The sequence below is a fragment of the Spea bombifrons genome, chromosome 7 (genome assembly GCF_027358695.1).
Source record: "Spea bombifrons isolate aSpeBom1 chromosome 7, aSpeBom1.2.pri, whole genome shotgun sequence".
In the NCBI taxonomy this organism is placed as follows: Eukaryota; Metazoa; Chordata; class Amphibia; order Anura; family Pelobatidae; genus Spea; species Spea bombifrons.
The window spans coordinates 28,120,291-28,192,379 of NC_071093.1; the positions used below are offsets into that span (position 1 = coordinate 28,120,291).

Consider the following 72,089-nt stretch of genomic DNA (forward strand, 5'->3'; position numbering starts at 1 on the left):
GTACCTAAATATGGAGTGAAAACAAAATATTCAGAGCTTTGGCTCAGAAAGCTTCATGAGAAAGTGCCTTGCTTTGAATTAAAAGTTTCTATATTGAAAAATGTGCAGCAAATGACTGACACATTAACTACAACAGACTCAATGAAAAGCAACAAATACATACAGTCTTACAATATAGGCAGGCGTCAATCACAATAAGCACATTACCAGTTCATGTAAAAGCTCTAGCTCACTGTGCGGTCTATCCAATCACAAAAACAAACATCACAAGCCACTACTTTAAATTACATTCTAACATTTCCTAGGTGATACCTAAAAGTCAGTTTCTACATCAAGAACAATATGGTGAAGTAAAGTAGGGCAGATGGATGCAGCATAAAACGCATTAGCCCCTTCCTACCATGGATTCTTGATGCCTGTGGAGTCCGCAATGGCAGGGCAAGGGGCTAAAAAGAGAGGCTTTGCTTTGTTGCTTTTTTCCTCAATTTTTATCCTGAGCGTCCAACTTGAAAAATAACACTGAAACACAAAGACTTCATCTAAAATATACATCAACGTTATGAAAAAAAGTATCACACACTCTTTATCAGCTCCTACAGCTTAAACAAGTGCAAATACATGAAGATTGCTTCAGCTGAGAGTTATAACAGCCCATCCAGGTTCTTCTGAACTGTCTGCTCTTGCTTCTCTTGGTTTGGCTCATCACGGGGGTTATAATTGTTTTGGTATTCTTGGAGAATTTTAACAACATCATGGTGTCCAAAATGCATAGCTTCATCCATAGGTGTATTATTCCATCTGTTAAAACACACACACACACAGCTTTATGATGTAATTAATGCTTGACTTGAGTTTGAATGAATCCACGATAACTGTGGTTTGCAAAGCACTACAAAAAGGTCTGGAGAAGATGAAAAGTTCCTCTCCTCTGGATCAATGTAAACTTGAGTTGATTGTGGACCACTTTATAATATGCAATAAACAAGACAAATCCAGGATCAGGTACTCACGACTATCAATATTTTAGTCCAGGCATCTAATAAAGTTCTGCTTTTTAACAAGCTGTGTAAATGAGCTGTGTTATTTGTTCATAAGAATTCAATATTTGATACCTTTTATCGATCTATTCTACCCTATAAAGGATATACTGTCAATAAGCCTTACAAACACAGGTGTCAGTGAATACATAGCCAGGTAAACCTGAGTGGGCTTGATCGCAAAGCCTGGATCGCCTACATAAAACAGAGCATCTGTTTATGCATCACAAAGGACACAGGGAGATGAGGCATTTAGGCATTTTATCCTCTCCTCCCGATGAGCCATTAAGTGTTGTGAGTTTCAGATGTCTGTTAGCTAGAAATGTACTGACACTATGGTATCTTATGATTCTATTAATAACTTTAGAACACTTACCTGTCTTTTGGAAAAGGATTTACTTTGCAGGCTTCCAAAAGAAATCGTACAACTTCTACGTGACCTGTAAAATAAAAAAGCGGTTATTATGCAGTACATATCAAAAACGTTTGAAATCAAAAATATTTACAAAGCAATTGATTCAGTATAGACAAGTGTATTTCAAACTCAAAGAGTAATAAAGCATTAGTGGTTCTTGTATTTGCTCTTTACACAGTATAACATTAAATGGTCAAGCCATGATTAGTGATCTTTGGGAAATGGATGTTTAAAACATAAGAAGCCCTCTCATAGACTCAGAAGCATCTGCAAAATCCTTTTATGAGCAAGGCATATACAATTGATTATTTATATGTGCTTTCAGCAACCCTTTTATGAATTGGCACTGATAATATTTAGTATTTTGGGTCACAAGACTCTCTGTGTATACTTACTTTAAAAGAAGTTTAATGAAATTGAAATGTCTGTGCTTAAGTTGGGATATCCAAAAACTTTGTGTGTGAGCATGCATGTGTACTTTTGTATGTGTGTGAGCATGCATGAGTACTTGTGTGTGCGTGAACAAGCATGTGTACTTGTGTGTGTGTGTGTGTGTGTGAACATGCATGTGTACTTGTCTGTGAGCATGCATGTGTACTTGTGTGTGAGCATACATGTGGGTGAGCATGAATGTGTAATTGTGTGTGTGAGCATGCATGTGTAATTGTGTGTGTGTGCATGCTTGTATACTTGTGTGTGAGCATGCTTGTGTACTTGTGTGTGTGTGAGCATGCTTGTGTGTGTGAGCATGCTTGTGTACTTGTGTGTGTGTGAGCATGTGTACTTGTGTGTGTGAGCATGCATGTGTACTTGTGTGTAAGCATGAATGTGTAATTGTGTGTGAACATAATTGTGTAGTTGTGTGTGTGAGCAAGCATGTGGGTGAGCATGCATGTGTAATTATGTGGGAGAATGTATGTGTATGTGTGTGTAAGCATGCATGTGTAATTTAGTGTATAAACACCCATGTGTAATTTTGTGTGTGTGTAAGCACCCATGTGTAATTGTGTGTGTGCAAGCACGTGTAATTGTGTGTGTAAGAGCATGCATGTGCATTTGTGTGTGTAACAGCATGGATATGTAATTGTGTGTGTGAGCATGGATGCGTAATTGTGTGTGTGAGCATGGATGTGTAATTGTATGTGAGCACGGTTGTGTATTGGTGTGTGTGTGAGTGAGCTTGGATGTGTAAGTGAGTGAGATACAGTGTGTTAGAATGAATGTGTACGTGTGTTTTAGTGAGTATGATAAAGTGTGTGTAATCTGTGTAAGTGTGTTTGCATATGTGTGCCAGAGTGTATGTTGAAAGGGGAGGGAGGCAAGGGGCAAACACGGCACACTCCAGCTGTTGGGGACACCGGGACAATTTTCGCATCAGGGCCCTGTGGTTTCTAGTTATGCCCTTAATCAACATCATGTGAGAAAACTGTATCGTATCAAAAAGGGATTTTTAATGTGAGAGGACCAAGTACCTTCTGCTGAAGCAACGTGCAGAGCTGTACGAGAATCATAGTCACGTTGTTCCATATCCATTGCTGACAGCGCAAACCTAGACAACACAAGATTGGAAGAGAATGAGCACAGTGAAGCTGGAAAAGAGAACAGGGTGTTCAATAAAAAAGTCCAGTAGCTCACTGCATGATTTACTGAAGCAACCATAAAAAAAGAGTCATTGTTCGACATTATATATATATATATATATATATATATATGTTCTATGATGAATTAAGCTCAATTTAAGCTTTTTTAAACATCTGGCTTGCAGTACAAAAACAAGTGATTTCACATTATGTGTTTATTATCTAGGATAATGGCTGAAACAACAAAGTGTCAGACTCACAAAACAGGGAAAGGTCAGACGAATGAAGTAATAAATATAGAGATAATACAAACTTTTTAATGGCACATTTGTGCTACCTAACTAAAAGAAATACGATAAAATAAAACAATATTTAAGGAGCACATGGTATTTTGCAAAGGCATGTGTGCACTCATGTTAAATCTCTCGTCCCACTTTTTCTGCTGAATTTTGTAACTCAATTTTTCCACTCGAATGCCAAACTCTTCCCTGCAAAGATTTTTTTATGTCATGCTTTACCTCCTTTATAATTTCTTTATGAAATATATATGAAAATAAAAGGCGTGATGGGCCACTGAAATTGAAAAAGCTTCTTTAAAGATTTTGTGCTGTTTTATGTGACAAAACCATCAGTAGAGAACTAATCAGGATATCAATTTAATTAAATTAAAACAAGTCAGATAACTCCATTCACTGAGAGCATTTGAAAGATACTTTCTCTGGCCAGATGACACTACATGAATGTAGACAGTGATATGGTTGCTGTGAGTCGCTGCTCCTGCAGTTAAAAACTTTGTTTGCCTTAACTAGATATTGATTTGTGGTGAAAATATCTATCCAAGAAGTTCAATATGAGAGGACAGAAATAAGACATTATCTATGCAAATACAAAATGTTTCTGCATTTGAAAATGAAATGTGTCTTTTATTTACTTAACGTGTCTTCACTTGTCATAACCAATTTGATCTGTACTTATGCTGCACAGATGCAGGAAACCTGGGCTGGACTGGCCTTACGGGATACTGGGAAACTTCCCAGTAGGCTGCTTTCCTTGGGACCGGTCTTGCAGTCGGCCATTCAGTTATATGCAGCTAATGCTGCTGCAGGGGCAAAAGAGATCTGTGCCATCTGATGAAAACATCTCCTATTCAAACTCGTCCTCCCTCAGCCCCCCCTCTTACATTTTGGGCTTTATTTATGGTATTTACTACCCACTGTGAAAGCTATTTCTCTGTTTTAAATAACTTTGCTTACAGTCATTTATTTAAATACATTTGGAAATGGTTAATTTCAAATATTTTTTCGCATCATTTGAACTATACCGGTGCTCTCACAGTTGGTTATTATATGATGTCTTGGGCTGCAGTGATATTAGGAACCATGTGTTTTCATATGTATCTTATTTATGACTAATGTGTTTTTTAAATAAACTTTAAAATGCAGGCTTGTTTTTATTCGAAACAAAAAATATTGGGGCCAGAACACGACATGTGCTGTGTGTCCACAAGCACATCACATTGCTTAGAAACAAGACAATTTCAAGTGGAGCTACAAACTAAAATCCTAAAAACTGTAAAGAAAACTAACATATAAACAAACAAAAATAGCCAACTTTGTCTTAGAAACAGAATTCAATGTACCTTCTCAGGGCAGAAACATCTCCGGTGTATGCGGCAAATAGAAGGTTTATGACCGATTTCACCTGTGAAAAGACACAAAACACAATGTCAGAAAACAAAATAAACGTCTGTGTATATATAATCATCCATGAGGTTAACAGCAATAGAAATGAGAGACCCACTGAAAACACAGTGGAACTGTTACCTACATAATATTTGGCAAGTTAATTTAGCTAGCCAACCTGTGTTTGTCTGTCAATATAACTCTACTGTGAATATTAACCAATGGTTATTTTACACTCGTGTTAATTAAGATGTTCAAATATATCAAAGTAGTAAAAACACGGAAGCCTGACAAATCACACAACCGACAAGTGTTTCCATGCCATAGCTATTTCCCTTTGCTATTGTGTAGAAAGAATAATAATTTATTCAGCTTAACATACTTCTTCCTTGAATGTTCGGTGACAACCCCAGAATAATTTGTTTGTTTTAATAGCTGCATTCCCGCTTAGGAAAATATTAATCATTTTTGCATGCTCAACATTTACCAAGTTGCTCTAAATATGGCTGTTTGAATTTGTGTTTTTCCCAGTGAAAACAACAGCTGTATTCTCTCCCTCCATCCTTCTCTATACAGATGTTTAATAATGCTTCTCAGTTACATTTACTTCACATACAGGTGGAGTTTCATCCATTTTTGTTTGCTAAAGTAAACTCCATATTGTGCCAATGAACACATTTTTTCGAATAAGGCAAGACTGCTTGCTATTAGGTTTTGTTTATATAGTGCTCTAAAAAAGTATTTGCCGCCTTCCTGATTACTCCTATTTTTGCTTATTTGTAACATTTAAATGTTGGTTGGCTGGCTTTAAATTTTGGTGGCTGGTTGTACCAACCTTGGCGGCAACCACCACAAAGTTTTCTGATTACTGGTAACTAGTCTTTTACACCACTGTGGACAAATATTGGGCACTCTTCTTGGCAGAGCTGTTTTATATTAGTCACATTGGAGGGTTCTCAAGCCTCTTTAAGGTCATGTCACAGCATCTCTATCGAATTCATGTCAGGCCTTTGACTAGGCCACTCCAAAACCTTCATTTTGTTTTTTATTGAGCCATTCAGAGGTGGAATTGCTTGTGTTCTTCGGATCTTTGTCCTCCTGCATAACCCAACTGTGCTTAAGCTTTATGTCCCAAACTGATGGCTGAACAGTCTCCTTCAGGAATGGCTTTGAAACCCTTTCCAGACTGATAGAGGTGTCAATGAACCATCTTGAATTTCTTTAGATCGTGTGCAGCTTCTTGAGACCTTTTAGCCTACTTCACTTTGTGAGGAAAGTTATATTTGATGGATGTGTAGATTCAATAGGGCTGGTAGTAATCATGCCTGGGTGTATCTAGTGGTATTGGACCCAATTATCAATTACATTTGGGTAATTGGTTGATTTAGTAACTAAGGGGCCAATTACTTTTTCCACGTACGGCCAGGCAGGGTTGGAATTGTTTTCTATACATGAAATCTTTGCTTGAAAACTGAATTTTGTGTTTACTCTAGTTATAATTTTATTAGACTGTGAGAGTCAGTGCAGTCTTCCCTCTTTCTGACCCTATTGGATTGAGAGGTCCTCTCCCCCTAATTATGCCCAGAGTCCATTTGTCCCCTCATTCACTAAGCCATACCTCTCTTTTACTTACTCCCTGTAGTTCCAGTAAAGATCAAATAAACACATGTTAACAGCACGTATAGATCAACTGAATAAGTCATAAAAACTCTGTATTTGCAGGTATATATAAATAATGTATGGAAACATAGCATTGCACGTATAGATCAACAGAATAACACAAACCCAGCATTGCAGGTATAATCAACTGGAAATCACATGTAAACTCAGCACTGAAGGTATAGATCAAATAAACAACAAATGGAAACAGCACGGTAGGTATTGATCAACTATTGACATACAAACCCTGTATTTGGAGGTTTAAATAAATAATGTATGGAAACATAGCATAGCGGATATAGGTCAACAGAATAACACACAAACCCAGTTTGCAGGTATAGATCAATTGGAGTTCACATAAAAACTCAGCATTAAAGGTATAGATAAAACCCCCTAAATTACAGGCATAGATCAAAGGTTGCACACCCCAAAGGCCAGCCTTGGTTTCCACATTGCCAACATAGAACCTAACAAGCACCCAAATTACACACACGTGCCATCTTTGTCCCCAAACAGCCCAGCATGAGTCAACTTTGTCCCCAAACAGCCCAGCGTACATCTTTGTCCCCAAACAGCCCACTCTGTGCCATCTTTGCCTCAAACACCCTGTCTGTGCCACCTTGGTCCTCAAGGCATAAACACCCTGCTTGTCTAATCTTTCCACAAATCAATTATACATCTATGATCCACACAGACACGTTTACAGTCACTCACTAATTCACACTTTCATTTACACAATTCATTCACACAATCATTTATTCTCTTACTCTTTCTCACAAAAATATTTACACATATTCATTAATGCATTCTCGCAAATTCATTATCTCACTCATTCACACAATTCATCCACACATTAATTCATACTCTCACTCAGACAATTCATCCACACATGAATTCAATCTCTCATTCATTCACACAATGCATCCACATATTAATTAATTTATGCTCTCATTCATTCTGACTCTTTATTTCAATATTGTTACTACTCTCCTTTCTCACTATCTACCTGTCCCCCCTTTCCTCACCATCTACCCCCTCTCCCCCTTCTCACTATCTACCCCATCTCCCCCACTTCTCACTATCTACCCACTCCCTCTACTTTTGTAGTTCACTTACCTTGCCGAAGTCCTGTGGTGGGGACGCAAGGCCTCTGTCTCGCTGCTCTGTCGCGGTGCATGATGCTCTACTGCTGAGCGTCAGAATATGACATTATATTCCGGCGCTGAGCATGAAATGCTGGGACCAAGACAGAGGCCTCGCGGAGGACAGTGAGGCGCTGAGTGGTTGCTGAAAACTTATTCCTGAGCGACCACTTGGCACCCCTCTCTCTCCTCATCAATCAGTGCTTCCTCGCAGCTGCATAAAAAGGAACAAACCCCCCCAGGCGTTTCAATTGGGGGGTACAGCATGATGTAGGGGGGCCATGGTCCCCTCTGTCCTTTTAATATGTCTAATAACTTGCATTTGAAATATTTTAAAAGGTGGATATTTAAAAACTTAAAAGGGTAAAGGACAATATATGGCTTATACAGTTTTTTGGTAGTAGGAAGCGGGTAGACATACAGATACAATCAGAGGTTGTAGTACTACAAGCAAAATAAGCTTGTTTTTGAAGTAATGGAAAATTGAAGCTTGACAAAGTTCTGGTGATAGGGTGTCAGACACCGAGGTCCTTTCACTCACCTCAGGCTGCTCCCAGCAAGCCCGCTCTCCTCCATACTAGGCAGCATCCTCATCCTTGGCCTCATGTACTGCATACGCTGCGGTTGGTGGCGCATTTACAAAAAAAAGGCGTCGTCCACAGCCTCTGGTAGTTGCATTCCGTGCCCAGCGACATGATCAAACTACAGATGGTGGGGGGTCGTGTCCTGCTTCTGATGGTCTGCCCTCATTTGCTGAACAGCTCATGATGCTGGAGATGGGATGTCTCTGGTAGTCTTTTCCTACAACTAGTAGAAGGACCCTTCTACCTACTGCCTTATGAAATGCTGCTCTCCCTTCGGTCCATGCTTTAGTGTTGCCAAGCTTGACTTACTTTACTTGACCTCCTGGATTTTCACCTTTGGCTTGCTACTTAAACTATCCTGTCTCCTGTTCCAGGATCTTGGCTTGTTAACCCTTTTGTGATCCTGTGCCGCCTGCTTTAACTCCCAACACAGTCCTAACATAGGGAGTTCCATAGATATGAAGCAGTGAGGGAGAATATCATTGGCCAGCACGGTTCAGTGTTGTAGAAAGAAATTCACTATGAATGGGGCATAGAGGGCCTGTAGGTATATAGCGGGATATAAGAGATGAAATATCGGATATGGTAAGTGCTGAAGAGTTTTAAAGGCAAGAAGGAGAATTTCGAAGGTGATGCACTGTTTTATAGGAAGTCAAGGCAATGGTGTTTATTGTGGGTTAGCGGTCTTCAGGAGGAAAGAGTATTCTGGCGGAACCTCATTGTAGTTGTGAAGGCATTGTACAAGAGATACATGGAAAGCAGTCCCACCAATGAGTTAGTTTACATAGGAAATGATTAGTGCATGCATCAGTAAAACAAGAGAGAAATGGGCTAATTTTGGTGACATTTTTAAAATAAAAAGAAAGAAGTTTTAGCTACTTCCTTATTGTGAGATGTAAATGAAAGATATTAATCCACCGTAAGGCTGAAGTGAAGTGTAAGGAAGGATTGAGGTGAAACAAATAAATACATTAGTACATGATATATTACATTTTGAGTCATTGGTCGCTCATCCAGGAAGAGACAGCTGTGGGGCAAGCTGTAACGTTATGTTAAATGTTTTGAGAAAGCAAGGGTGTGCATAGATGGATTTAGGCATCATCTATATAAACCGAAGAGGTAATGACTGCATATGATTCATCTCGGAAACGTGAGATTTGGTGAAGCTAGGAAGAGGATTGTCTGGTTTGATGCTATTAAGATGTCCATGTGGTTCAGAATAAAACGTATTGTCTATACCAGTGGTCTTTGTATCCGGGGACATTTAGAAATGTTTTGGTCCCATTGGACAACCTTTTTTCCAGCACATGTGGTCTTAAAAATGTGTATATATACATGCATGTAAGTTCTAGTTTAAGTATGGTAAAATACAATTTTTTTGTGTTTTTCTGGTAACAGCACGACAAAATACCAATATCATTTTGCAGCAAGACAATGGAAGTTAGTTTGCTGGAACAGTGGTAGGCAAAACCACCAGTGACAAAGTTCAGAACTGGACCCCATTAGCAATAACAAGCTGGCACCCAAATGTGCCAACGAGCCAAAAAAAGTCTTATTTGGAACCCAACTTCTTCTGCTTCGCCTGTGTTTTGGGTTCCAACAAATTCTCCTGGTTAGACTTCACAGACCATAATTTTGCAAATACTGAGTTAAACTGAAAAATAGCATATGTGCAGACAACAGACAGGGTAGTTTTATTGTAGGAGAGTCTGCACTCCTACATATACATGTATGTGAGATGGAAAAGTGTGAGTACATACATATATGTGCATGGTATACAACATGGCTTTGTGAATTGGTAGCCAAATCATTCTAGTGTCATGGATACAGCAATCTCTGTGAAGGATACTTGAATGCAGTGTGCGCAAAAATAGGCACAATTCAGAATCTAAAACATCAGCACAGTATTATAAAAACATGGCTGTCTGCTACTCAGTATAAAATAACACAGCATGTAATAGTGGATGTGTCATCTGTCTGCAAACAATGGTTTGGCAAGCTGAGCACGAGTTCAATAGATGACTCATTAAAACAGGATGTGAGCTCTTAGCAGTCTGTTAACTTTCCTTATCTTCTGGAACATCCTTTTTTCTTATGATCAATCTGATTTTTGACCACTAAAGGTTACAGTAAGACCTTGTGCATATTGCTATTCTTTTCCTGCAAAACTATGTGAATAGTTTATTCAGAATGGAAGAAGGATAAGCATTACACATAGCATAAAATAAATAGAAAATGAAACACCAAAAATAATGGTTTTGGTACAAACAAAAACCAAAATTATATGTACAGAACAATATATATATATATATATATATATTGTGTGGAGCTGTGGTGTACTGCATACAGCTCAGCAGGAAAACATAATCTGTATGAAAAGATTATACTACTGTGCTCAAGCCTCGAACACTCCATAAAAAATTATGCTGGTTTAAATGACATCAGCAATGATCTTAGAGAAGTAATTGTTGCTGCCCATCAATCTGGGAAATGTTATAAGGTCATTTCCAAACAATTTTAAGTCCATCGTTTTACAGTGTGAAAGATTATTCAAAAGTAGAAAACATTCAAGACAGTTGCCCATCTTCCCAGAAGTAAATGTCACCCAAGGACAGACCATGCAAAGCTTAGAGAAACTGCAAAAATACCAAGAGTTACATCTCAGGCTCTACAGGTCTCCGTACAAGAAAAAAGACTCAAGTATGCTTTGTTTGGAAGCCTCTTCTCTCTAAAAAGAACACGGCAGCATGTTTGCAAAGTTGCATCTGCACAAACTACAAGACTTCTGGAACAATGTCCTTTGGACAGACAAGACCAAAATGGAGTTCTTTTGACGTAATGCACAGCGTCACGTTTGGTGATATGCTTTGTTTTGGTTATCACCACAAACACCTCATACCAACTGTCAAACACGGTGGTGGAGGGGTGATGATTTGGGCTTGTTTAGCAGCCACAGGACCTAAGAACCTTGAAGTAATTGAGTCGACCATGAATTCAACTGTATACCAAAGTATTCTAGAGTCAAATGTGAGGCCATCTATCCGACATCTAAAGTATGGCTGAAATTGAGTCATGCAACAGGACAATGATCCCAAGCACGCCAGCAAACCTACAACAGAAAGGCTGAAAAAGAAAAGATGGTGTTGCAAAAGCCCATTCAAAGTTCAGACCTCAACCCAGCAAATGCATGCAAACCTCAATGAACCGAAGCAACATTGTAAAGGAGAGTGTGCCATAAATCCTCCGCAACAATGTGAGAGACTGATAAAGTCATCCAGAAAATGATTACATCAAGTTACTGCTGCTAAAGATGGTTCTACAAGCTATTGAATCATAAGGCGTACTTAGTTTTTCACACATGGCTTTCCGAATTTGGCTTTTATTGTTGTTGAATAAATCATCACAGGGTGTAATATGTCATGTGTTGCTGTTCATCTGAGGTTGTATTTACCTCATTTTAGACCTGCTAAGGAACAGATGATAGTTACGTTCTGTAAAACCATAGAATTGAAACGCGACTGTAAGTCTATTGGTCCAAAAAATTAGCCACATAAGCTTTTGTGATCACAGAAGTCTTTTGATTAATGGAAGAACAGACCTTTGATGTGTCCCCCTCCCATCTTTTTCTATGTTGGCCCGATAAAGGTATCTCCTCTGACTACAGACTATGTTTATTTGCAATTAAAACTAACCCATTTAGGACCACAGTTAATGTCGAATACAGAATCAGAGCATTTATAACACTTTTGCAGTATCTTGACAGTAGACACTGGGTTTGCATTTTTGGTCACTAGATCACACAGGGAAAAAAGGAAGGGCTGTGATGAATAAAAGAAACACGGTTGTAATCATAATAGCTTCAATGTAACTAGTTATTTATTGATATATTTTTTGTTGGGATATACAATTTTTATTTATTACACTTATCCTTATCAAGTTATACAAGCCTAGAGATGGCCAATAATTTGTTAGCAAGCATCATTTTGTTAAAATCATTCCCACTTTGCACCACTGTTGCGGACAACGTCATGACCTGAGCAGTGGGTCTACAACCAATTCCTCTGACTGCTTCTATGACAAATCAACTGCACAGACAATGTCAGATGACAAAAGCACTGTGATTGTAAGCATTAACATGTAGTATGACAGCTGTAATGTATTTGCAATCATTTTGTTTTATTTCTGCACCAGCTATAAAACCAAACCAGTAATAACTATAAGGCCTGTTTATACTCAGGGCGCTTTCAATTTGCCTTTCGATATAGCAGATATTATTTTATTTGGAAACAAGTTCCTTATTTTTCCAGAAAAACTGATGTTGGGTGCATGAGTAGCAGAAAGACAGAGGTGGTTCTGCCACTTTACAATCTCACCTAGAGTATTGTGTACAGTTCTGGAGACCCCATCGCCCGATGGATATTGACACATTGGAGTTCAGAGGAGGGCTACAGAAATGGTTAATGGTTTAATGGATAAAAAATATCAGGGAAGACTAAGGGATCTTAATATGTATAGCCGTACAGAAAAGGAGAGGTGAGATTTAATTACATTAATGAATTTAATAAAGTTTGAAGTTTATTTCACAGGAGAAATGTTTGAACAAGAGGCCATAGTCAAAACTGTAAGGGTCAGAGGTTTAGATGTAATGCAAGGAAGTTTTATTGTACCGAGAGGGTGGAAGGTAAGTGGAACAGCCTCCCATCAAGAGTGTTAACTAATACAGAGAGGAAATTTACACATGCATGAGACAGGCATGAGGCCATCCTGAATTTTAAGACAAGACCAAGGACTGACTAAGGTCTGAGTCTCAGGAAAAATGGGCAAAGTTGATAGGTCAAGACAGATTCTACGTTTCTATTAACGCAGACTGTGCATGAAATGCCACTTTGCCTATGATCACCAGTGGGAAGTCATACCTCTGTAAGAAGACTACAATAGTAGCAAATATTTTATTGGTGTGCAAACAAATTAGTTGTAAAGATTGGTTGGCTTCTTTTCTTTTATTGTACTAACAGGGTATGTGATTTTTTTTAAATCTACACCCCATATGTGTATCCAGGATTGGACTCATCTACGTAAATTTGGAAAAAAATGGAAATATAGGGAGTGATGCAGCTATAGAGATAATTACAAAATGTTACAAGCCATGGCTATGAGGTGTTTGCCCAATCTTTACTCTATGATCAGGGTAACAAGATTTCATCTACAGTTCCTCTTTTTAAACAGACAACTGCAATAAACTGAACAGCCTGTAACTAGAAAAAATGTAGTGAAATGAACACAAATACAACAAAATGAGCTTTAAATATGTTTATTGAACAATAAAAAAGCATGCTGGTAAATAAAGGTGTATAAATAAAATACATGGAAATGCAAAGGAAAAGAAAGACACAAATTTGCTATAAAATGTACAACAGATACCCAAAGAAAAAATCAATGCGTTTCTGTATACATGTGTATACATACAGAGAGACACATGCACACAAAACCACACTCACACTGCGTATAACCATTTTTTACATTTCAAATGAAATGTACAGACAAAAGGAGAAACAATGAAATACTTGAATATCAAGATAAAGACAGTTTATAGGCAAAGCAGAACATCACCCAATTTAATACAAGTAAAACTTATTTGTTACATATATATATATACACAAGACATTCGGCTTTCGTATTTTTGGTTGTTGTGGATTGAAAGAGGTCCTATTTACAAACCTATAGTATAAACATTTATCAACCTCTAGAAACTGATACACATGTGCATGTACCGAATACTTTTGTGGGGCTGATCATACATCTACAAGATATCATGTAACATATCATTTATATATTCTTATAGCTAGAATCCTGCCAGCATCTCTTAAGTTAATATTGTTGGTACATAATACCTACAATACCTCAAACTTGTTTTCTTAAAAGAAGAAATATTGCATTTTTGGGACAAGCCAAGCAAATCCTATATCCTTGAACAGGCACTGGTAAGTGTTAATTTTAAGTGTTAATTACAACTCGTTATCTTCACCAGTGATGTAACCAAAAAGATGCTGGGGGCACCACTGCATTACTTACGGTGTGGGCCCCCAAGCTACTCCTATGCAAACAGTAACATACACACTAACACGCTGTCACATCGCTACACACACATTAACATACTTACACATAGTAACATAATAACATACACACACAGTAACATTTACACCCATGCTAACATACCTACACAGACACACATAGTAACATACCTAAAAACATACACACTAACATACACACAGTAACCTACTAACATACTTACACATAGTGTGCATGGCCTGAGGGGGAGAGGGGCTGCTCTGGCATTGGGGGTCTACCTGGACAAGAATCTACTCTTTCTTTATGAATCTGGATCGCAGGTTTGTTTTGTAATAAGGCAGCGTCTTGTTCAAATAAGTTATCTAGAATTCTAAAGATTCTTTTACAATCAGAGCATTTGGCAAAATGTATGCTTTTAATCCAATTTTGCACAGTAATCACTTCCATACAAACAATGCTGCCATCTACCATATGACCCATACTTTACTGTCCCCTTTAGTTTTACTGCATTAACAGAAAAAAACCCTCTCCTTTCGTAGTCTGTTTCTAGATTAGACAGCCCTTTGACGCAAATGGATTGACCGTCACACCACCTGTCAATACATACCTTCATAAATACCAACCCTAAACATGTCAAACAGTCAAAGCACCACTAAGAAGTGGGCAAGAGATAAAGGCAGTTCTCGTTTGGATGTCTGAATGACAAACACATACAGAACAAACACATTTCTACATAAAACACAGCATATATTCAGCCTTTTACTGCAGCTTTCCAATTGCATACTAAGCACTATAGCTGGAATGGTTAAATAAGTAGTAAGCAAGCAGAAATAAATAAGTCACATGTTATATATTTGCAGATTGCCTGGTCAAAATGTCACATTACATATGGTTTGTCATTTTGTTTTAATATTATTAACTCAGCTTGTGGAGGTGGACATAAAAACAATCATGTTTGTTTCAGGATACATCCGCAAATACCAATATTGGGAAGTGCAGTAGGATTGTGGGAATTATGGTCACCTGGCTCCTGGTAACATACCTGATGATGCGTTTATACCCAAAGGTTATTCGGGCACTGCCAATCTCATGTACTTTCAAATTAAAACAACGCAAGAGACCAACATCTTTGACGGGATTGTAAGTCTATGAATCTATAAGATCGCTATTCCAACTGCGCCGGACTATAGAAATGAGTCATCATAGGATTAAATAGGAATGTTTTGACCAGACAATGTGCATATACATTATTTACAAGTTATATGAATACATGCATTTGGTTATACTATTGCTTCACAAAAGCAAAAATACCATAATGCAGTATATAATTGCAGTAAATGATTCTGAACATGACCTGTCTTGTACACTTGTATAACTGGATCTAGCGTATAATATATATATATAATGTATATGAGAAAACAAAACCTATGCAACATTAGATATCGCTACATTAATTCACTAAATCTGCCTACTGAAGTAGAGTTTATAGCGGCAAAGTCAGCAAAACAATTAGCGCTCCTGCTCTTTACTTATCTCCATCCACTTTTATAAGGTTTGCCCAAACTTTGCGAACAAAGTGATGGAATAATTTAATGGGGAGAACACATCCGGAGAACTGGAAATTAAGATTTTTGTACTTGGTGGGAGACATTTGGTTACAGAAACTGTCCTATTATAGTCACAAACAAATGTACTGCAGAAACAACTGAATCGTTAATTGTCGCTCAGCCGTTAATTACCATAGTGCCAGCAGATTACATTGGCCTTTGCCGAGTCCATTGGTTCTTATCTGCCATCAAGTTGGACTATTGTATGCTTCATACATTTTCCTTTATATCTATTAGAAAATAAAACTATCCTTAGTTTTGCTTTTTTATTTACAAAAGATAACACATGATGTAAACCACCAGGTATATTTTCTATAAACATACAGCATGTCTTGTAAAATACAAGAAAAGGCTGGTTGCTGAAATTGAGCTAGTACAAGTTAGCGCTGGTTTGTACTCCTGTAGCTAATCATTAAATAGCAGCGCACAAGCACAGCTTAGAATAGGTATATGCATTTCCATCTACCGTTGTAACAGATCTACTTTAATATATATATTTATAAATAAGTCTGGTGTTAAGGCATGCATTAGACAGGACAGTTTTAGAGCAATACATTTTCAGCGATGAATACCGGGACACTTATTAATCACCCATTGTATGGTTGTGGTTATGGACAAATTCCCTGCCGTGACATTAAATGCAGGCCTTCGCCAAAGCAAATAATTTGAGCCATCACACTACTAGTTTACATTTGTAGGGATTGGTTTCTCTTGTCCCCATGAAACATGACAGATATTTGGAGTTAACATTTCTAACAATAAGGCACCAGTTTTTAGTGTGGTTGTTTCATGTAAGAACCATCCTCCATCTTGAAAATACTTTGGTTTGCTTCTTATCGTGCATAAAGGGTAATAAATACTGTGCAACTCCCTACGTAACACACATTCTTTCCCGTCATCTTGAAGCACACACCTCATCCGCACAGACAAATTTAGGCATTAGGTACCAACCAAACTCTGCATTATCAAAGTAAACTGAGCTGGTCAATCAACATAATTCAATCAACAACACGACTTAAAGTCCTGTTAGGTATATAAGCTTACTCCAGATTGGGCTGGGGAAAGTAGCACGATAGGGTGCTAACATACACCAATAAAACATAAAATAAATAGGCGTTGCAAGTAGTTTCCTTGAGAAACCAGTGATTTCTTAACATACAACAATGCTTTCTGAAACCAGAGCGAATGCCTTTAGTTTCTGTCTCCCAGGCTTTCCATTCTATACACTACGGTGGTGGATGTGTCCTCAGTGGATTCAGGAGATATTTTTTTCCAAACCGTGTCTTTTAGAGCAAGCTCCTGTTGCAGTTGTTCATAGTCCAATGGTCCATACGAAAGCTGGTTCTTCAAGCAACACACACACATAATTCATTAGTGAACTGCAGTGATTCCATAAACCAAGACTTCACGGCGCTCGCGAAGCACATACTAGTTAAATCCCACGCACATTAGCCAGGTTATTGGAAAGCAGAAGGCATGAGATTGGAAGTAGCATCGACGTCAAGCAAAGTATACATTCATGCAACATGGATTTGCAAACACCGTGCTGGGTACAGGCACTATACTTGGTAATATTACCTTTCATTGTTTTCTAACAGTGTCAGAATACATGGTTTGATATTTCAGATTTACCAAGTCAGCAAGTTGGTAGTTAGCTACTATGCCCTCTACACTACATAAATCACACTGTTCACTTAAATAATTGTGCACCTAAAGTACTGAGGGGCAAGATGCACTCACCTTCTCTGGCCCTGTAGTGGCTAATACCTTCTAAATGTCCGAAGAGTTAATATAGTTTAACCAAACCGTCACTTATGATTTCATACAAAAAATATTATGTTGCTGGTGAGAACATTTGGATCAACCTTTTGCATGCAAGCAGGTTAAACCTTTGCAGTGAGACGTGATCCAATCCAGCAATTAAATGGTTAATAAGTTATTTGACACTGCACACGGATTTGTTCAACCAACATCAGAACTGTTGAATACCTACACAGATATATCAATATTTTCCTGGTAGCAAGGAAAGCTTGTTATACTTAGCAAAAGGTAAAGTAAATAATCATATTAGTGAATATGCTTTTTTTTCAAAAGGAAATCGTAATATTTGTCAATATTTTAGTGGATCAAATATTACGGTCTAGAGAATTCCAGCTGTATTAAGTGACACACACAGGAAGTAGGATTGTGTTAGGAATCAGTGTGAAAAACAGCATTCATGAACTAGTTCAAGAAATGAGAACTGAACTTACCCGTTGGTCACCACCTTCTCTACGTGGATCAAGTTTCTTTGCAAAGTGTCTTAGGTTATCATAGTTATGGAAATTGCACAGAGATACCAAATCCTGAGAACAAAGATAAAATTAAAATCAGTATTATTCTTAGCATTGTTTAAAATAGCATCTGCTGGACTGACTATGGCGTTTATACACTAAGCAGCAAGTTTGCAGATGAGTTCTTTGACTAAAATCACAAACTCCAGCTATGAATCACAATTCCAGTTATGAACACTGAACACTGAAGGCTGATAAATGATCATGATAAATGATTGAGATTCCCCTTCATAAGTGATGGTAAGTCAGAGTTTCATTTTTACCACTTATAACCAAAAGGTTTAGTGAATAAACCCAGCCAGGTTTAAAAATGGCGCTTTCCTCCAAGTACCATTACTGATTTGTTGTATAGCAAGTCCATGGATCCATGCACACACCTGACAGAACTGAATGCCACGGACACTGTTCCCCAGTTTATCCAGAGGAGGAGACCAGCACATCATGCCCATGACATTGGGGACAACCAGAAGGATTCCACCAGACACTCCAGATTTCGCTGGCAGGCCCACCTGCAAGAAAGAAGTACAAACATTCACATTTTTTTTTCCAGTAAATAGAGAAGGCATACATCTAGCTAGATTGGTGTCTATTACCGACCTTAACATATTTTTTTAAATAACAAAGACACAAATGTATGACTCTGTGAAAGCCTCTTACATGAAACGCAAACTGTCCCGAGAAGTCATACATTCCACAAGAGTGCATTAAACTTAAAGTGTTTCTGACGGCTTCTGGACTCAGGACCCTCTCGCCAGTTATTGGGCAGAATCCCCCATTGGCCAGTGTGGCAGCCATGACACTGGCAGATTCACATGTCACCTCGATGGAGCATAACTAAACAGAGGGGGAGAAAAAGACAGCACAAGATCAGGGCGGACTTTTCTAAACATGTGTACTTTCATCTTTATATATAAAACTATTTCCGGAATAGTGCCTTGCCATTCAATCACCAGAACGAAGTTGAAGTCTAGAAAGCATTGGACTGATTAGATAATACATTAATTCTCATTTTTTAAATAATGGTGCCTACGGCAAAAAGTTTTACATGTGCCACTGAGAAGCATTCTTCAAATCGGTAAGCTTGCTAGCAGGGCTCTCTCCAACCTGTATCGGTTTGTCTTAGCACTATATAAATAAAAGATAATAATAATAATAATAAATAGTGGTGGTTTCGATTTCTTACCTGGAAATAAAAGTCTAGCGTTGCAACCATATCAGCGTGCTCAGGGAAACACTAGGATTCAAAAAACAAAACAGAAAACAATATTCATCTTAAACTCAGTACATTCAATAGTCTTGTGGCTAAAGTATCAGTCTGAATTGAGAAAATCCAGTTATTCGCTATAGCAACTAAAGCAAAATTCTAATCGCTATTCATGTTTCTAAATATAGTCAGTCTAGAGTCTACAAAAGACGAGATCCTGTTCAAATCCTTTAATCCATAACTGTACAATGAATTGTCCATAAGACCCGACCAGTACAGAATTTCAGTATCCTCATTACCAGCGAGTCATTACATTTGACATATTTAGCCCTTTGAACTGACAAATGGAACCACTAGGATACATTTCTGCCTTTAACCAAAACGTGTTGACAGACGACACATTATAAGAGCTACCACAGGTGTTACGCGGGGTTCACAATTCCATTTCAACCGAAATTAACTGCAGATGACGGGGGGAATTGCAAGGATTCTCGGTCTCTGGGGGCTCTAACGGGTCTGACAATGCTTTACAGACACAGACCCTCTCGGCAGCGAACAGGTACGTTTTAAATCTTAAGAGAATAATTGTGCACACCTTACTTTTAAGATAACTAAGGTTTGCTTAATCATTTTTAGAAGAAAATTTAAAAAAAAATAATTAAAAGTTTAGTGACACTCTTCGAAATGCCAAACACACATCTTTATGAAATAAATAGAAAATTTAGGAGTTGTAATAGAATAAAAAAAAAAAAATAGAAAACCTTTTTCTCTTTTAAGTAATATCCGATAGCAAAGTTGCGGTCACCACTTTCTCTCTCCGACTGGAAACTAAAATAAAAAATAGACATATGTATTAACAAATGCTGTAAAAGGCAATGAAATAATTAACACATTTTAATTTAAATGTATTTATATATCAGTTTCTATAGCAAGAATAGCATTTTATATGTATTACAAAATATATTTCTGGGCTACGTGCCAATCTCAAAGCTGTTGAGGAAGATTCACACAATTTAAATAACTTGCAATACATGTGGGTGTCAGAATGCTAGTTATCGGTTACGTTACAAGGACACAGAGGGAGTAAATGGTTTGTTGACACTGTTTAGAAAAAAAATAGGAACAGATGTTTTAATGGGCATAAATAATTCATGCCACAGCCAATGAACTCTTTGTTATTCCACAGAGGCTTCTTTCTAATTTACCGATATAGGTTTAAATATAATGACTCACATGTATTTCTCGGGGGTTATATAAAATCGTCACCCATGGCCATGTAGCTTGTGACTAAAACTCATGTTATCAATTCATGACTAAATGTCCAAGTTCTTCAAAAAAAAAAAGAAGAATCTCAGCCTTAAACAATGTAAAAAGCCACCAGTTTTCACATGGGATAAATGGGGCAGCAGCTAGAACAATCCTCTGCGTTATGGATTTTTTATGAAATCCACACGTATTTAGCTTTGTCCGCGATGTTGCTCGCATATAAAGTATAGTTTTGACATCACATGTGCACAATGAGCATACCTGGGCACTTCCAAGCAACTTGAAGCCCTCGCACTTTGGGTAGTGTGATGATGTAGGTGGGCGGGGCGATTGTATAGTGGGCTGGGCCAGTGGCAGTAAAGGCGGGACTAGACACAAATGCTTTATATTTGTTTGGTCCTGGGATGGGGAATTTTTATATGACTTTTTCATAAAAAAAAGGGCATTTCTTTAGATCGTCAATGAATTGTAAAGCATTGCAAAACTTACAACTATGCAGTTAATTAAATATTTTACTATATAAATTGTGAATTAGAATAGCAAGAAAAAAACTTGAAAGCATGCTCAAGACTTACGTTGCATTACTAAATCCAACATATTCATTTCCAGCCATTTTATTAAGGAACTGCATGACCTACATAGAAAAAAAACTTTAATTGGGAGAGGCAAATATATACAAACAAAAAGTAAAATAAAACAAATTTTTACTCAACAGAAGATTTCTGTCAGCCAAACGTCAAGAAAGTAATCAACATAGGACACTTTACCATAAAACTTTAAAAGAGAGAGATAGACAGACTGAGACCTTGCGTCTGCCTACACTAAAAAGTCTAGACGTTTCATGCAAACTTTCCCAGGATCCTTCAGACTACATTAGACCCAGGCTGTTAGTCCATGTAGGAGTTGGAATATGCTTTCTGAACTCTGCCTGTGATGGCCAGAGTCCATCTATTAACCCCTTCAGGACCGGGATTTTGATACTAACGTGTCACTAAAGGACCAGAGCCGTTTTTGTGTTTTTGCCATGTCTTTCTTCAACTATAATTTCTCTCTTATCAATTGGTGCACCCACACAAATCATATGTTGTTTTTTTCAGCACAAGTAGGGCTTTCATTTGAAACCATATTAAGCTGGGTAGTACATTGTTTTGTTTGAAATAAACTGGAAAAAGTGGGGGAAAAATGAAAAAAAAGCATTTTTTTACAGTTTTGTATACATACAAATTGTACACACATTGAACCAATGGGAAAAAATTATCCCAAATATATTCATTAAGTTGTCCTGATTTGGAAACCACCCAACATGGCCAGGATTTTTATCTATTTTGACCAGTATAGGGCAAATATTGCAAGGCATGCATCACGTTTTTGAAATTTAATTTTTTTCAAATTTGGCATGGTAGTCTAATAACTGCAATAGTTGTCACAGATACTGATTATCCCCCCAAAATTATATGTTTATGAACAGTAGATAAGTCAAGGTGTACAACTAGGGTCATTTTGACACTTTTCAAACAGGGATTTTATCGCCAATTGCTGCCAAATTTTGAGGTATTTTTATATTTTTTTGTTTTTTTTGCATTTGTTGCAATGTTGCTTTAGATTTTATATTATATTTTGTATAGAATATGTGCAACTGCAGAACAAAACACCAAATTGTGTTCACCAACATCCCCCGGTTCCAACAAGGCCTCACATGCATGGTTCATGCATTTTTTGAGGAAGCTATGAGGGCAAAACTGGAACATGCGCATTTTCCTTTTCAAATTTGGAATTTTCAGAAATTGGTTTGCTGAGCCCATATCCCATTTGGGACATTTTGGAAGCCCCCCACTGTAAATTACCCCATAAAAGTATATATTTATGAACAGTAGACAAGTCAAGGTGTTCAACTAGGGTAGTTTTGACAGTTTTCAGCCAGCCATTTCTTCACTGATGTCTGCCAAACTTCACAGGGAAATTATTTGATTGCATTTTTAACGCATACATTTCAATGTTGCACTGAATTTCTTGCACAGCATACGTGCAACAGTGGAAGAAAACACCACATTTTGTTCACCAAGATCCCCTGATTCCAACAAGGCCTCACATGCATGGTTCATGCATTTTTTGAGGAAGCTATGAGGGCAAAACTGGAACATGTGCATTTACATTTTTTAAAATATTTTTTTTTATCAGATTACTTGTAAGTGACAGGTTTAGGCCGCTGACATCAATCAGGGAGACCGATCAATAATCAGCGACTTAAAATGTCACCGACAAGTGATCAGGTAATAATTATGATTTTTTTATTTATTAATAATTTGTGTTTTTTCATAATTAACCTAGATGACCCCTCTCTCTTTGTAGAGCAGGGTCATCCATGGGCTGCCATAATGATCCGATCACTCCTATTGGCTAGGAGCGATCTGATCAGCCCAGCCCAGCATTTGACCTGGAAGCACCCTGGACTTTCAGGTCAGTGCTGTTATTTTTTTTATTATTATTTTATCAATTATTTATTTATTTATTTATTTTTTAATTTTTTTTTATTTTTCTTTATTATTATTATTTTTTAATTTTTTTTAACTCTTTCAATGCTGATGCTCCATTGAAGCACAGCATTGACTGATATTTATTCCCCACAAGCTTGTGGGGACTAATATTAACCCCTGCAATGCTGCGATGGGGGGTCATACACAATCGCAGCATTGAAGGGGTTAATTGAGGAAGAGGGGGGGTAGGGGTTAACTGAGCAAGGGAGGGGGTGGGGGGGCTGGTCTCCACACTCATGTGGAGACCAAAGAACCCTGTCTCCCTGTCCCTGAAGCTGCCTCTGGCAGCTGGGACACAATCTCCAATAGACTGGAGATTGTAGGGGAGGAGTCTCTCTGATCAGTCCTACAGGACTGATCAGAGGACTTCTGGGGGGTCGTTTTTGCTGTTGCTGGTCTGCCTGGGCTTCCAGGCAGACCACCAGCAGCAGAGCCCCCTACAAAACGGCAATTAACCCCTTCAATGCCGCGATCGCGGCATTGAAGGGGTTAACGCTGCACTGACGCTCTCATGGAGCGATCAGGCAGCAGGGGGGTGTTGGATCAGGTCCCCACACTTGTGTGGGGACCCATTCAACACCCCCCCCCCTTCCCTGAAGCTGCCTGTGGCAGCTGAAACCGCGATTGCAGATTTTTCTGCAATCGCTGTTTCTGCCTACAAAATCACTCCGTGGGAGTGATCGTAGGCTTGGGGGCGGGTTTAGACAGGCTGTGCTGTCTGCCCAGGAGTCCTGGGCAGACGGCAGCAGCAGCGCCTCCACGATCACCGCGATTGTGGTGATGTGGGGGCGTTTTTTGGAGGAGACGTACCTGGTACGTCCCGGTCTACCGGTGACTGTTAACCAGGAAGTACCAGGTACGTCCCGGTACGGAAGGGGTTAATACTCATATTCTAAAATAAACCCAGAAAAGCGGTGCGTGCATATGTATTCACCTCCTTGCTATGAAGCCCCTAAATAAGATCTGGTGCAACCAATTACCTTCACAAGCCACATAATTAGTTACATTAAGTCCACATGTGCAATCTAAGTGCCACATGATCTCATTATATATACAGTTGTTCTGAAAGGCACCAAAGTCAGCAGGGACTGGGAAACCAGTCAGGATTTAAGGAATAACGGATGGTGCTAAATACAGGGAAATTCTTGAGGGAAACCTGTTTCAGTCTTCCAGAGATTTGAGACTGGGATGCCTTCCAGCAAGACAATGACCCTAAGCAAACTGCTAAAGTAACACTCGAGTGGTTTAAAGGAAACATTTAAATGTCTTGGAATGGCCTAGTCAAAGCCCAGACCTCAATCCAATTGAGAATCTGCGGTATGACTTAAAGATTGCTGTACACCAGAGGAATCCATCCAACTTGAAGGAACTGGAACAGTTTTGCCTTGGAAAACGGGCAAAAATCCCAGTGGCTAGATGTGCCAAGCTTACAGAGACACAAATTGCTGCAAAGGTGGCTCTACAAAGTATTGACTTGGGGGAGTGAATAGTTATACACGCTCAGGTTTTCTGGGGTTATTATTTCTTGTTAGTTTCACAAAAAAAAAAAAATCCATTTTCAAAGTGGTAGACATGTTTTGTGAATCAAATGCCCAACAAATCCATTTTCATTCCAAGTTTTAATGCAACAAAATAAGAAAAATGCCAATTTGGGTGAATGTTTTTTGCAAGGCACTGTACTTATCATCATGCTGCCAGTACACACCCCAAGAGCACATGGCATTATCCCATGAAGATCAAAATAATATTAAAAAAATACTTACATAGTCAAATTTTTCAGCATTGCCAGATCCTTGCTGTAAAATAAAATGTGAAAAACAGGAATAATTGTTACATTGTTACACGTAGAAAAGATAAACCTCCCCCCACCCTCACAAAACATTCATCAAATGGTGGCAATTTGTAATACTAAATCACTTTAATATTGCATACTCAACTTACTTTACAAAAAAACAGTAAATAAATCTAACATTACAGTGCTTAGCAAGATGTTGTGTTAAATGCAAGATGTTAAAGATGTAGAAAATGTAAGAGATAGAATACAATGGAGGCCAGAATTGTAATGTTACAATATGGCTAGGAACAAACCAAAGCACAAAGATTAATACAAGTGAACGTCAAGGGTATGCCGAGTGCAAATAATCTAGGAAGGGAGACCGGGGGGGAAAATAGCACTTAATAAATGATAATAAAGCTTATTCTCCAAGGATCAAATAAGTGGAATACGTTTGCTGCAGTGGTCACTGGTTCACTGAAATTCCTGGCAACACTTCTCTGAAAAACACTGACTGGTTACTTAACCTACAGCTGTCAGTCAGACAGCAGCACAAGGAATCAGTATAAGTATGCGTATGTGCATGCACATGTTCCAAATGTTTTCTCCTTGTGTCTGAATTGTGGATCTTACCAGCGCAAAGTTAATTCAGTATAGGCTGGCGTGCCTAGCAGCAGCAAACGGATGGGCCGAGCACCCAGGGGTGAATTTGTTTTAATAATATTTAAAAAATTTAAAAAAAGGGAGGTGACTGCTTCTTCACCAATGATTAACATATCCTTAGTCAAACTATATTTTTCTACCCCATTATTACCAAAAGGTAATTAAGGGATTTTCCATCGCAGCCATTTCAAGCCTGTATGCAATAGGAGTAGCTGGTTTTATTCTAAACTGGAAATGCAAAATGCCTCTGGTACATGGAGTCATGGTACATGTTAAGATGAAAGGACATTTAGATATTAGAACCCAGTTCATACACGAATTTATATTGCCTTTTTTGGAAATCTCTAGGACAAGATAGTGAAAATAACCATAAAACTGGAATGTCACAAGGCTTTCACGGGACTCACTGCAATTGCTTCTAACAATTAAAACAGTCAGATCTTACAGATGAAATTTTAAAGTAAAGTTATGGTCATGAGAAAAAAAAAGTTATTTTCCATTACTATATTAATTAAAATAAAAGAAAATACAGCACATGAAAAACTAAAAAGTGGACAGTGATAAATGGTTACTTCCGAAACAGAAAAAATGCAGTTAAAAAACAAGAAAAAAAAAATAATGTCTAAAAACACTTTAGAGCATGAAAGACAAACGTAATGAAGACTGCATTTAATCACATCTTGTAAAGAAAGGCAATAGAATTTGTGTAGTACACAGTACATATATAATAGAGTATGGCTGGGGATAGTCACACGTGCTATGACGATTATAGAGTTAAAAAATACTATTTCAAGTAATGGATCTTTCTTATAATACAACTAATACATTAACATTCATACATATATAAGTAATTACACTTACAAGAACATAAGATTATTTAAAAAATAGTCAAGGTCAATACCGCACAGTGGGACCATTCAACCCACAGGCTTGTATACGTGACGTGGTTATTCTTCAAGATTAGAAGAAAGAAGCTTTCATCTGTGACAAAGGAAAATATTCTTTGTAGTAAGGACAGTAAAGACGTTCATTACTGAAGGAAAGTGCGCTAAGATGCCTTTAAGAGACCGATAGACACAATTATGGCCAAAGGGCCAGGAAAAGATACACTGACTAATTGGCGAGAAGACTGATGTGGAGAGTAGTCAGGCCTTTATTATGCAGTCATTTGGGAATTAACCAAATCCTCTTTAAGCAACTTTTTTGGATTCGTGTACTAGCTTCTTTTGGATCAACCAAGAGCGGACCTTGGAAGTCTTTAAATCAATTGAGCTGCATATAGATCCTTCAAATCCAACTTGGACTCCACAGCATGTAGCTTTTGGTTTTTCAGTGTTAGGAGGCATCAATATAATGTTCCGGGCTTAGTCAATGGTTGCATCTGCTAAATGTAATTCCCTTTTACATGAATCGTTTGCTATTGGACATATGTTATCTCGGAGCCATGCATATGAGGACACGACGAGTAAAATGAAAGACTCTCAATTAAATACACAGAGAGGGTCCTCACCTTTACAATGCTACCTCTCCAAACATATAGTAACATGCTGACACGGGGCTAATTTGCCAAATCTCAAATATAATTTTACTATTCAGAAGAAGACTGGATCAACATCCTTACAGTCTTTACATGACTATTTAGGGGCAGTTTCCTCTTAAAAGAAAGGTGGTAAACAGATTGTGTAGAGTGGCATGGGATTTCATAGCACCATCCATTATATATGCATCCAAACAGGATTGTGAACATGGTTACTTATCCTGTGCACAAGCAATAATATAGTCTGCATTTATAGAGGTGAATTCTAAATCAAATACAAATAAAAAAAAGGTACAAAGTTTAAGGGTGGCGGTATTTATTCAAATAAACAAATATAAGAATTAAATCCAGTGCATTTGCACCTATAGATGCAGAAATTAAGAATAACATTTAAATAAAACCCCATAAAAATAAGGGAAAAAAAAAGAGAAAACGCAAACAAAAAAGAAAAGGAGAAATTACCAACTTCACTGAACTGTTGCAGTTGTCAAATTACAGTATCCCACAGATCCCAATGCTGTAAAATATGCAACAACATTTAAACCACACAAGAGCCTTCAAAATGCATATTAACACATCCTTTACGATCACCGGATGTAGACCATAACAAATGTGTTATTTTACATAACAAATGTCAAGTGGAAAAAGAGCTTTAGTGAATACATACACACACATACATTATTTCCCATATTGCTTAAAGTGTACATTCAAATTTCATGTTACTTTCATCTTAAAGGTATGTACAAATATTTCCGTTGATCTACATTTCTGATAACATTAACTAACACAAAATATTAAAAATCACCAAGGCTAGACAAATCCAAGGACCCAGGTAGACATGGCTACTAAAATTTTAAACGTGGCCCCTAAGTTTATATATATATATTTTTTTAAATTTTTTTTTTTTATTAACAACTCTTCATGGACGTGTCCCTTTTTGTGCCTGGGGATGTACAAAAAAAAATGCTCATAAAGACTACATGTGTGTGTCTGGCCTTGGTAACCATCCATGGGTTTGATAATTCTAACATACATGATATACACATGTATGATAATGTTAGTACAGGTGTTCCAACTGCTAAACTACAACTACCAGCCAGCTCATAGAGGATTCATTTAATTTGCTCCTGCATTAAAGAGACAAATGTTCCAAACACTGCAAATTACATAATTGCTTAATTGTTACTTATGAGATGAATTCAAGTACTTAATGTTATGCAGGCACGAGTCAAATTTATTTAAGTGCAGAGATCTAGTTAACATTAAATCTCTTTAAAGCTTAGCAGGGATTGACATTACTGTCCTCAGGAGAGAATACAGCCGTCTACGAGAAACAAAAGGGAAAAGAACCAAAGGCTCCACGCATTTAAAAAAGAATACTATACACACATACACATAAAAATGCTTTTGTTATGCACCTTTTATATATTATTTTAGTGGCATGTAATCATGTGTTACACCTTAATAAATAAATGCCAATCATTCTCATGTTTTCTCAATTCTGTATTTAGAGAATGACAAAACAATCTACAACATAGCAATTGTAGAGTGATAAGTTATTGGAACCGTCGATGTTATTGTAAATGACTGACAATCCAAGGTGTCAGAGATAAGTAACACCATTCTACAGAATGCTGTATGTGTCTGCGATTACGCATTTGTGTGTTATGGACATTTGTAAATATTAAAAATAGTTACCCATTTTATTGTGTACGTCGCCATATAACAATGGAGGCGTTTGCATTCTAAGATGCCCTACTTATTAAACACATCCTTCGCTCTGTAGGAAGGTCCTAAGCCATCAGCAGACAAGATGTAGAGAGGAAATAAATCTTAGAGAGCTAAATGGATGGTAAATGCTAAACTTTTTAAAACGGGTATATTGTATGTAAATCTGGTTTCTCTGTGATTCATCACTGAACCTTACAGATTTTAAAATATGATTTTTTTAATTAATGTTCAGCTCTGATTTTTCCATACCATTGTAATCAGGAGCCAAGGATCATAGAATGGAAGTAAAATAACAGTTAAAGATGAGGCCGATGCTGACGTAGTCTACTCCCCTTGTGTCTTTCATGCATAACATTGTTAATGCTAAGACCCTACGCAGAGACAAAATGGCTTATGAGATGTTATGTTTGATGTTATGTTTGATCTGGACAAACTAAGTAAAGGAAAGACTGGAGCAGTCAGTATACATTTTTTTTTTACCTGACCCTAAGGGGTTGGCTTTTGATATTTAGGTTTAAGTTTATATTTTGTAGTTAGGGTGATGTGGGTTAGTTAGTGGGGAGTTAGATAGGGTAAGGGTTAACTTTATGATTAGGTAGGGGTTAAAGTCATTTAAAAAGAAAAATACTTTTAAAAAAATCAAGTGAAAACTATATTTGAATCTAGGTGTCTGGTTAACAAATGTATATTGGTATGTTTTCCCATTTATACTAGCTGTGTGTAACTGAATAACAGTAACTGGGTTTTTTAAAACAATTTTTTAAATGATATATAAAAATGTCAAACATATATCAATATGGTTTGAAAAAAGCTGTACTTGTCCAAACATGAAGAACGATATGGTACTGCCAACAAAAGCTTCAGGCTAGCGAAGGAGTTTGCCAATATCAATATTCAGTAATGTGACAGAATTAGCCTCGAATGATTTGCTTATGTTATAAAGAAAATACACTTTTTACACTTTTCTGATGGAAAACGTAAGTTTAGAGAATTGTGCAAGAGCTTTCTAGGAAGTCACTACATCTCTGCTGAGAAAATGTTGATTCCTTAACACTGAAAGACTTTGGGACAAAAATAAACCCACTGCATTTCTACCCAAAGCCCTAATTTTATGACATGATTTAAAGGAATAGTTATGTCATTTTTTGGACACAACAGATCCTTTATAATAAATAAGCAAATCCTCCGTGCCTCAATGACTTGTACCAAATGTATAGTTCTAGGGAAAAAAGTTGGTTAAAAGTCAGTTAAGCATCTGCAGGGAATAACAATGTATATATATATATATATATATATATATATATATATATATATATATATATATATATATATATATATATATATATACACACACATACACATCTCTTTAATAAAGAGCTAATTTTGTTAAAGGTTATACATAGTTGATAATGTGCATATTAAGCGTGTTCACATTTTTATGTTAATAAATTAAAGTAATATTTGCTATATTCTAAAGACACCTTACCTTTATCAGAGACGTGATGACAATAGCACCAGCATTCACCATCGGGTTATGTGGCTTCTCTGCAATATTTAAAAGAAAACTGAATTTAAATAACTATCAATTATGGTCACTAGCTTTTAAAAGTCAATTCACCAGCCAAACAAATTTTCGGGGGATTGGTTGTGCGTATCCTTGTATGCATCCTTTTTTTACTTTGCCGCATTATTTTCTATACTAGTAAAACCAGATCCAGTTTTACATTGAGAGTCTTCAGTCACACAGACGTTGAAGGACATGTTGTCAATAGTGGAAATTCCAGGAAAGGCATTGGCAACTGGTAATGTAGATCATGAAGGTAATAAGACACTGCCAGGTCATGCAAGCGTGTACCAATAGCAGTATTATTGAAGCCAGCAATCTCTCACGCAACACTATCTGTTCATTCTACCCATTGCTTGGTGGACATCCAGCCGCTGTCTCCAGTGATACGTTCTACTACCAAATTGTATTTCACCCTTTTTAAGTCTTACATTTTACAGTTCTATACACTATGTGTTTAACCCACCCTCTAGGATTAATTCCGTACAGGTAGGTGTGACAGGACAGTGTGCAGGAGAGCTGTGATTTAGCTACTTCACTCCACTATGCATAAAAAGAGACAGAGAGCTTAGCTGGTTAAAACATTTCTTCAAAGTCTCTTTACGCACTGAATTTTGCATTATGCGAGGTCAGCTCAGCCATTCTTATTTGAGAAGCTGACTGCTGTTGGCCCTTCATAATGATTAGTGAGGTGATAAAGATGAAACCACAACTCACTTGCTAATTTTCACTTTAGTGAATAAACCCCTCCTTTTCAAGGGCTCTGCGCAATAATTGCTTCCATCAACTTATCTTTATTTCTTAAACTATTGATTATTTATTCAGGAGGTCTTAGTAAGGTCAGGTTGAGAGAACATCAAGAAAAGACATTAAAAAATGTTGCTTTGCCATAGAATGCTACCTGTCTTGGGCGCCATTTAATTTAGAAACTCAAGGGTAAATTTTAGAAATGCCCCCCTCAAAGCCCCTTTTGGATGTAAAACAACATAACTGCATGGAGGTTTTCTAAAGCTTACATCACAGAAAATATTTTCAAATAACCATTTCAAAATATGAAACGCTGACAAGTATGCTGCAATACTATGATGTATTGAATCCACTTGGGTATTGGTGCCCAGGGATTATATGAGAAATGCCAATGGCTATTGTTTATACAAAGCTTTTATTTTTGCTAGATGAAGACCAGCATTTGGGTGCCCTCCAAATTTAAGTTTGTGAACAAGGTCACTTTGGAAAATCTTTAGAAGGTACATAGGCATTAATTCATAAAATACTAGTCATCCTATTGCCAAAACAACATTATGACAAAAGCCGTTACAGGATTTCCTGACCTCGATTCTTCACTAGCGGTCTCAAGCTGCTGTGGGACATTGACTAAATTCCACATATAACCAGAAGGTCTGAATGAAGCCAGTAGGATGCCATAGTTTCTTTGTCTGCTGCCAAGATCCAAGTGAGTTCTACTGAAATGCTGTCAATGAAAGACAGCAGAGACAGCACACCGGCAAATGCAAAATTATTAAAGCAACTTGGCAAATAATGAGCATGGCAAGATTAGACATGGGAAGGTCTGGGGGGGAAGAAACGGAAATTTGGGAACAAAACAGGTTTTTTTCCATTATTTTCCAAATATTTGTTTTTTTCCATGGATGTGTCAAAACACATCTATGTTTTTTACATAAATAACATTCCTCTGAACTCAACACTTTACAGTGACTCCCAAATGGGGTCGGAAATGATTGAAGCAGTAAGCGAGAGATTTGCAATCCTTCATCAAATACTAGGTTTACAGGTCGTGTAAATATGCAAAGCATACTTAAACGACAGGAACAAGTGACTGAGGTCAAACGTTATCTGTGTTCTGATACGGTGAACAAACCAGATATCGGCGGGAACTTCCTGCCGCACAATAAAGTGGAGATAACCACAAAGCAAGCAAAGCAATATGGATTTTAGTGGGATATGCTGTCAAACGGTGAGACAAAAACATATAATTTTCATATAATACACAATTCTTAATTACATAACGATTCTATATACAGGTGACTAAGGTTAAGAGAGGTTGCTTCAGTGAGAGAGAAAGTCCTTGGGTCCTCTGTTACTTTTTGTACACCAATATCTTGCCAACTTGAACAAGTGGTTCCATTCAACTGAAAGACGCATCTCAAGAGGACATGGGTGAAAGGGAAATTCCCAATATTTTTTTTATTATTAGCAGTACATTTACATTAAGCTTTACAAAATGCTGTGCTTTCAGCCATTTGCATATTAGCTATTTGTATGTATTCTAGCTGTGGTACTTTAGCCCAATCTATTAGACATACACACAGATAGGATGGCTCGATGACCCAGCCAAATCACCAGCTAATGAAAGTCTATGGAGAAAGAGAGTTCCTTCTTGTCAAAGAATCAGCTCAGTGTGGTGTTTGAGCAGGGAAAGTCCCCCAAAATATCCCAAATGACAAGAGGTTTTTGGCAGTGCTAACATAGATTACTGTATACAGCACTGTATTTATGTTCAAGAACAAAAATATTGTTTTCATGGGATGATTAAGAGAAAAAAATGGTAAAGAATTAAATAAAATATTTTTAGCTTCCACATTCATAAACCCAAGGTTTTTCTTAGCATTCATTCTTACGCAAGTTTATTTAAAATAAGAGATATCCACTAAACAAAGCAAGTAACCGGTTATCCAGATTTAAAAAATTATATATATATATGTAGTAAAACCATACTCCTTTTCCCAAAAATGCAGGACTATTCTTCCTCATTATGTTATCTCTGCCCCATTATTGAGTGTGGGGTTTGTTGCTGATTGTTGTGGATTGGTTCATACAATAATTTTATGAGGTGGGATGGGGAGAAGGAGGAAAACCTCAGAAAATTAGACTGCTTGGAAAACAAAAAGCACAGAAAGCACAGGTTATATTAAGTTTCACATTGTGATGTGATTTCCTGTTTTGTAAAGTTGGCGCCATTTGTTTCATTTTATGTACAAGCTACAGTGTCAGGGAATAACAAAAATATAAACTAAGCACTTTCTTTCAGTAAATAATCTATGGCTGGGATTTTCTAAATTAAAAAGCAAGATTTTATTTCTCCATTTTGAGACTAAATGCTCAAATAAGTCTATGTGCTGAATCATGCATTTTAGTTAGATAAAGCAAAATCAACTTTTGTTTTTCTTACCATCTTCATTCAGAAACAATTTGTTGAATCTTAACCCACTGGGCTCTTTTCCAACATATCTGTGGACATATTCTGTACTAAGGTCATTTACTGCAATGGCGTATTTTAGGGGCTTCACACATGACTGGAGACAAAACGGGACTTTGGTATCTCCGACTGAATGCCTACGAGAACACAGATTAGACAAATTGATATAAACAATCTCAATATCTAAAACAATTAAAGCTGTTATAGCTAACAACTAAAGCACACCAGCCTAAAAAAATGTTCTTGCTCTTCTTGTTTCCAACTTTTCTGTGGCTGGGCTTGCTGCATCATAGAGAGACGGAGGTCTGTCTATGCTGGGTGTGGATTAGTTACTGACAAAAAAAATCATAGAGAGGAATCGCAAAATAAAATCATGTCTCATGTGGGCTGAATTTTGGTCACTATGGTTTCTTCTGCCAGTAACAGAAAGAAGATCAAGAGCTAATCCTCTGGTTTTCATAATGTAGGCTATAACGGCACAGAAAAATGGTTTAACCCTTTAACTTTAGGACTGGCTCAAAAGAAAAGTGCACATACAATAAAATTTTCATGGATATCTATTGATAAAAGAAAAAATAAATCTAAAGTATTATAGCTGGAAATTTTCATTCAGAAAGAAGCCAATGTTTAACTGCTCTAATATTTGTTCTGCAAGGATACCATAAAGAAAAGCTGAGTTAAATGAATAACAATTAGTAATGGAGAGAATATATTAGAAATATGTTCAGCTGCCCAATAAACAAATTATTATTTTTTCATTTTTTATTTAACGATTGTTATGGTCCTGTTTCACTCACAATAGCATGGTCAAGAATATGTCACTAGTGATTGGGTAGTCAAAATATCATCATGGGATAAACTGTTTGTATATTTTTGATTACGCTATTTAACATGCACTTAATAATGTATCTATTTTGCAACCATTTTGCCATTTCTTTGGTATGGAAAGAAAAAACAGTCACACTAAAATAGTTTGAGCAATGCAAGAAGTGGGTAGGGCAGCTATAGAAGGGATACTAGTACAATGGTGGGGGGGGAGAAGAAGACAAGAAACGGATGTTACCTCTGACCATCTATGGTGCAAATTGATACTCCCCATAAATCTGGACTGAATTTAGACAGTTGAGGAATGTAATCAGCAACCTGTGAAGAGAAAAAGAACGTCAGTATGCACATTTACTCAGAGGACTGGGGTTTGTGAGTGGGCATGGAAGGTACTAGGGTTGGTGCTGTGCAGCCAAGCTTGCTGGAGGCCACAGACCATGAACAGAGCGTGGGTTCCTTGGATATCCTGACTGATCAGGAAGCTGCAGGCAAGAAGCCTATCTAGATTAATCAAGGAGGCTACCTGTACATTTCCAGGTCCAGAAGCAATGAATACAGAACCCTGCCAGAAACCAGCTAGACCAACCGAGCATCTGAACCCAGAGAAGAATGAGCCATGTCTGTAATCCAGCAAATACGGTGTATGTATGCGATTATATATATATATATATATATACACATATATATACACATATATATACACACATACACACACACCACACTATTATTCCCCTTCAGAGGCCAAAACAGCAAGTACTTTGAACTGCATATTGTTTTGGTTTAAATGCTATAACTGATACTATAAAGGGTTTAAACTTTAACCATGGTTAAGCGCAAGAAAAAAAATACTATATCTTATCATGAATAGCACATGTATCATAAATTTTATACAATGTGGGTTTTTTAAGGTTAGTAATAAAAAAATTAAAAGAACACATTGGGAACTCTACCCTCTTTAGGCATGGTAAAACAACATATTTTGAACTTCTGAAGTGCCAGCTAAATGCCAGATATACACATACATTGTTAGGTATCATGAATACACTTTATTATATATAATATGGCCTAAGAGCTAAACACATGTGTGCTATTTAAGGTTTATTTGCATATATAATTAACACCCTAAACATAAAAAAAATCATTAAAAATAACTGAATAAATAAAAAAATAATAAAGTGAGCTAAGTAATGTCATTGTGACACCACTGGCATAAAACATATTCAAGAGGTAACTAGAGGGATCTCTATCCATACTACACCTATAAAAGTGAAAAGTGAAGGGAAAAAGATAAAAAAACATCCAATTGCCCTAGCTCTACAAGCCCATGTTCACTACCCTCAAACCCAAACTATTAAAATAGTTAGTTAATAGTTAACTAGTTAAAAATAAGCAATCATGCTTAAAATGTCTTCTATACTGTAGGTGCTACAGCTGAACAATGACCCAATTTATGTTCAGCAACATCTCCTGATTACAGTCATACCCCACATACATAATTTTTTATGCACCCTTTACATATTACCCTATATTACATACTACTGGCTTTAGGGGTTTGTGGGTAGTGATTTTTTTTAATTACTTTTATTGCTAGGGCTAAGGGGCCCCACCCCCCATTATATTTTTTCTGCTTTTGTGCGGTTCCCAGTGCACTATGGCCAACATCCCTTTGTGGACTCTCATACATATTTTATTTTCCCTTAATTTGTTTAGTTTTTTTCATTTTTTGGAAGGGGGGGAAACTTTTTTCTCATTCTCCTGATCAATATGAGCCATTCTAACGGGCAGAGTAGCACATCTGAACATATCTGTAAAACATTACCTTTCCACCAGACAACTTCTTGGCGCTCTCATAAAGCTCATCAATGTGAGAGGAAAAGGACATAAAATCAGGAATGACAAATTTCCTTCTAAATGCCTGCGTGAGCAGAACAATGTTGCTTTGAACACACCTGCAAAATACACAAACATGGCCGTTATATTTAATTATATAATTCATTCTAAAAAAGAAGAATTTAACACTTTTAAAAAAACACTGTATTAATAAGTAGTTTCCAAATCAATGTTACATCTAGGAAATAAAAGCACAAATCACAGCTGTCAAGTTAAACTTAATGAAAGACATAGATCAAAAGATGATGGTTTCTTTGTAAAGGTATGATAGTGACATCAAGCCAGTTATTCGGTGAATCAAAACTGCCCGTTATAATATCTTTGAATTTGTACCGTTCTGGTTAACCTGCTGATGACTCATTTCTTCCTCTATAAAAGCCAATTGAATGATTCGCCTCCGGAAAATAACACTATGGGGAGTTTCCAGTTTCTGACTCAAAAGGCAGGACAATAAGCCAGCTGTTCAACTGAAATAATGTAGACTGCATGCAGTATTACTCCCAAATGCTGTTTTACCCCCCAGCTGATCTGAATTCCAAAGAGTTTTTTTTTATAGTATTATATCATTTTAGAACATGGGCCACAAATATGTAACTGCTCGGCTGACTGAAATAAACAGCTCAGAATGATATCCCACATGCCAGATGTCCGTACCCTCCTTCCCCCGACCTGCAAAAAGCACACTCATGTTCCCTTATAGTGGACTACGATTCACAGCTTATGCGTAACTTATCAGTGCCAGCATCAGATTTGGGTCCTGTCCAACACGAGTGCCGGTTGCATGGAGCCATGTTTGTTGTTTTTCTCTCTCTCTCTATTTCAATAACTTTAAATCCCTTTCCACATATGCATTTGCTAGCCAATGGGTATGCACAAAAAATGGGATTCAAAATGACATCTTGTATTTTTCAATGACAGATGCACTCAAACTCACCATTATAAAATTTGCAAAAATATATTTGGTTGAGACAGTAACTGAAAATATTTAATGCAGCAGAACATTGGTAGCTCCAATAATTATATCTGTTGCTTTCTTCTGTGCTATGTTTATACTTTTTTAATATTAGTTTGTCTTTAGTAACAGCATCCACCCTAGGATGTGAAGACTCCAAATCCCAAGATCTCAAAAATCTGCAGCCAGGTCTTCCAGTAAATGAATGGGGAAGTTGTGTAATTTGACATGTAACACGTGTATAATTGCTGCTCTGTGCACTGTCCTCCATTAGAACAGGGCCACACACGTACGGCACGTAGAGAGAAAACTGCACAGAGCACTCGTTCTTACTGCCCAACAAGGGATATCGCTTCAGCTGAGCCCTACACACCTTCATCACATCACATATATTAAGATGGAGAACGCAATTAGCATAAAGTCTGCAAATTAACAAGCTAAGCATTGATTTCAAGCAGAATAATATGTAGTCAATACATGTTACTTCACCCCCTCAGGTGCAGATCAACAAAATAATGTTAGAACGCGTGCAGTCAATGTTTTTCTGCTTGCAGATAATTTCCCTTAGGAATAAAGGAAATCAGGTTTCAATTTGAAGCTCCCATAATGCTTCAGAAAACCAATAATGAAGACTAGGGATTACTCAAAACCAGGCATGGACAAGGTGACTGCTGCAAGGTCGTTAAAAATACAAAAACACACACAACGCACAACGCATATTTTAAGTAGTCTTCACCTAGTTGATGAAACCAAGCACAGAAACAAGGCCACAGTCTGAAACAAAGAGAAAATGTTTCAAGTGCCTTACTATCAGAGATGTGTCCATGTTTGTGAAGCCACTAATGAGGAACAGGAACATTATTAGTTGCTATAGTGATTGTATATAAAGTGATCCACTTTGCATGAGGACTGCCTTTCTAGGCAAACACGGTACATTTACCGAAAATGGAAAACCTATTGTTTATAAAACACACCTCTTCTCAAGGTTACGTACGGAACGCCACCTGCCAGCATTGATTGATTCAGTCTAGTTTAGTACAGCGGACGCTGCCTTATTGCAGTCACCTGAGCTCTACAAAACAGACGCTGGAAAACTTCAGCATTAATGATTAAGGATATATAAGCCGGCGTGTATCAAGATCTCAAAGAACAGAGTGGCTTCCTTCATTTCTGGGTTTCGGATAAACATAAATTGTTGTCCCCATGTCAAGAAGTCGAATTTTGTAGTAAACATCAATGTTTTGCTGACAGCAATAAACACACATCCTCTGTGTACTTCAAGAGCAGATATGAAAGAATGAGTGATATCTCAGCCGGTGCAGAAAATATTGTTAAAAATAATGAATATATCTTGCCGTGTTACATGAATGATGCTTCCAAGAGCCAATGGTTACTAAACATTTCAGGTAAGAGACCTATAGATGTCAAAGTATATCTGGCTAGTCAATGACGAGTTTGAGTATGGCTGGTACAAACAAAATATCATTTGTACGTTTTTTCCTTCAGCGTTAAAAAAAGGCTGCCATTTTGTAACCATGCTAGTTGTTCCAAAAATGCAATTTAATCTGTTCGGTCAATCTTGGAAAACCCAGAGCTGATTTTTTTTATTTGTATAAACATCCAATATACAGGAATTGTCTATAAAGCAAGAACCTATTAACTATTCTATACATTTATGTAAAATGTCCCCTCAACACAGTCACTGTGCCCAATAAATGTATAGAATAGCTAATAGGTTTTTTCATGAATCTGGATGAAGGACAAATCAATGTAGGGAGTAAAATGAATGTCATGATCTAAATCCTAGAGGATTAAATCCTAGGGGATTTGAGGCCCATTAACTTTAATGTCACAGAAACTGTGACACTACATGAAAAACCAAAAAACACGGAGAGTTTTGAAGAAAGTTCCAATTTTAATGTAATAACTAAAGGAGAACCTTAAGAAATCCCTAGTTTGGCATCATTTTAATTAAACATGGTTTCTGTGTTCACAGATCATCTATTCATAAAGAACATAACCGAAGGAGGACATTCATGAAACAATGACGGACCCCACGCTGTTTACAGCAACTGGTAACCTAGAGAAAACTGGTTCCAAACTGTAATAAAAGGTTTAGATATGGCCAGAGGAAAAGATTTACGATGGGGCAGAACAATCGGAACCGGATCCAGGTGGTAGGAGAACCTTCTCTACTCCTCATTTATGATGCAACACAAGAATGTTGGTAGCAATTACAAAGACTGATCGTGAGTTAATGAATTACAACATGTACACAAAGTTAATTGCCCTGCCCTGTTCTTTCATCAACAAAATAACAGATGCACCAACGTATAAAATGTTTGACTGCAAAGTAATTTATTGGCTTGTATCTTTAACCTGCCAGATCAGATAGTTATTAATCCAGTGAAGCTGGTCTTGTGCCCATTCCTCCACAGCAAAGTACAGAACAACATCCACAAGAAAAATAGAAAGTATGTCCAACAAGATAATTAACCCCTTATATATTATGGGTCGTATTTGGCATGTTTACCAAATGTTTGCTCTTTTTATTTTAAGCACATTCTGACAATGTATGCATTGTGCAGACAGGGCTTTCATTTTATATGAACGGTCCAACAAATTGTGCATCACATCACATAATAATGTTAAAAAAGGAAGAGAAAACATATTTCCCATATATACCAAGCAATAAAAACAGAAATATTTTTTTTAAGACCTGACCCTCCTTAGTAAATGTAAAATATGTAGTACATATGTACATGCAGCACACATTTTTGTCACTACTGGTGGCACGGCAGCAAAAAGCTATATTAAGCTGTCTGGTCCATAAGGCAATGTTTTATAACTAATATTAGACTAGAAGCTGCTGATCAGTCACTGACTCACCAACGCACCGGTAACCCATTTATTCAGAGTAACATCAATTCTATCCTCAACATGCAGTCCCAAGAGGAAAAACCTTCCATTCTCCTCTTCGCACCACAAACGTAACATCTACAGAGACTAAATGCAAGATGCTTGCAGAAACGTACAGTGACAGAAACCAATCATCTCCCTTAAGGAAAAAAAATAAAGCGTTTGTTTTTACTTTTTGAAGAGTTCTTTATCCAGCATGACACCATCTGACATGGTTTGAAGAGATAATCTTAGCATGTCCATACATTCTTTCAGCCTTGGGTCAGATGTACGCAGTCCTGTAGACTTTAATGCCTGTAAGACATTTAAAAACACACGTTGAAATGTTTCTTTTATGGAAGAATTCCATTACTTGCTTCTCTATCAGGGCAGACGAGCCAGAACATTTTCAAAGCGCTCACTAAAAAATGGAGGCAATTCAATTATTTGACAAATTCTCATTAATGAATGATTGTGAATAGCAGTTACTATAAACTGTACTGTTTCATGTACAATTAATTAAAGAGTAACATCATATAAGGCATGTCTTGTTTTTTGTTCATTATGTGTGGGGGTTAAAGTTCCCTCCCTGTAGGATAGGTGGCTCACTGCAGAGCTCCATTATATGACCCTAGGCACCGCTGATTCATTTAAAGGTGCAAGTGCCATGAATCATAAAAAAGGTATTTAAGATCACATGTAAGCGTATCATTTAGAATGGATTTTCGTGTCCATAGTTTAAGTTTGTGTGCCATCAGAGTACTCTGATAACTAGCTACTGTTCCTGGTAGTGGTCTGAGGATGTATCACACAACACTATTCACTATCAGCAAAACTAGAACTCTCCAGCAAGGTCTCCTAACCGAGCTGCCTTTAGTGAATAAGCCCCATTGTGAGGAAGCGAACATAGAATTGTAACTTGAACATAAGTCAAATATCATTTAGCTAGCACAACCATTTATTGTGAACTTTATAGAGGGGGAACATTATCCACAAATACAGAGCGACTTCTATATAAAGCTTGCCAGCGAGTGGAGTTTGAAATAAGCGACATGGTATTTCACGGGAAAATGAAATGGATTGTTTGTGAAGCAGACCTCGTGACTATACAAACAAAAACAAAAACATGGACCGTGTACTTACGGTGATAAATTTATGAACTGGTATTTTTTCTTGTCCTTCAGCAATTGTATAGAAGAGCAAATCCTCAAGACTTGGTAAAAGTCCTTGATTATTCTTTCTGTAAACAAAAAATTACATTTACTATTAGAAAGGAATCATAAAGCAATACCTTACATGACTTCATTATATAGCAACCTAAGCTTGACCGTGATGTAAGCTGTCATCGCTAGCACTACTGTAATACATGCGGACGACATCATCATGCAGTATGACATCATCATGCAGGATTACACTGCACTCCTTGAAAAATCACTGTTGAAACACTGAGCTGCTCAGGGTCAAGCCATATGTCATAAGATAGAAAACTCCCTGTTCTATACTAAAACTAACAAAATTAAACATTTTTAGCCCTCTAAATCAACCTTTATAGCTTAAAAGCCATCAGTATACTTGTTCCCAAGTCGGTGCAACCAAAAAACTACACTGTAGTATCAATGTTAAGACTGTCCTACAAATAAAGGTCCTCTTAAGGAAAGGAAAAAATATTTGTAAGATATTTACGGTTCTGTTAACAAAGACTTTACCCAAACTGAAATACATGGACATTTCTCCAATATGAGCTGAAGCAGTCCAGCAGCAATAATACTGTATTTGTAATTTCACATGAATAAATCATATATTGAATTTATTAATTCATTTTATAATGAATAGAGTTACAGTCCAGGCATCATTTGCTCTTGAATGCATATGATATGTGCGTGGTCCCTTTAAACTTCCGTGTGGTCTGCTCTTTAAATGCATGAAGGGGCTCTGCAGAATCCCCCCAAATGCATTTGCCTTTTTCTTCATCCCGCAGCTAAATGGTCTGCAGGAGATGCGTTCGGCTAAATGGGGTGGGATTTTCCTTTTAAATAGATGCCATCTAACTAGGGGGGACCACAGGACTCCTTTAGCCAAGTACAATATTCATGCCTGTACAATCAGCTCATCAGACAATGAAACTAATCAACACATTATAGACACATCTACTGCATTCTAAAATGTAACGAGTGACAATGTATAGTTTGACCATGGGTGAATATGGACGTCTTCTGAAGGTGTTTACAATACGAGTTTTATGGTAACCTTGAAAGGATGACCTGTTGGTTATGTTTATAATAGTTATCAGTGCAGGGTTGGTAACAAAGACAAAAGTTTATCTGTAGAAATGTTTAAGGCAGTGAATCCATTTTAATTACAGCTTCTTTGCCTAGCAATCCTTATCACCGCCGCCACATAAAGTAACTGTACAGCAAACCTCAAATCTCTACCATGTACATAAAAATTCTATATTCAAGCTTTATTACCGTGACGTTCAACAGAGCCATATTTTCAGTTATTTTAAAGTTGCCAATGAGATTCAGGTTTGTTCCAGATCCGACGAACGAGATGTGGTGGATAAGTGGAACAGCCTCCCAGCAGAAGTAGTAGAAGTCAATACATTGAGGACATTTTCTTAAACATGCACAGGACAAGCAAAAAGCGATCCTGAATCAAGACAACACCAAGGACTGATTAAAGCCTGAGTTTTTATATCAGGAAAAAATGGGCAGACTAGATGGTTCTTACATTCATTTGAAATGAAAACTATCGTAGTCTGTGTCAATTAATCATGAAGGTAACTAAACTGTTAAATTCAATTAAATCCGTCTCAAGTGTTTGGAACGCTGGTAGCCCAAAGGACCGGGCCGTTTAATTACCTTGCCAGTGAACTGGCTTTACTACCGCTTTCTGAATAATCCTTGCCAACCTGTAATAGGCACCAACAGGCCAGCACTCCTGAGATTTACAACCAGGTCCATTTGCTCTGGCAAGTACAGCTGCGTTTTCACACTGAAAGACTTTTTGCCTTCTCTATAGATACTGAACTCAATTTATAACCCGAAATGATTCAGCATAGAGGAATGTGGCTCCTGGCAGCTTAGACATGTTCTCAAAACCTGACGAAGGGGGGGAGGGGAGAAGAGACGGCTTCAATAAAATACGAAATGATAAACATTACAGGATTTGTGGAATTCTGCTAAATCTGCAATGTTACAAGATTTTATGTTTGGATCCATGATAAGTTTTGAAAATAGGGAGAATGGCCTGAATTTAACAGTTTCCTGGAAAATAACCATAATTACCGAGTTCTATGAAAGCAACGTGTTATGTGGAAGATATACAACTAACAAAAGAACATTAAACGGCCCATCCTGCATGTGAGAATGGCGTGACATTACAAAGACGCCTAAGGATGATTAAATCTCTCGAACAGGAATATCTCCTATGACAAGGCTTGCATCAGAAGGACGTCCACGCCAGAAGCCGCAGTCCCCTGTGGTATAACATTCTGCCCCGCTATTCTGATCCAGCACGTGACTTATAACATGACTCGCAAGAGAACGTGGGAAACGTGGTCCAGGTCAGTAAATGCAAGGCATTGGGAAATATCAAATAGTTACATAATGTATAAATTATATTCGACTTTGCAATAAATATTGGACATAATGTGTTGGTCTCAGTGTAAATATTTTGCAAAGACCAATGACTCTAGGCTGTTTATATGCAGACAAAGAGGATTTAGTTCATTAAACTGCAACAGGGGACATATAGAATAACAGGTTATGTCAAGCATTTTGTGATCTCACTTACAATCTATTATGAGTGTAAGGAGTTAAGGTGACGCGACCATTGTGCCTTTGATCAAACAATATGGATGTTATTCTGTTAACAAGGAAGATAGCCAGAGATATCCCAATTTATTGTTGATGCAGATTGTGTGTGTCTTCACAGAATATTGGAATTTATGCACATTGTGCGCCTTGCCTTTTGAATCCCACATCAAAAAGTATTTACGTAGCTTTATTGTGTTACATCGCTCGTCTAACTGCTACAACTGTGTAACTTCCTGATGGAACCCTATGTATAACTGCTTTGGCAGGCTGCCTCACAGTAATATTATTATTATTATTAAAAAAATGTTTAGAGCCCCATCAAGTTCTGTAGCACTATACAATGGGTGGACAGGACCCAACAAGCAGAATGTAACATAACAATTTGACTTACAGAGACAACAGGTGAGGAGGGCCCTGCTCAAACGAGCTTACAAGCCATTTTCTAATGAAATACAAATATTTTCATTATTTATGCTACCTGAAATAGCAGACAAAGTTCAGGCAGCCCCAGAAAAGGATGTAATTCTCCATTGTGCACTCAATAGGTAACATCAAAGATGTGACCTGTAACCGGTTAATTTCTGGCACCAGCCAATACCATCTTGTGCCCATAAGTTGACTTCTGCCGGTTTGAGCAATGGTTTTGTCCGCTCACTCACGTGTACACCAGCAGGTGTCTCTATCCACCCTAACCACCCCCCTAGCTTCCAGAGAGGGTCAAATGTTTCATATACTAGAATGCAAACATTGAACATACATGTGACCCAACAAAGATCACGTATATAGATTCAAAAAGTACTCATCATATAAGGTCCAGTAAACTGAGACGTTTAGTTCCACCAACATGAAATAACTAATATTAACAAGTACTGGAGTTAAAGTAAAGTTGGCAGTGCTTTCTTTGCTGACACAACACAATTTATTGTAAATTAAGAGCAAAATATGGCACCAAAAATGAAAATGTTAACTTAGCTGACCAAAAACATAGTTAGACATCTGCTGTGCTTAATGAAGCTGTCCAGACCTTCTGTTGCATGTAGAACATTGGATCTTGTACCAGCTGGCAGCTCAAACGATATGATTACGAACATTACTTACGGGATATGGGTCTGCGTGTCTAGGAGCAATGAGCACAAGTTAAAAAAAAAGGATCAAAAACAGGTACAATGAGTACAGACAAGATCAACAGTGCTCACTGAGTGGAAGACTAAAATACTCAGCAAAAGAAAACCTGGGTTCCTATTAACACTGGTGCTTATCAGACAGAGACAGCGGTTACATGTACTTAACACATCTTATCCGAGCTAGAAAGTTAATAATCTATGTCGCCATAACCACTATTTCCCGGAAATTACTGGACATTCCTGCTACTGTCTTGCCTAAGTACAAGAAACAAAGCAGCATTTGAGTGTCTCAAACTTTGAAGATTTCTTTAGTATGTTAGAGATTATTGATATATGTTCCTCAGCATTTAAATTAAGACAATACACAATAAAATGCCAAGCATAGTTAAGGCATTGTTCTGTTTTAATAATATCCACCTTTTCCGAAAAGTAAACTATCTGACTATTTATGTGACATAGCAAACTGATTGAAGTGAGAAACATCATTACAGCCCGCAGAAGAGGACCTCAGGAAAGGAAGGTGCAGGTAAGCCTTACTAGCTGCAGTGGTGCTACATTTCCATAACACTGAGCAGAAGAACATATTTAAAAGGACAGTCCAGCCAACCTATACACTTAAATTGATATGATAGCCGAGAGGTCCCTTTAACTTTCCATGGTGTCCCTTTTGCAAATGCATGGGGGATTTTGGAGCATCCCCATATGTATTAGACCCCCCCAACAGATCTTCCTGCCTCTACTAATGGAAACCCTTTCCTGCCACTCAGTGAAGCAAAACATCTGACACAAAGCTGCAGTTTCTCCATAAGATACATATTCTTTTTTTTAGGTATAATGAATGCATATGAAAGGACTTTCATTGTTAAAGTGGTACTTATACACACACATAATGCGTAGGAATATGGAGCCCTGCTTGCGGATCACAGTGTGATATCTAATTTATTAGATGTCTAAAGATGTCTACTTTTTTATGTTATGGATGTACAACAATCAGCCATAACATTATGACTACTGACAGGTGAAGTGAATAACACTGACGATCTTGTTATCATGGCACCTGTCAGTGGGTGGTATATATATATTAGGCAGCAAGTGAACATTTCATCCTCAAAGTTGATGTATTAGAAGTAGGAAAAATGAGCAAGCTTAAGGATCTGAGCAACTTTGACAAGGGCCAAATTGGGATGGCTAGATGACAGAGCAACTCCAAAACTGTAGCTGTTGTGTTGTGTTCTCAGTCTGTGGTGGTCAGTACCAAAAGTGGTCCAAGGAAGGAGAAGCTTTGAACCGGCGACAAGGTCATGGACGTTCAAGGCTCATTGATGCACGTAGCGGTGAAGGCTGGCCTGTGTGGTCAAATCCAACCGAAGAGCTACTGTAGCTCAAATTGCTTAAAAGATTAATTCTGATTCTGATACAAAGATGTCAGAACACACAGTGCATCGCTGTTGCGTCAGGGTGCCAGTCTTACCCCTGTCCACTGCCAAAAGCGCTTACAATTGACACGTGAGCATAAGAACATTAATACCACACATTAATATTTATAGCGTAGGGCTGGAAATGCAACTTAGTTGTGAATTCATTCTTATTAAGCCCTTTTTCGGGAAAAAACATTTGTTGAGAAACTTCATATCATCTCCGGGCTCCTTAGATTACTCACATCCTAAATGAACAGGAAAGAGTTAGCACACTTTCGTGTGCTCACTCACACTCGTTTCAATTACATCCTTAAGCTTCCCTGGCTCAGGGGGGGTCGCAAAACTAAAGTGCTCAACTGTAACAAATATAAATAATGTCAATGCCAAATGGCCAGTAATTTTGTTACCCAATTAAGTGAGCAGATCTTTCTATACAACCATTTAGACACATGAAATAAGATACGACAGGTCCAGAGCCCATATTTCATATTCCTTTTAAATAAGCCTTTTAAGCCAACATAACATATGGTATTTTATTTGCTCTATTACTTAAGTGCATCTGCACATTGCTTATGCCAAATTGGGAGAACAGATGAAATTAGTTTTTATTGTTCAGATTATGCCGGTATGCCATCTGTGTACAAGTATGTGCTAATGCTATGCTAGAGAGTGGGCCGCAAACACCCACAGTACAATGACTGTAAACCCAAAAGCCGCAGCTCTCAACATTTTCTAGGGTGGCAACATGTGGATTGCGATTGTGTGCAGGTTCCATTCTAGGATGTGAGCACATCAGGGCAAGGACCTCCTTTTAAAATGTATTAATTCCTGTTGTACCCTGTTTAATGGAACAGGAGCTTAGCTAGAAACCACAGGGTGCAAAAATTTCCCACTGGCCCCTCCACAACTTCACCACAGTACCAACTCTACCCCCAAAAAACTTCCCTGTGCCATTTATCCCCCAAACAGCTTGCTTGTGCCAATCTCCCTCCCAGCTGACTGATTTAGCATGCAGAAAAAGGATGTGATGTCATTTCCTGCATGCTGGATCAGACAGAATCCAGGGAAAGGGTGTGAGATGCTGCTAACTGCAGGTATTACCCACAGCTAGTGGCTTTTAAGCGGGAGGCCGCAGGGGTCACTTGCAGGGGTCAATAGCGACCCCTGTGATCATGAATGTTTCCCCACGGCAATGGAATATTCATGCTGACTGGACAGTTTGTGTTTTTCTCAGGGTGATTAGACACTATTGAAAACTTTGCACAAGAATGATCAAATACATCGAATCAATAAAATAACTGCAACAAATTGCTTTGGGCATAAAATTACCTAGAATAATCCTAAAGAGAAGAACATGCAATATCTTGTTTTTTTGTAACAATTTTTTGAGACAAAGTTATACACCATCACCATAGCTAATGGTACAAGATAAATATGGCAAATATAATACAAAGCTATGATACATGGTATTAAAGGCAAGTATCTTTCCCAGTAAATGCCCCAACTTCACATCATGATAGTTCATTAACAGGATAAGGTGTAAAGCCTCATTTCCCCCATTATATTCCCGGTTACTATAGCGATCCAGGGAATCTAAAGAAATTTCAAGTACAATCCAGATCTCTAGGTTGTCTACATATGCACTGTCCAGCATCCAGCATGGATCTACATATAGTCCCCACAGTTTTTCCCTGATTGTGTATCGTAGTGCTTACAATTTCTAAAATGTTGTCATCATCCTCTTGATGCGTTTCCTCTCCACGGTACCATGTAATACCTTGTTAATCTTCAGTAACCAAGCCAAATGTTTTATCCTGTTTATATCCCAATATACAAAAATATACGTACATGCCAATCGTGTTGTTTTGGTGTCACTTTCATTTAGCATATTCTGGAGATATTTTATTCTTTTCATGTCTAGTTTGGAATTATGTGTGTTTTATGGGGTTTGAAAATTAAGAATATTATTGGTTAAAGAAAACTGTCCTTGTCCTTTGCCTCATAAAACAAGGAAAGCAAATGTAATGGAATTTTTCAACTTTACAATTAATGGAAATATAACAATTAATTATTTAATATGAAGGATTTAGAAATCAATCCAAGCACCATTGCGATATCACTGTGATCATTAAGGCGTCTCTTTCACTTGTATCCATTCAAGGCTCTGTCTGTACACCTGATAAACTGGTCCTCAATTGCCAGCTTTACTTTAGCAGCAAACAATGGGCAACAACGGGCAACAAGACCAAATAGCCAATGTGTGCATTTCCTAGTGTTTCAAGCGTGTTAACAGTAGAACAATTTACATTACCAGGTCACATTTACTTCCCTACCAATCCTTTGGAGGACATGTGCTTCCTGTATAAACACACACGGCTGTAGTTCTAGAAGGGTCTAGAAACCACTTTCGCTTTCAAAGTACTGAAAGCTAAGAATGTGTATTTTTGAAGCCATACCCCTGACTCTTGATATACATCACTAGATTTCAGAAATTTGGAAACAACTGCCAGCATGACACTAGAAGGCACCCTTAAAGATTTGACTTGGTACATCAGCCACACGGTTGACACTCATGGACCAATCATCTTTGATGGACCAATCATCTTTGATGAAACTGTGTGCCGTCACGCAGTGTGCCAGATGATTGCACCAAATGATTGCACTGGGACCAATTTCAGATATGGTAGACAGGACTCCTAGTTCACATTCTGGAGTGTCCTCATTTGGTCAAAATAATTGGAAGCCGCACAGATACAATATGCATTTTATTTGGAATTGGCTTTCCCATCTGCGTAACTGATTAGCCAATACATAAATGCCACTTATTGCTCATAATCTTGCCACCATGTCATTTGTACAAAGAGCGAAGCGTTGGATCTCGTTAAGTTTTGGGAGGAGGGTTATTACACTGGACAGGCTGACACCACCTAGCAGGCACATGTCTGATACCCAGCACCATCTGCTGTAGGAGCTGATCCACCGAGGTGACCTTCAGCACGATATAAATGGCATCTAAGCATGCCCTGCGTCCGCAGATGCTCTAACCTGCAACCTCAACCACTTCAAGAGATGCTAGAAGCTTCCTTCCGAGCTTTTAAGCCGGCAAATTCCTTCAATGACACAGGTCTAATCCATGTGACGGGGGGGGGGGTCGGCGACAGAGGTAAAAGACCATTACACCAACCACGCCGAGCGTATATCGCACCTCCGAGTGGCTAAAATGGGTAAACCCAACCACACGCCCACCCGCTGCATGACGTCACGCCACACCTTGTAACCCTTTCGGCCCCAAGTGTATCAAATACGTCACGTGTTAAAGGCAGTGACCGTTACATTTCCACTTACTTGTCGTCTTTGGGGGCACTGGTTGCAGGATCGGTGCCGGCGGCAGAGCTTTGGCTGCTTTCGTCGCCCGCTGTCCCGTCTGTCTTGGAGTAAAAGCCCCTGGCCTGCGTTATCTGAGAAGGCGCCAACCACCATCTCTGGCCGCTGATGCCACCACCTCCGCCGTCACCCTGCCAGGGACTAAGCTTGGGTGGTACCGCAGCGGCTAGGCTGCGGAGAGCCTTAGAGGTTAAGCCACCGGTCACGGAATTTCGTACGGTAGAATGTAGCAGCTCTTTGAGCATCACGGAGCTCCCAAGACGAAACATTTGTAACGTTAAACACTTCCCTTTCAGCTCTGTCACCGCCTCACAATGCAAGCCTGGCGTCTCGTACTGTCTGCTTTCTAGTTCTGTAGTGACAGAATGCGTCTTGCCCCCGACGGCCTCTCATTGGTCGACTCTCTTAGCTGTCATCAAAGCCCAGCGTTGATTGGTAGATGTTATGACGATTTTAATACATTGACGACGTGCGTGCGTTGCTTTCAGTGTTCTGGAAAATTACTACCACGGTTTGAGGGCGCTTGGTTTGGCGTAGGTATTGATCCGCTACAGCCTTACACATAATCAGGACAGTGAAATAGGGCCATAGATTCGAGCCACTTAGTCTGTCATACTGCACAGTTAACCGAGAGCGGTGTGTGCGAATTGAATCCTCAATGTTTTGGAATTTACTGCGAATCTGTCAGACTGTCAGGTTGTGAAATAACGGCAGAGCTTATGTGAAATAAGATGAATAACTATTTGTGAGGAGTGTGGCCAAGGCACTAGGCCTGAGAAGGTGACAGCCACCTTTGCCACTCTTTTGGGCAATCAGGCCCCCTGTAGTGCCACTGCTCAATGGGCTGATTAAAAGGGAGATCACTGTTTACCCAATAACTATTGTTGGGCTGGGCCAAGTAGGAACAGAAACCTCCATGGTTTTTTTCTGGTTGGCTTGAGCACCAATATGATGTGAGGATGGCGGAGCAGAAGTAGCAGGCGAAGATAAACCACTGTCCCTTAGGGTGCGTTTCTTGTCAAAGCCCGAGGTGCCGTGCTTTGCGTCCTCAGAAGAAAAGGTGCTAGTGCTGTAGTAAGGCCACAGTGGATCGCTGGGTTAACGATCTTCCTCTTGTGGAGCTGCACTACCCCTTTGGGGATATGCAGTTCTTCCCTTTCCTCCATGGCTGAATAGAAAGCTGGATCTTCTTGGTTCTCCTCCGACTGAAGTCTTAAACAGCAAGTGGCGACTTTTTAATGGCCAGGATCTTTCTTGATTGCCTTCCAACTGACGTCTTAAATGGGAAGTCGTGACCTTTAAAAGGCAAGCACACCTCCCCCACTGAGTCTTACGGGACCCGGCTCCACTGTGGCATTTTCAGTGCACAAAAAGGTTTCAAAAACATTCGATGTGACATGCATGCACAAAAACAAACGCGCAAGGTGCGAAAACAACAAAAAAGTGCCTTATGGCCCAAGCCCATGGCTGGCATACGTATCTCTCTCTCTCTCTATATATATATATAGTTATATAAATCAACATAATAACCAAAATAAATATTCTGAAAATAAGGGAAAAGGATGATAATAGTCCTCCATTATTTTTTATCTTGTCATGTGGCTATTTTTAGCCCTGCCACATCATTGCATCTTCACATCACTTATTCAGTGCTAAGGAGAGATTGATGATGATTGGTATTCCCATTTAACTATTGATTGCGACATAAGATATTAAAATTTGTTGCATTAAAGTGCAGTAGAAATCTTAAATTACGCTATTAGGATTTATAACATCCTTAACCTTATTTCTATAAAAATGCTATTTAAAGCAAAAAGTTATTTTCGCACGCTACAGCTTTATAACACAGCAACACATTTTTATATTTTACACTTTTTTGTACTATATATATAAATACATATAGCAGAATTCTATGTGCTAATATTCACACTACTGGGTGATAGGACAAGTGATCAAGGGATTGGTGGAGGGACTGTTTGGTTTGTGCTGAGTGAGAGACACAAGATAGTTATCAAGGCTACTGGAAGGGTAAGACTGGGGCATTTGAGTCTGAGAGTGTCAATTAAGAGATGACATTTTTAGGCCACCGGTAGATTCCATAGAACTATTTCAATGAAGAAAAATTTTTACAATAACAGACCAGATTAGTTGATTACATACAGGCAGTTACTGTTTCACACCCAGTCTTTTAAGGGTATAAAATAATACCATAATTAGTGAGCTGCTAAAGGAATATATGTTAGAAACAGACTCATGCACTTTTTCATTAAATAGCATTAATCAATGTCCCAGGTTCTCCACATTGTGGTAGCCCTTCCTACTGTCCATTTCATTAAAATGAGATATGGGACCAAAATAGGGAACTTATACAGTGTATGTTCTGCATAGAGTTGTCTCTTCTCAAATTTCTATGATTTATTAAGACCTGTGTTTGCAGAGGAGACTATTAGAGTCTCATTCCAGGTATATAGCGCTATCCATTCATACATGTGGGGGGGAGTTCATGTTAGAGTTACACTAAAACATAGCATTGTCCAGAATGTCTTGTCATGCTGAAGAGGACATACCATGACATTTTGGACAATGCTATACTTCCAACTTTGTGGGAACGGTTTGGGGAAGGCCCTTTTCTATTGCAGCATGCAAGGTCCATATAAGACATTGTTGGATTAGTTTGGTCAGGAAGAACGTGACTGGCCCGCACAGAGCCCTGACCTTAACCCCATCGAACACTCTCGGGATGAACTGGAATGGAGATTACAAGTCAGGCCATGTCGTTCAGCATTAGTGCCTGAGCTCACAAATGCTCTTCTGGATGAATGGGCAAAAATCACCACTGAAACACACCAAAATCTTGTGGAAAGCCTTCCCAGAAGAGCGGAAGCTGTTATAGCTGCAAAAGGGGACCAACTACATATCAGTGTCTATGTATTTAGAATGCAATGTCCCTGTTGGTGTAAAGGCCAGGGCTCCCAAATACTTTTGTCCATTTAGCATATGTATTGACCTGTATTAACACTGCAACCTGTGTGATGCATCAACAAGGCCGTTTATTTTGCCGAATACTCTCATGGGATGATAGCAGACAAGCTGCTATCTGCTTCGCTTCTTCACTGAGCAGTGTACATGTGTAAATAAAAGGCATAGTGGGATTGTTTGTACAAGAATGCATGTGCGTGTATGTGTGTGTATATGGGTGCTTGTAGGTATAAGGGACATACATATGCATGTGTTTTGAGAAATCGTGTACACGAATGTGTTTGTGTAGCTACCAGAATGCTGCCACAGGGAAAAATATTTTGAGAACCAGGTTATAGGTTTATTTTTGGAATTATCAGATTTCATCAGACATCACACTTTATTTCAGTCCTGTGTCACTACTTTTGCTTCCATCTATTTATTTGGTTACTTATATAGTAACTCATACTATGTTACAATTGTAACAATCATGAATATCTAGGAGATTAAGGTTTGATTACATTATTCATTCCTTTACTTTTGCTGCTATGTGTAATTTCTGTTGTTTAGACTTTGCAGTGCTGCAGTCTTGTGAAAAAGATAGTACACCCTCCTTAGGTACGTATTACCATAGATGAACAACACAATGGAGAAGCCATGTGTGAACTAAGTACACCTGATGATTCAATAGCTTATAGAACCACCTTTAACAGCAATAACTTCATGTAATCTTTTTCTGTATGACTTTATCAGTTTCTGATATCATGGAGGAATTTTGGCCCACTCTTCTTTACAATGTTGTTTGTTCAGTCTTCAACAGCCTTTTCCACATCTGTTCATTGCTGTTGATCCAGTTTGTAGCTCTTTCCAATTTTGCAACAAAGTAGGGAAAAAAATTCCTTCTTGACCCCAGAATGGCAGTCAGATCTCTCCTTGGATCAAGAATTTCAAGAAGCTGTTTCCCCATAATTTAAAAAGTATATATTATGTTTTTGCCAGTATTCGTCCACTTGCTGTTTAAACGTCTTTATGGAATCTGATAAAACTACCACTGCAAGTCACCAGAATCAGGAATCTGCACTCACTCCCCACAGGAACTCAGGTGCTTAGCTGTGCCGGGAAGGGCCAACTCAAGGGTTCCATCAGACAGATTTATTTGAAGGAAACGGACAACAACGTTTCGACCTCACAATCACAACTTGATAAAGACCTCATTGTGAGGTCGAAACGTTGTTGTCCGTTTCCTTCAAATAAATCTGTCTGATGGAACCCTTGAGTGCCTGGAGCCTTTTTCTATTTTAAAACTACCACTGCAGGCAGAAAATTCCACATCCTTATTGTCCTTACTAAAAAAAACCTTTTCTTTGCCTTAGCCTAAATCTCCTTTCTTCCAGTTTAAATGCATGACCGTGTGTCCTATGCATTATCATGTTTACAAATAGATTTCCAGACAATGATTTGTATTGGCCCCGAATATATTTGTATAATGCTATTATATCCCCTCTGAGGCGACGTTTTTCTAAACTAAACAGATTTAAATTAGTTAACCTTTCTTCATAACTAAAGAAAGTGTTTGGTATGGAGGAACATAAAGGGCCTGCACAGAGTCCTGACTTAGGCAAATATCGCTGTCTAGTAACTTGGTAACCAACGCTGTTTTAGAAATTGGGTATTGTATTGACTCCAAAGCTTATATAACATTGATATACTACTCATGTGACCTGGTTAGACTTTCCGGCAATTAAGATGGGAAGGGGTATGGAGACTTTGGACCGAAAAGGTAAGAATTCAAAATTCACAATACAGAAAAGAGTAATAATGTTTCAATATGCTATATCTTATTAATTATGAACTAATTAACTCAGACAATTTTACAGAACTATTGCTCTAGAACAGACCTGGGCAAAGCACGGCCCGCGGGCCACATCCGGCAGGGCCGGACTGGCCCACCGGGATACCGGGAAATTTCCCGGTGGGCCAGAGGGTCCGTGGGCTGGGCGGCCATGAAGACAGCCGCTGAGCTGCCCCCCAGGCTGCCCGAAATCTAATCAAAGCGGCCGCTGGGTGCTGATGCGGCCGGCCGGCATCAGCACCCAGCAGCCGTGTGCGATGGCCGTCCAGTGATGGGAGCAGTGTGAGGGGTGAAAGCTCCGCCCCCTCGCACTGACCTTTCACCCCTCACGCTGCTCCCATCACTATGCGGCCATCAGATTGCTGGGAATGTAATCTGAATGGCCGGTGCGTGCTGATGCCGCCGGCCGCCTCTGCTTTAATACTTTTTTTTTTTACTTTATATGGCAAGCCGATCCAGCTTACCATATAAATAAAAAAAAAAGTGTTAAAGTAGCTCCGGCCGGCGGCATCAGCACGCACCGGCCGTTTAGATTACATTCCCAGCAGTCTGATGGCTGCATAGTGATGGGAGCAGCGTGAGGTGGAAGCTCCGCCCCCTCGCGCTCAGACTGCTGCAGCACCGGATGTCAGGTCAGTGGCATCCTGGCTGTCAGCATAGAGGAACAGAACAGTGTGCAGCTACCAGGAAGTCAAGAGAAGTAGAAGGTGAGTAAAATAATGTATTTTTTGTACTGTATGTTTTTTGTATTTGTTAAAAACAAAAAAAATCGGCATGTGTGTGTATGTAAGTGTGTCCCCCTATATGCCACTCTGCCTCCAGAAATGCCTTATACCCCCCTATATGCCACTCTGTCCCATGATATGCCTTTTAACCCCCTATATGCCAGAGTTGCATATAGGGGTATAAGGCATTTCTGGAGGCAGAATGACATAGGGAGTAAAAGGCATTTCTGGAGGCAGAGTGGCATATAGGGGATTAAAAGGCATATTATGGGGCAGAGTGGCATATAGGAGGGTATAAAGCATATCAGGGAGGCAGAGTGGCATATAGGGGGCATAAGGCTTTTCTGGAGGCAGAGTGCCCCATGATATGCCTTTTAACCCCCTTCATGCCACTCTGCCTCTATGAATGCCTTATACCCACTATATGCCACTCTGTCCCATGATATGCCTTTTAACCCCCTATATGGCAGAGTGGCATATAGGGGGTTAGAAGGCATATCATGGGACAGAGTGGCATATAGGGGGTATAAGGCATTCATAGAGGCAGAGTGGCATGAAGGGGGTTAAAAGGCATATCATGGGGCACTCTGCCTCCAGAAAAGCCTTATGCCCCCTATATGCCACTCTGCCCCATAATATGCCTTTTAATCCCCTATATGCCACTCTGCCTCCAGAAATGCCTTTTACTCCCTATGTCATTTCCCTATGGCATTTCTGGAGGCAGAGTGGCATATAGGGGGTTAGAAAGCAAGCCTGGGGGCAGAGGTGCATAACTCGGGGGTAGGTTGTCAAATGAAAGGAAATAAAAACCAAACATGTCTCAATCATAGCTTTTATTAAATATGGAAAAATTACATGAATTAATAAAGAAATAAAAGTTTCTTACCAGAATATCGTGAAGAATAATGTGATCAGTGTTTTGTTCCACTGAATAAAATGGAACTCTTTCATCTAAAAATGTTCGCAGTAGTAAATGTTTTGATCCCATTCTGTGTAATGTATTTCATTTATTAGGGCCTTTTAACACTTTTGCTTTCTGGCATTTTAATACAAATAATGAGATAAAAAGAATGGCACATAGTGTGACTCGGGTGTGTATAAGGGGTGCGTGTGGGTATAAGAGCTTCACCGTGAGATAAACTATATGGGGCTGGTCTCCAAATTTTTCCAGGGCTGCTTTTCAGTCCCAGTCCGGCCCTGACATCCGGCCCGCTGAATAGCTCGGACCGGCCCGCAAAGAGTGTCCTGGTGACTCACCAATGAGTCCGGTGTCAGCAACGGGAAGCAGCGAAACTATGCACTCCGAAGCCTTGTTCATTTTGTTCACTTCTGTGCTGTGCTAATAGTTATTCAGGCCTTACTTATTCAAGCACCTCTACCAATGACGTAGGCTTGAATAACTTTATTAAACAGCACATAAGTTAACAAAATGGACAAGGCTTCGGAGTTTGTAGTTTCACTGCTTCCCGATGCTGAGTAAGTGATGCCACTGTAACTTCTGAGTGCCAGGATGCTCGTTGCGGACCTTGGGGAGTGCCAGGACAATCGTTCCACGCTCGTCATTGGTAAGTGTCAGGACTTTTCCCTTTGCATTGTAATTACAATAATAATAATGCTAATAATATTCACTTTTTAAGCTCTCTTCTTGGGGCAGCTCTCTGTGCCCTCTCCTAGGAGCATACTACTGTGTATTAAAAAAATCTATTTTCCGAGGTTAGCTGTTAACCCTTAAATATGGCGGCTAACATTAAAAAAAGAAAAATTGATGCAGAATGCCCCATTACGGCAATGTGCATGGAGCCTTCGTATGTTGGTCTGGCCCTCTAAAACCATTCCAATTTCTCATGTGGCCCCATGGGAAAATTAATTGCCCACCCCTGCTCTAGAAAATATGAATTCAATGTTCTTTTGCCCAATAACCATTCATAAATATATACTAGAATGATTTAAACCAAAGACAAGGTAGGTCAAACTCTGCTTTGTTAATAAATCATCGCGGATAGCTAATATCATACGTTTATGTAACCAACAATTATATATAAAAAAACAAATTGTTTCTACGTTATTGGCTCAGCTACTTTCTAATATAGCGTGACACTATAAACAGGTACATGTGTCTACCACTTTGTTCAAGTTTTCACAAGTTGTCCAGGCAGGTCTAGGAAATCCATTTCATACAAGCCAGCCTATAAACTCTGTGTATTGAGGTTAAAGGGGAACGCCTTTTTTTTTTTTTTTTTGTGTAGCTGTTGTAGAAATGAGGGTTCCTGGTGTTGTGTGCTATTTAACCCCTTAAGGACCATGCTGTTTTTTTTATTTATTGTAGCCTTCGTGACCAAGGCTTTAACATTTTTGTGGTGCTTGTGTTTAGCTGTAATTTTCTCCTCTCCCATTTAGTGTACCCACACAAGTTATATACTGTTATTTTTTTTTTAGGACAAGAAGGGCTTTCTTCCATTTGTCTGATCATATCTAATTTCCTATAAAAAAAAAGAAGAAAATAAGATGAACAATTTTTTTTCACTTTTGTTTGAAAAATCTTTTACACATCTACAAAAGGTAATGAAAAAACTGCTATACAGATTCTACTATTTGTTGTGAGTTTAGAAATACCCAATGTTTTTTTGCACAAGTACAAGTAGTGTTTTGCTATTTCAAAACCTTTGTTTTTTCCCAAATCTGGTAATTCTGCCCCTATGTGCTATTTAATACATTTTACCCCATCAAGCCATATATTTTTGAAAACACCCCAAGATATTTCAAATGCTAGTATTTTAACCCTTTTCATGCACTAATTCTACTACCACCCTTTGTCAAACTTCATTGTAGCAACCTACTTTGTGTTTTATATCACACAAATTGTACTTCAGGTATGAATTTATTGCTCCTGGTATAAGCCACTGTCAAACAAAACCACAATGTGTTTAGCAACATCTCCCTAGTACAGTAATATCACCCATGCATGGGTTTGTTGGGTTGTTTGGTAGATAAAATGCCACATTTGGGATGAGTTCATTTTTCAACTTGGAACTTAGACATCTGGTCCGTCTGCCACCATGTGTTATTTGGGATATCTTTGAAGCTGGCTAGTTCAATTTACCCAATCAAACCATATATTTTTTAAAACTAGACACGCCAGGGTATTTCGAATAGTGGTATTTTAAGGTTACATGCACTAATTTTACCACAAGCCTTTGTCAGTTTGTTGTAGTCAGGGCCGGCCTTAGGGGTGTGTGACCTGTGTGGCCACACAGGGCGCCATGGCAGCAGGGGCGCCTGCCCGGGACTTAAATTAAAACATCATTTTTTTTTTTTTTTTTACTTTATTTAACATCCTCGATGTTTTAATTTAAGTCCCGGGCAGGGGCGCCGAGCGGTCGCTCGTGAAGCTTTCAGTAACCGCTCGACACCTCTCACTCTCTGTGACTCCTTCGCGGTGCCGGCATTTCATGCTGAGCGCCGGACTATGATGTCATACTCCGGCGCTCAGCTGCGAAGCACGCACCGCAGCAGAGCGGGAAGACGGAGGCCTACAGCTCCCACCGCAGGACTCCGGCAACAATTTAAGTAAGGAAAATGAGAAGTAGGGAGAGGGGGTAGATCGTGAGAAGGGGCGGGGGGCAGTGAGAAGGGGCAGAGGTGATAGATAGTGAGAAGGGGCAGAGGGGATAGTGAGAAAGGGGGAGAGAGGTTAGATAGTGAGAAGGGGAGAGGGGGTACATATTGAGAAGTGGGGAAGGGGGTACATAGTGAGAAAGGGGGGAAGGCTGTAAGAGGGGGTACATAGTGAGAAGGGGCAGATAATAAGAAGGGGAGGGGTAGATGGGGAGAGGGTGTAGTGTGAATGCGTACGAGAATGAATGAATTCATGTGTTTGATGAATTGTGTGAATCCGTACGAGAATGTATTAATTAATGTGTGGATGAATTGTGAGACTGCATTAATGAATATGTGTAAATGATTGGTGTGAATGAGTGAGTAACTGTGTAAGTGTTTGTGTCTATCATGGATGTTTAAGTGATTTGGGGAAATGTAAAGATGACACATGAAGGGTCGGATGTTTGCCGACAAAGATGTCTTACACTGTGCTGTTAGGGGACAAAGTTGGCTCAGGCTGGGCTCTAATATGTGTGTAATCTGGGTGCTGATCAGGTTCTATGTGGGCAATGTGGACACCAGGGCTGGCTTTGGGGTGTGCAACCTGTGATCTATGCCTGTAATTTAGGGGGTTATCTACACCTTTAATGCTGAGTTTATATGTGAATTCCAATTGATTTATACCTGCAAAGCTGGGTGTGTGTTATTCTGTTGATCTGTAATATCTATATCTGCTATGCTATATTTCCATACATTATTCATGTATACCTGCAAATATGGGGCTTGTTTGTCTTATTCAGTTGATGGATATCTGCAAAGCTGTTTTCATGTATTGTTTATTGGATCTATACCCTCAGTGCTCTGTTTACATGTGATTTCCAGTTGATCTATAACTGCAATGCTGGGTTTGTGTGTTCTGTTGATCTATACCCGCTATGCTATGTTTTTATTTGTGTATTCCTGCAAATACAGAGTTTTTATGTCTTATTCAGTTGATCTATACATGCACGTGCTGTTGACATGTTTATTTGATCTATACCTGAACTACAGAGAGTAAGTAAAGGAGGTATGGCTTAGTGAATGAGGAACAAAGGGACTCTGGGGATGAGTATAGGGGAGAGGACCTCTAAATCTCACAGTAGGGTCAAGAGCAGTCAGTGTGGCAAATATTTTTTTGGGGGGGCGATAGCGGAGGGAGTAATTGCATGCTAGGGCGCGTGAAGCAGGGCCAAAGGAAATGCCTTCCTGGGGCACAATTTTTTTAAATATTAAATATATTGCCAACAGAGTCTAATATATATTTATATATATTGGCAGCTGAGGTCAATATTAATATATATCTGCAGCAGGGTCTAATATGAAAGAATGAACAACTGCCAGTTCAGCTGTTAATTTTAAATCATATTTCAATCACGGTCTTTACTTCAAAGAGATAAGTACAGATTATGTAGTTAAAAATTCACGTCTAACATATATATATATATATATATATATATATATATAGAGAGAGAGAGAGAGAGAGAGAGAGTATATGTAGCCTTTTATAATTGCCCCCCACACACACTTTGGTCCCTGTCCCCCCTAAATATGAAAGCTGGAGACGCCACTGCTTTCCTTGCCTTGCACACAGAGTACTATGTGCGTGAGCTGGCACTACTACCATGGGGTCACGTAATGTGTGTTAATGCGTAGTGCTCTATTACCAGGGTGCCTGGGTGCCATGCACCTAACAATTTTTTGTTTTAATTGTCATTGATGTTTGTTGGTTTAGCAAATTATTGAAATGTTAAGATGTGGATTTACTTCCCACCCATTTAATAAGCCCATATGCACATAGATAATTTAAAGTTTTTCATATGTGAGCTGGTAAACATTTACTTGGGTGGACTGCAGAGAAAGAAAAATCAATTCATTTAGAAAATGAATATAGCTTAATTTTTAGCTTCAATTATTTTGTAGAATGAAGTAGAAATACTATGTACATTCAGTGGACAGTAGGTGGACAGAGGTTCAATCTCCAACTTGCTGTACACTGTCCCCTTAGCCTACTTTTCCTGTAACCTAACACTGTTCTCACATGCAGGAGATTCTGTTACATCCATAACCTTCAGCCTGTCACATGCCTTGCATGAAAATCAAGTGTTTGCATGTTCTCTACTTCATAAAACCTGCACGACTTGTATTTTACCTTTTCTAATGTTAAAGCCTAAACAAAGACAAGTAATAGTTATAAAGACTATCCAGAATAGCACATGGTTCATAAATTACTCCATGTGTGCAATTAGTGCCATCTACTGTTAATTATTCAGTACTACACGCATGGTGAAACTGGTGTTTAATATCCTTCATCCATTACTTATGAATGTGGCTGCCCGGGCATGGCGTAGGACAGCCCTTGCAAAGGTTGTGATAATTTTCTAAATTAAAATTAAAAAAAAAGTTAGTATTTGGCTCAACACTGCGTTTTCTCTTTGCATTGTGTGATAGAAGATTTGTTAATTGCCACATGCACACTGAAGGCAAGTACAGTGTTCAGGAAAAACACCAGAAGAAATATTGGAGGTCCTCTCAGTGTGCAGGAAGCAGACCCTGGTCTAGAGCTCATGCCACAAACCAAAACAAGAGTTGCTAACAGCAACTAGGTGGAGTTCTTTGGCTTCCAGCTACCTTTCCCCAAGAGTTAAACTCTGGCAGTGACAAACCAGAAGTTAGAAGTAGGAGAGAACAAGACAGTGATGCAAACAAAGCCAGGATCAGAATTATCAGGATATAAGCCAGGCCACAACAGGAGTCAAAATAAACCATGGCATTAACCAATACAATTGCACAGACTACTGACCATACAAATGCAAGCATGGACTGTCTCTGTGTGTTTAGTAGCAATCAGTAGGCCATGTGATCAGATCCTAACAGAATAAATCAGTATGACAACAAGGAGTGGATACTCCTGTCACAGGTGACTCCTTACATTCTTATAGGTAATGTGCCACCTGGTGGCCTCTTGTGGTGAAGTGTGCATGTGATATATAATATAATATCTGAATTTGGCTACTTCACAGACTGTCAGGGGTGGATTTCATCCAGAGTTCATATAGCCTGATAAATGGAACAGGTGCCCCTGTAACTGAAGTGCACAAACGGGTTGCGTAACACAACATTAGGTGACTCTGCACATAACCCTGTGGTAGTAACACCACACCTTTGAGCTGCAAGGTAACAGTGAGTGGGGGATGGTAGTGTATGGTGTTAGAGAGTGGGTGTTATGAGATTGCATGTGGACTACACGTTTGTCTTCTCCTTTATACAACCAAATATTGGCTTCTCAAACAATTGCTCCAGTCCTCAGTAAATGGCCTCCCAATACTGAATAATGTTCTTTCCCGAGTCTTAAAGGAATAATATTTTAGCCTGGGGCTATTCATTTTGTTCCATGGGCCATCCTAGTCCTCAACGCACCCTGGATATCGTCTTGCAACATTTATCGTGGTCAATTATGTAGCAGCTTGTGTTACCTGTGCCACCAGCAAATCCTCGCATTCTAGACACGCAGGACTACTACAGTCTCATCCCATCCCTAATCTCCTTTGGACCCATCTAGCAATGCAATTTTTGTAGTGGTGGACAGATTTTCTAAAATAGCTCATTTTATTCCTTTACCTAAACTACCCTCAGCTCATGAATTGGTCCCTTGTTTTGTAAGATAAATAATTTGTCTACCTGGTCCAAATTGTTTCTGATTGAAGTGTCCAATGGGGGTGTCCAGTTTCTAAAGTCTCTTTTTTAAAATGTTGGATACCACCCTACGTCTCTGCCTTTCTCATTCATTGAAACCCCAGTTCTTGTGTTGGATCATTACATTTCCTGATTGCCAGCTCTTTGGAATACTGTTCGGCAGTCATTATCTAAAACTTCAGTGTGCCATGAAGGAAAAGCTAATCGTCACCTACCTCCAAATACTCTAGGCATTGTGGATGCCTTGTGTGGTATCCATGCTCCTGCTTTTCTTCAAAGATTTCATAAACTGTTTCCTGATAAACCAGGGAAGTTTTGGCCTTTCACTGGCCCTCTAGGAGGGGTAATGTCACAAACCACCAACCTGTTACCAATAGCCAAGCACCTACCTGACTGCCATCTTCAGTCCCGTCAGGCTGCTGGAGTGTCTGTGAAGGGCAGCGGGGGGCAAGCATTGGCTCCATCTGACTGCCTATTTAATGTTCTGAACCCGGCATTGGCTGACTACCTGTCCTGTGTACCTGACCTGTCTTCCATGTGCTAGCTGTCTTGAGCAACTACCTGTGGAATCTCCTATCTACTGGTATGTGGCCCTCTACATTTATTCTGTCATCTATTGAGTTGTCTAAGTCACTTTTATTATTGCAAGAGATAAATGAATTTGTGATTCCCCAACAGAGGGAGCACAGAAACTGCAGTTTGTGTGTTCTTTTATGTAGCATATGGGAGCTCTGTTCTCTGGGGGATTGAGTATGTTCCCTGTCACAGAGAAAACCTTCTCCCTTTGAACACTAATGGGTGGGAATGAATAAAACTGCTAAGGTCACTAAAGAGAGGCCTGACCAGACAACAGCCTTCTGGTCCCAATAAAGTAGAGGGTCGGTACCAGGAGGTAGTGGCAGATCTTCAAAATAGGCTTTCACCATTTCAGAGGTACTACTCTGACTTTGGGGAACTTGGGTGGTACTAGTACACACCAAAGTATCAAGAGCCACTGCCCAACTGGGTGATGCTCCAGTGAATCTAGAGCAGTTGCTTTGCCCTTGTATATCAACTCCTGCATCTCTCTGCTTAGCATGCCCCTTTTGTGCTGCATCTTTCTACCGACAAGCATGTTTTTTAAATTAGCCCTTGATCACAGAGGGTGGCCAACACGTAGTCTGGGGTGTCCATGGCTTGCATGCAACCTTTCAGCTCTTCTTTCAGGCTTCTGATCAGCTTCACAACCTACACTTGTAACCTGTCGCCTGGAAAGACCTCATTTTGTTCCAGCAAGTCAAGCATGGGTTGTTCAAGGTAAGTAATGGGATGACCTGGCCCAATGTGGCAGTGCTCTGGCTTTAGTCCTTGGTCACATCCCTAAATAGCTTCGGGACCGCCACCACTTGCCCTATTAATGTCCATTCTCCTCTGCCCAATGGGCTGGATACCCCAATGCTCTGCTCAGACGACATGGCCACAGTTGCTCTAGGATGTGCTCCATCATGTCAAGGGTGGAGTTCCAGCCATCCTAACGTTGCCTTTTCCTGCTCCTCCCTTGGCTGCTTGCTTGCTTTCACGCTGTGGTGCATGCCCGGCAATCTTACAGCATCCTTTAATCAGTTTCAAAAGCCTACACTGCCTGTCAGTTGGAATAGGTGTAGTATATGTGCTGTGCAGTACAAACCCAGAGAGTCCCCATCTCTTATAGCTTTCAACATGTTTGCTGCCCCATCAGTAACCACCATTCTCATTTCTACTGCTGTGCCTGCTTGTGGCCCAATCCACTGCACCAGCATCTTCCGAAGAGCTGCCAAAATGTGAGCTGATGTGTGCAGCTGATCCATAACTTCAGCATGGAGTAGGAAGGATCTATAACCCAGTTCTGCTCCACCGTCTACAGTGGTCCTGTCCTTGTCGTTCAAATATTTGGGAAGCCACCAGTGTGACATCAGTGAAAGAAAGACATGCTGTGTGCTATTGGCCCTCTGGGGGTGAAGTGAATGGTTTGGCCACCTGACTTGGACAGCTCAGCCTTCAACAATGATGCGCAATACTGGTAAAGTGCAGTCCTGCTGAAGGTGGTGCAACAGGGGAGGTGGTTGTGGGGAGCGAGAGCCTCTAGCACCTCCCTAAAGGGCTCGTCCTCAATCATGGAGAAGGAAGCACCCCCAACAACAATAAGCGTACCAAGCAGTCATGCCAGCTTATTTGACTGTTGCTTTGACATGCTCTTGAATGGAAAACCCCAAAGTGTTCTAGGGTAGGTTGGTGCAGTAGATGTCTGTGCCCTACCTGTCTTTGGGAATCAGTCACACTAATCTTGAAGGTTGAGCCCTCATGACCCCTTTTGTTCTGGCAGCTGCTACTTGCTGCTGGCGGCGGCTGTTGTAAGTTTGCTGTTGTCGCCAATGCCTTCGGGTGGTAGAGCTGCCAGTGCCTGAAGAGGAACCTGTTGCATGGGTACGCAGATGCTGCTGCTTCTTTGTCACTTGACTCCTCCAAGTCTGGCTTATAATTTAAATACAGGTCATTGTCATCATCAACATCGTCATTAAAAATGACTACATCTTTTTCCACTTGGGCAGAAGGTGGACCTTCCCACTTCTTCCTCACTATCTTCTGGGGCAAAAATAGATCTCCTGCTATCATCTGACAGTGCCACTGCTTGCTGCCTCTCTTTGCTCTGGAGAGTGCTGCCAGTATTTACTGTAGTGGTAGCGCCTGGGATGGTAGCCCCACGGGTGGTTGTGATTACACTGGTTGTGGTGGTTTACCACCAAGAAGATATCCAACTGTAACAGAGATTGATACATACGTTTTTTCAGCATTAGTACAAAATGTGACATTCACAGTGCATGCATTGACAACTTTATTTTGTCAGGACAATGTGCCTTCACAGCCTATGTACAAACAACTTTATTTATCTAAAACCATGCTCAGGAAAAATTTAGACTTGACTGAAAGAGAAGAGCAAGAGTCATCTTAATGGTCCTTTTCCCTGTAGTTGGTTCTTGCAGACATGTGCACCATTGAGCTGTCTTTCAACGGTCTCTTCCTAAAAATAGAATTCATTGCTATTGGTTGTGTTTATACTTTTTAACTATCATTACTTTAATGGTTTAGCTTCAACCCCTTATGGTCAAGTGGAGCTTTAACATAAAATGCAGGGAAACAGTGTATCAAAGTATTTTTGTGATTTGCTTTAGAAACAATTACATGCAGGGGATTGGCTGTAGGCCTGCTATTTAAGTCAGCGGTCAGTAGCAGGTGTCTTCCATGATCCCAATGTGCAAAGCAATATTCAAAAGGAACCAAGAGAACCCACAGCAATATTCTTAGTCCTAATAACAAACTTCATTCCACATGCAGCAGGAGATACGAAAACTGCCCACACTTGATGCATATGGGAGAATCACATGGTCTAAATACTCATCTTCCTTTAGACATGATTTCTCACAATGGGCATTGTGTGTGTATCCTTGCTCATACTGCTTCTACAGCAATAGATGGGCTCCAGCAGCGTGTGTGGCTGTCAACTGAATATGGGCAGTCACATGCTGCCAGAGTATAAAAATTTAAGTCCGGCCGCATATATCCATCCAGTTGCTGCATAAACATAATTTAACGGTTGGTGGCCTTAAATTTGTAGGGCCGCCAAGCCACTCCCAGTTGGGGCCTGTTTGGTATTCCAATATTCAGTGGAAGATTATCCATAGGGTTTGTATTTAGGGCTTGGATGCTCTTGTTGGCCACATTGCTCTAATCAATAATCTGTCCAATGCAGAAAAGTAGCGGTGTTGTGCATGCTACTGTAGCTGGGGCAGGCACTCAGCAGACTTACGTGACCCTGCAGTGAAAGCACAGCAACTGTGATAGAGAATTCCACACCTATATTGTTTTTACTATAAATATTCCATTCTTCAAGTCGAATGGATGGCCTTGTCTTTTTCTACAATCCTATTAATGAACAACTCATTAGCTGCTATCACGCTGTATTTGTATAATGATGTCATATTCCATCTAAGACTCCTTTTTTCCTGGTGTAAACAAATTCAACCTTTCTACCCCTTCTTCATAAGTTGCATGGGCGGACTGATTAATCGGGCACCCTGGCACATGGATCTCCCTCAAATTGTCCCAAAATCAATTGAGCGGGAGGTCTGCTTATACAGACCTCCGTATCATGCTTGCTTGTGCTGCGTTCTGGAGATTAAGAAAAAGAAGAGGAGGATGAAGCAACGTAGATAGAAGAAGTAGAAGTGGAGGATGAAAAAAAGAAAGAGGCGACAGGGACATGGGAAAGGTTAAAAGTAAAAAAAAACATTGTGAGAATGTGAGAAAGCATGAGTAAGTGTGTGATGGAAGTTATTGTGTAGCTCCATCGATGACTGGCTCATTCTAAAGTGATGGGAGTTATGCTGTTCCACTGTCAATGTCTTATTCAGTATATAGTGATGGGAGTTACCACCGTCAATGTCTGGCTCAGGATAACGTGTTGGCAGGTATGCTGTACCACTGTCAATGACTGGATCATTATATAGTGATGGCAGTTATGGTGCTTCACCTTCAATATCTGGCTAAGTAGCAGTGATGGCAGTTATACTGTACCACCATCAATGACTATCTCAGTAGTGATGGAATAAAGATGTAACACTATCAGCACCTGGCTCAGTAAATACTGATAGGAGTTAAGGTGTACTGTACACCTTAACTCCCATCACTTTATACTGAACCAGGCACTAATAGTGGTACACAATAACTCCCATCTCACACTTACTCATGCTTTCTCACACTCTCACAATGTTTACTTACCTTTCCCATATCCATGTTTGGGTTTTCCATTCAAAGAGTTTAGTTGCTGCTATACTGGGTGCTATACATTTAGTTTATTCTGTGTACCGAACCTTGGCTTAATCCTGACCATGTCTGATCTTTGCACCCATGTAGCGAAGTTTGGCTTGACCCTGACCACATTTGATTTGTATCCTTTTGCACCAAACTTTGGCTTAACCTTGTCCACTTTTGAGTTTGTACTCAAACTTTGAGCTTGTACTGACTCTTCTCTAATCAGCACTTTGGTAGGCAGCGAATCCCGTTGGCCGCTGAGTACCCTTAGTCTCATGCGCAGGGGGAATAAGGGCTTGTGATAGGCGAATACCCTACATTCAGTGCTAGATACTGTGGTTGTTGGTCCCCTATAATAAGAAGTATCATGAGCCATGGATCCTATATGAAGTTCGTCACGCACCTAGGGGAAGTGGTGAACCCTCTTCATAATTTATTGTCATGCTGTTCTATCAACACTGAGCTCTGTTTCTTTGTTGCCAGATGTAAACCTATCTCTGACCTACTTTCCTCCCCTTATAGCCCCTCTTTTCCAGAGGTTTAAAATAATTAAGTATCATATCCACAGTGTTCCAATATTCACAATATTGTGCACAAAAACAACAAATACTGTATTTGCACTTTGTGCAAAAGCAATACATGATGCTTCTACTAATTGCCTCTTTACCAATAAAAAGCCAAACTGAATCTGCAGCAGTGGCAATATGGGATTAGTTTTTATGGAGCAGAAAACTAACAGACTAGAAGCCTAGACATATTTTCATGATAATATCTGTCCTTCAGCTAAACTAGCAGGCCCACCCCTACTCATTTGAACACCCACACACACCCCTACACACGCATACCAATGACGCACGCTCTGAGAGATTGCCAATACTTTCGCTACTTAAACAATTCGTCTTCCTTCATGTTTTGCTATGTATCCTGTTTGTTTCATTCTATTAACCTGTAAACTCGGAATTAAGAATCACTATGCATGGCTCACTTTCTAGGTGATTTGGAAAAATGATTTACAAATAAAGCATCACCATTTTATTTTATTGCTGTCAACATAATATTATAAGCATCTGAAAGCATTATTAAGGTGTCCATGGAATTTACACACCGTTGCTTTGCTTGGGGACTCTCACAATTTTATTTATACTTACTTGGAGCCTGTTGTGTGCTTTGCTTGCACCCAGAGCAAGTTACGGCACGTCTGTTATGGGGTTATGTAACAAAACGTTATAAAACTTCACTACACTGCCGCATGGGGCAGCCTGCCCCTGCTTATGAATTATAACTTTGATAGCTTTTTTTTGTATTAAAGCTCCATGTTTGAGTTTGTGATTAAGCCATTCTTACAAGAAGAGAACAAGACCACAGTATGGGTCAGCTAGGAAGACAAGGTCAAATGTTTGCATGGAAAATTCAAAATTCAATACAAAAGACACAGATCAGCCATACCATCGTTACCACTGACAGGTGAAGTAAGTTACACTGATAATATTGTAATAATCATGGCACCTGTCAGTGGTCAGTACCTATGAAAAGTGGTCCAAGGAAGGAAAAAGCGACCAGCGACAGGGTCATGGGCAGCAAAGGCTAACTGATACACGTAGGAAGCGAAAGCTGGCTCTTGTGGTTAAATCCAACAGACGAGCTACTGTATCTCAAATTGCTGAAAAAGCTAAAGCTGTTTCTGATAGAAGGGTGTTAGAACACACAGTGCATCGCAGTTTGTTGTGTATGGGACTACGTAGCTGCAGACCAGTCAGGGTGCCCATGCTGACCCTTGTACACTGCCGAAAGCGCCTACAATGGGCACATGAGCATATGAACTGGACTACAGAGCCTGATCTGATGAATCACGTTATCTTTTACCTCACGTGGATGGCCGGGTGTGCTGCTTACCTGGAGAACACATGGCAGCAGGATGCATCCATGGTGGCCCCTTCTCACAACTTACAGGACTTAAAGGAACTACTGCTAACGTCTTGGTGCCAGATACCACAATACCCCTTTAGAGGTCTAGTGGAGTCCTCGACGGGTCAGGGATGTTTTGGCGATATTAGGCAGGTGGTCATAATGTTATTGCTGATCGGTGCATATTCTGAGAGTGATAAATCGACATGGTAACAATGCTACTGTCACTGGCCACAGGCCCTGTATTGTTTAGATTACCTGATATTTGCAACAATGCATGGTATATAATTGCCTCTGGGGCATAACACAGGTTATCAATCATTTATATTCAACAGTGTATTTTACTTTGATGGTAAGTGGGTGTTTTGCTGTTAATTTAGCTTTAGAAATCTGTTAAAACCATTACTGAGTATAATGTATACAAATAATGAGATGACATACTGTGTTACTCACTTAGTTACCCAAATGTGTCTTATTAAAGCGATGTGGAATTTACAAAGAAACATAGTTAATCAATACCTTATATGCTTACCATACCTGTCTGGTTAGACTTTAGCTTGTGAACAGTTTTTAGGGGCACATATGATATATTTGTTTGTAACTTACAATTTCATATTCACATCATAACTGGTTTGATTATATTTTAATTGAAAAAAAAGCAGGCTGAACTTTGACTCCTTTGTACTAGAAGAACAACTTACAGTTATGCAATAAAACCAATCTCCCAGATGTCACTGCAATCCCTATACAAGACGTTTCTATGTGACTATATTTTATCACAAAGGTCAATAATCGCAAAGACACTGTAAATAAACTACTTCTTTAAAACTAATTACAACAAGCTTAATGCCTGGTTGCATTTGCTGTAGTTTCTGTAAAATGTCAGAGGGATGTTCAACACATTGCAAGGGAAACGTGTAGCTGACTCCTAGAGCAATAACACACATGCAGATACACAGACACTAAGCACTAACACAAGCTTTCAAGGCCACGCCTGTGCTGCCCCTCAATAAGCATGACTGACGGCTTGGCAATACGGCAGCAGATGGGTGCGCGTGCTCTGCACCCTTGCCGCCCTGTGCCCCACATCGGTTAACCTTCCTTCACTTAGTGGCATTAGGGGTGCATGAGTGGCCTCACACTCTATTATTACTTTAAGGTTTCTCTACTGACACGTGCAAGTATCCTTGCTTTATGATGTCCTGTCAGGTGCTGTTTAACTTCAAACCACGGACCTATGCTTATGATTATGTGAGGGGTTTCTAGTAAACCACAGGGATGGGCCCAACTGTGTACCAATAGCCCCATTTTAGACTTCATTCCACCAGGCCATGGACTTTCTATTTGATGACCCCCACAATGACATCTTCTGATACCACCTCAGTTCACGCCTTAAAGCAAGACAGGCAGTAATATGTTGTGTACATCAGGAATCTGGCTGGCAGAAGAACACCTGGAACAAACCAGCACTTCTGGATTAAGTTTGTTATGGACTTTCAGAAATGCACAAAGACAAGTTGGCCAGAGTCAGAATGACATCTACTTAGCCATTCCTTTAGTCATTCAAATTGACAGACAGCTAATGGTGAGATGCCTTGAGTGCAATACCATGTCCACCAGTTCTCTGGCCTACAACCCTCCACACCTGAACAACCCCCTGAGGAACCAATGCAGATTGCAGTAGCCTTGGGACCTCTATCCAAAGAGGATGTTTGTACTGCGGCAAGGCTCAAGATATGGTTCAAGACTGCAGGGTAAGACAAAGAGCAGCAGAAGGTGAACGTTTCCACCTGTCTTTGGCTTTAGGCCTCTCTAGGCTTAATTTCCCTCACCTTTTTGTCTCCATCTGTAGTGGACTAAAAATGCAATCATGTTGTCCACTATGGTGGATTCAGAAGCCAGTCGATATTTTCTGGATAAGGACCTGGCCAGAACCCTGTCTATCCCCACAGTGACCAAGCCCAGACCATTCCATATACAAATAGTGGGCGCCATGTTTCCGTAAGCACAACCTTGTAATTGACCGGACAGCTGACATCCTTACCTTTGTGTCTTCATACTGCACAAATGTTTGCTTGCTTGGTGGAGCACACCAACCCTCCGTCCATACTTGCAGCATTCAAGGCCTTTGCTGACGTGTTTGAAAAGAAAGGTGTAGAGGACCTCACAGAGAATATGACTGTCCTATTGTCCTCTTATCTGGGACCCCTATCCCTTAGGATTTGATATATCCCCTGTCTGAACACTAGCTTAGAGTACTTTAGAACTATATAGATGAAAGCCTTTTCAAGGTGTTCATGTGAACATCCACCTCCCCTGCTGGGTCTAGAATACCCTTTGTCAGCAAAATGGACTGTGGGTTACAATACTGTGTTGAGTACAGAGAATTGGACAAAGTAACCATTAAAATCAAATATCCACTACCCCTGATATCAGGACTCATGTTCTTCGCACTGCTCATGTGTTTACCAAGATTGACCTCCAAGGGGTCTACAAGTTAGTTTATATATGCAAGGGTGACAAATTGAAACCACTTTTTGATGGTTCAGATAGAGCGCACAAGCATCCTCGTGCTCTCCATCACTG

General features: G+C 39.3%; 1 protein-coding gene across 1 annotated transcript; it reads right to left on the reverse strand.

Moving 5' to 3' along the window:
• Window positions 1–419: 419 nt before the first annotated feature.
• GLS (glutaminase) lies at window positions 420–50,260 on the reverse strand. The gene is made up of 18 exons (XM_053471852.1): window positions 49,869–50,260; window positions 41,307–41,403; window positions 40,357–40,478; window positions 36,243–36,372; window positions 34,662–34,741; window positions 33,572–33,735; window positions 30,304–30,362; window positions 24,876–24,908; window positions 21,154–21,212; window positions 20,074–20,140; window positions 19,292–19,342; window positions 18,766–18,942; window positions 18,486–18,617; window positions 18,028–18,120; window positions 4,672–4,733; window positions 2,925–3,001; window positions 1,414–1,477; window positions 420–798 (listed from the first exon to the last, which is right to left on the reverse strand). The coding sequence occupies exons 1-18, from the start codon at window positions 50,174–50,176 to the stop codon at window positions 642–644; spliced, it is 1,932 nt and encodes a 643-aa protein (XP_053327827.1). The 5' UTR covers window positions 50,177–50,260; the 3' UTR covers window positions 420–641.
• Between the last annotated feature and the right edge of the window lie 21,829 nt (window positions 50,261–72,089).

What these genes read in the sequence shown, in the direction of transcription:
- GLS (XM_053471852.1), bottom strand. Translation starts at nt 50,176, where the DNA reads ATGTTTCGTCTTGGGAGCTCCGTGATGCTCAAAGAGCTGCTACATTCT. An exon ending in GTTGGATTTAGTAATGCAAC is followed by an intron (nt 20,141 to 21,153) that starts GTAAGTCTTGAG and finishes TTTTTATTTTAG; the next exon opens with TTTCCAGTCGGAGAGAGAAA. An exon ending in GTGGCATTCAGTTCTGTCAG is followed by an intron (nt 18,121 to 18,485) that starts GTGTGTGCATGG and finishes CTTTGTTCTCAG; the next exon opens with GATTTGGTATCTCTGTGCAA.